The sequence below is a fragment of the Macrobrachium rosenbergii genome, chromosome 34 (assembly GCF_040412425.1).
Source record: "Macrobrachium rosenbergii isolate ZJJX-2024 chromosome 34, ASM4041242v1, whole genome shotgun sequence".
NCBI lineage: Eukaryota > Metazoa > Arthropoda > Malacostraca > Decapoda > Palaemonidae > Macrobrachium > Macrobrachium rosenbergii.
In genome coordinates, this window is record NC_089774.1 from 616915 (window position 1) to 689003 (window position 72089).

Genomic DNA, 72089 nt, shown 5'->3' on the forward strand with positions numbered 1-72089 from the left:
AAGAGAAGCAACAGATCCTGTTCGACCTTTTGGAGCTAATGCTCGAAAAAAGAGCCGTGGAGCAAGTCCTGGAGCTGGACTCCCCGGGATTCTACAACCGACTGTTCTTAGTTCCGAAACAGTCGGGAGGATGGAGACCAGTCCTAGACGTAAGCAGACTGAACCGCTTCATAGTGAAGGAAAAGTTCAAGATGGAAATGTCCCAGTCTGTTCTCGGAGCATTAAGACCAGGGATTGGATGGTCTCTCTGGACTTCAAGGACGCTTACTTTCACGTTCCCATACATCCTCAGTCAAGGAAGTACCTGAGGTTTGTACTGGGGGGACGAGTCTTTCAATTCAAAGCTCTTTGCTTCGGACTAAGCACAGCTCCCATGATCTTCACGGTTATCTTGAGAAATGTGGCGAGATGGCTTCACTTGGCGGGTATTTGCATATCGCTTTACCTGGACGATTGGCTCATCCGAGCCTCTTCTCAGTCAAAGTGTCTGGAGGACCTGAATTCGACTTTGGAATTGACGAAGTCCCTGGATCTTCTAGTGAACGAAGAAAAGTCCCATCTGATCCCGACGCAGTCCATCGTCTATCTGGGGATTCAGATGGATTCAGTGGCTTTTCGAGCTTTTCCATCCCAGGAACGTCAGCAGCATTGCTTAGAAAAAGTCTCGTCCTTTCTAGGGAAGGAAACATGCTCGGTGAGGGAATGGATGAGTTTGCTGGGGACCATTTCCTCGCTGGAGAAGTTTGTTTCCCTGGGAAGACTTCATCTCAGGCCGCTCCAGTTTTTCCTGGCGGAAAACTGGATGGACAAGGAGGATCTGGAGGAGACCTTGAAGATCTCTCCCATTGTCAAGAATCACCTGAGGTGGTGGCTCGACCCCTCGAGGTTGGCAGAAGGGGTTTTTCTACGCCTTCATGCCCCGACCTAGTGTTGTTTTCCAGCGCGCGTCCAGGGAGGGATGGGGAGCAACACTAGGAGGGGAAGAAGTGTCAGGCACCTGGAGAGGGGAACAGGTGTCCTGGCACATCAATCTCAAGGAATTAGGGGCGATCCTGCTGGCCCTTCAATTCTTCGAGAGCCGAGTGTCAGGCTGAGTGGTTCAAGTAAATTCCGACAACACCACAGCCCTGGCTTACCTCAAGAAACAGGGAGGAACTCGCTCCCATTCCCTGTTCACCCTGGCGAAGGAAATCCTGCTTTGGACCCATGCACGGGGGATCACGATCCTTACTAGGTTCGTTGCAGGCGTGGAGAATATCCGCGCGGACCTTCTCAGTCGGCAGCGTCAACTTCTACCGACCGAGTGGACCCTTCATGAGGAGGTGTGTCAGGAGCTGTGGAGGTTATGGGGACGTCCCTTAGTGGACCTCTTTGCGACGTCCAGAACAAAGAGGCTCCCTCTATACTGCTCTCCTGTTCTAGATCCAGGAGCAGTAGCAGTAGATGCCCTCCTCTGGGACTGGAAAGGTCTAGATCTCTACGCCTTTCCTCCCTTCAAGATTCTGGGAGAGGTAATCAGGAAGTTCTCAGCGTCGGAAGGAACGAGGATGACTTTAATAGTCCCTTTTGGCCAGCAGCGGATTGGTTCACAGAGGTCATGGCCTTCCTGGTGGACTTCCCAAGGACGCTTCCCCTGAGGGTAGATCTACTCAGGCAGCCCCATTTCGAAAGATACCACAAAAACCTCCCGCTCTGAATCTAACTGCATTCAGACTATCACGAAAGTTGGCAAGAGCGAGGGGTTTTTGAGAGCAGTGGCAAAGGCTATCGCCAGTGCCAGGAGACCCTCATCAAATGTGGTCTATCAATCTAAGTGGGCCAATTTCAGGAAATGGTGCAGGAGCAACAGGATTTCCTCGACCACGACCTCTGTGCACAAATAGCAGACTTCCTGCTTCATCTCCGAGAGAAGGAAAAGCTGGCAGTCTCAACAATTAAAGGCTATAGAAGTATGCTGTCGGCAGTCTTCAGACATAGAGGCCTAGATTTAGCCGACAACAAGGATCTTCACGATCTCTTGAGATCCTTTGAGACTGTCAAGGTTCCTCAACCCAGGACGCCTCCCTGGAACCTGGATGTAGTCCTGAAGTTTCTAATGTCAAATACTTTTGAGCCTCTGTCTTCGGCATCCCTCAAGAACGTGACAAGGAAGGCTATTTTCCTAACTGCTCTGGGGACGGCGAAGAGAGTTAGTGAAGTTCAAGCCATCAGCAAACACATTGGCTTTAGAGGGCCCAATGCCGTATGCTCCCTAAGTCCTATGTTCCTCACCAAGAATGAAAATCCTTCAAACCCTTGGCCCAAGACTTTTTGAGATCAAGGGTTTGACAGGGATTCTTGGGCAAGAGTCAGAGAGAGTCCTGTGCCCTGTCAGGGCTCTCAAATTCTACTTAGCCAGGACGAAAGAAAGTCGAGGCCCGTCGGACAATCTGTGGTGTTCGGTTAGAAGACCTGACTTATCAATGTCCAAGAATGCTCTAGCATTCTTTTTAAGAAATCACAATCCGAGAGGCTCATTCTACCTGCCAAGACAGCGACATGAGACTTCTGAAAGTCAAGGCTCATGAAGTGAGAGCCATTGCGACTTCGGTGGCTTTCCAAGAAGAACATGTCCCTTAACGATCTTCTGGGTACCACCTTCTGGCGAAGTAATTCAGTGTTAAACAGATTACTTGCGGGGATGTGAAGACGACTTTTGAAGACTGCTCTTCGCTAGGACCATACGTTTCTGCAGACACAATGTTGGGGAAGAAGGCAATACTCATCCTATCCTTTAGAGGTTAGGAAGTATTTTTAATCTTGCTTTTGTGTTTTTGGTTGTTGGGTGGCCACCGAAGGTGGACGCCCCAGTCGTTAGCCTATGTTAGGTTCAATGACTTAGATAGGCTCGGTCAGGTGGTTGGTCGTTGCTCCTTTGCCCTCTCAGTATGGTCGTATGATCTAGTCCCATTGTGGTCACGCCCCGTGGACAGATCATCTAGAACTCACCAGCTATATAGGTCAGTACTTTGCTGGAGACTCTAGTAAAGCAGAAGCAGGCTTGGGTGACAGTAACCTCGAAGTCAGCTATGCTAACAGGTAAGGAACCAAGGCGTCAGTCGCCTACATTTATTTGTTTCCTAAATCCTATTCTGTCTTTTCCCACCTCCAATGGTGGGATTCAGCTATATATATATCTGACAGGTAAGTCTCATGAACAAAATGATATTTTAATGATAAAATAAAGTTTGTTCATACTTACCTGGCAGATATATATAATCATAGTGCCCACCCACCTCCCCTCAGGAGACAGAGGCACTAGAAAATCTGAATAGAAAATGGGAATGGTTCCCGATACCCGCCTCCCAGCGGCGGGAATGGGTACTAACCACCTGGCCACACTGCGTGTGCCACGAGTTTTTGAAATTCTGTCGGATTCGGAGAATACAGCTATATATATATCTGCCAGGTAAGTATGAACAAACTTTATTTTATCATTAAAATATCATTTCATTTCCATCCACAACTTCTCTCTCGGGATAAGGTATGATAAAGAATTTGTTAAGGAAGATATAAGGCAAAATCGATGATGAAGAGAATGATACTAGCTGGCAAGGACTTTGTCTTATCCAAGGGGCGATTTGTGTTCAGTTGCTAAGCCAACGAAAATGAGAACTAGAACAGTTCAAATGACTGTCATTGGACAGATTCAGACATCCAGCAACACTAACCACGAGTACCAGAAAATATGCAAGGAATATGGCAATACACTAATGCAGGTGAATATATATATATATATATATATATATATATATATATATATATATATATATATATATATATATATATATATATATTACACAGTTTAAACTTTTAACAGGTCCGCAAATAACTGAATAGAAAGGGACAGAAAAGCTCATTCGCCTACAATGTACAGTCACCAACTTCAGTCACCTCATTCACTAATCCACCAACCTATCTTACAATAGATAAAGAACCTGTTTAGAGAAAAAGATGGAAACGAGCCTGTCACACTATAACATAATTCTTTCACATACAACAGCAAGAGACACAGGAGGGAAAGGGCACCTTAATCCTACTATTTAAAAGAAACAGGTAAGAGAAAAAGGTAGAAACAAAAATGTCACACTGTAATGTAATTCTCTCATGTACGACAGGAAGAGACACAGGAGGGGAGGAGAACCCTAATCCTACTATTTAAAAGAAACAGGTAGGTGAAAAAGATAGAAATGCACCTGTCACACTATAACATAATTCACATAGGTCACAAGAGACACAGGAGGGAAAGAGAACCTTAACCCTACCATTTATTCACTTGAACATTTAACATATTTACAGTTGAGCTAATGCTATTTTTCTTCGCTTAAGGGATTATACGTGATCCCAACACTGATGACCTTAGATTAATACAGCATTTGAGTAGCAGCACAGGACTGTCTTAATAATTATTAAGATATGGATAGCTGATCAGGGGTCGTCCTTTAAAAGAAATAGAAAATAGGTAATTCAAGGAAGGCACGCTTACCCTTCTTCGTGACCGTAAGGCCTCCTAGCGGCCCTGAAAGACTCGACAAGGCAGGGAGGCAGAGCCACTGTGGGTAGAGGTGGTGCGGCAAAAAGCAGTACAGTAGGGGGTAGAGAGGCGGTGCGGCAGAGACGCAGTATAACAGAGGGCAGGATGGCCCTCACCAACACCCACAGGAGATGTATCTCAGGAGATACCAAAGTTAACAGGAGTGACTTCTCATGGTATCGACACACAGAGCTGCCAGCAACAAGGTGCCCAATGACAGTTTTTCGTGGTATCTTCGCAAAGAGCCACCAGCAATAAGGTGCCCAATGACGCGCCTCCAAAACGTCCACCACAACACAGGCCACCACAGGAATACACTGCCACAGATGCCGTTATAGGTCAAGTTCTTTCCTTTAAAGAGCTGAGTACTGATCTCCGTGAACACAACCCACTGTCCACAAAACACCTTTGCTGGTAGAAAATTAAGACACTAAACAGCCCAATGCTCGTACATGCATAGAAAGAGACAAACTTCATGGGTGAGGTGTCAATTACAAACAAACAAACCCTTGATAGGAGTGAAAAGACCTTATTGAGCTATTTGAGGCTAAAAAGAAAAACAAATAAATGAAAACTTGGTAAGAGCTGAAGAAACACTTAGGTCAATAAGAGCCACGAACAAAAATCAATCAGCTTAATGCTACAATATATATATGTATATATTATATAAATATATATGTATATATTATACATATAATATATGTATATATATCTATAATATATATATATGTATATATATAAAGTAATTATGTATATATACATATATATATATATATATATACATATATATTTATATATAATATATATATATATATATATATATATATATATATATATATATATATATATATATATATATATATATATATATATATATATATATTACATACTATATATACATATATATATATAATATATATATATATATATGTATATATAATTACATATATATATATATATATAATATATATATATATATATATATATATATATATATATATATATATATATATATATATGTATATATAATTACATATATATATATATATATATATATATATATATATATATATATATATATATATATATATATATATATATATATATATATATATATATATATATATATATATAATATATATATATATATATATATATATATATATATATATATATATTACATACATATACATATATATATAATATATATATGTATACATATAAATATATACATGTATACACATATGTATGTATATACACACACACACACACATATATATATATATATATATATATATATATATATATATATATATATATATATCTATATATATATCTATATATATATATATATATATATATATATATATATATATATATATATATATATATATATATATATATATATATATATATATATATATAGTTTAGTGTAAGGAGTCAATCCATATTAATAATCATCAATAAGGGAAGAGAGGCGCACACAGATGTACAAGCTGTCTTTATTCCAACGTTTTGTAATTATCCATTTAATTACATCATCAGCCCCCTCGATTTGGGACTACCTTGACGTGGTGAGGGAGCTCTTGAACCCTAGGAGTCTGTTCCTGGGTTTGAGTCCAAGAGTCCCATAGACCATTATATATATATTTCTTTGAATTAATTTTTGTGGAATTTTCTGCTTTTGCTAAAATTTATTGTTCCTGATAAACAGGAAAAGATATCGTAACTGGGATTGGGTTTATATCCGAAGCTAAATAGTGGGAACTGTGGTAGGACCATCAGCTGCCCAATAACGTTCAGACCTGAGAGATATCAGGTGGAACTATTCTTTAGGGCTGGACCACGGATTCCACGGGGTTCTGGTTCTGGGAATGGGACTCTTGGCATTCTAACCGGTTTGCCCATAACACGATTAGAGTGGGGATGATAGTATTCTCATAATACCTTCGGTCCAAGCAAGCAGGTTTGACTTGCACTTGGGCCACTGTAATCATGTTGTGCCATCCCCTGTGGGGTAGGGTAGGGATGTGGACATTTGGGAGTCAGTTCTCACTTGTGCCATTGGTGGAGGAATAATCCCCATGAAAGGCTGATGATATCTTTTTAAGGTTTTCAGGTTTATTATTATTTTTTTTTACCCCTCTCAAATCTTTATGTCTAGCATTTATAAGGATTCGTGTACCCCTGGACCCTCTGATGGTGCTTTTCCGGCACAGATGACGACCTCTGCACCCACCTTGGAGATTGAAATTTCTCTAAATGTTGATGACTTCTTGAAAAATAAATTGACAAAAAGCAATCTCCTGATCCCCCTCCTGACTTCCCCTCCCCTCCCCTGGACCCTCTGGCCATGCTTCATTGATGACGACTTCAAGCAAGGACACGGACTTCTCTAAGAAATCTTCATCAAAAATTAAATCCTCAACACAGCCAGGTTGTGTGAAAAATTTGAGAATGCTCCACATCGAAGACTGACCATTCTATTGTGATTATGAAATGATCCTGACAGCTCTGAAATCATTTGGAAATGTTGTAGAAATCAGGATGAACTTTATTGATATTGATGAATGTTAATGGGAAGCGTGGATTACCTGTAGTAGCGATGATGAGGCTCTGAAGGCTAGTATTACGATAAGTGCCATACAAATAGGTCAAGCTACAGTAAGAGGAACCTTAACAGACAAGGTTCCCAAAGACATGGGCGTTTATGTGCCATCTAAATGGGCTCAGGATAAACCAGAGAGGAACCAGAATGCAGAAATAAGGACCCCTAACCTCCTATATGGGTGGTAGCTTCAGCCAAGGAGGAAAATTATAATTACTATAAATTTTGCAGATTTCTTCAGAAAAAGGTGGGAGGAATAAAGAGCAGTGGTATTTCTCGTTTTGGGAAGAACAGCATTCTTATTCATGCCAAATCCACAACCTAAGCAGATATGCTGGCCTTGTTGGACATAAAAAAATGATGAAATGATTACAAAGATCAAGCCCCACTTAAGCCTTAGTTATGGGAGAGGAGTACTATTTGATAAAGATCTTTATGACATGACAGAAGAAGAAATTCTAGAAATGAGTCCCACTTCAGTTTGGAGAGTGAAAAAGGCAACTATTGCCAACGTGATCATTTTAACCTTTGTAGACTCTGAAGTACCTTCTCATGTCATATTTGAAAGTGAAAGGGTACAAGTACGTCCTTTCCAGCAAAGACCAGTGCAGTGCTATCATTTCTTGAAGTCTGGCCACCTGACAGAAAACTGCAAAAATGCTAAAATTTGTATAAACTGCTCTGGTGTCCATCATGATGAAGAACATAATAGAAAAGCAAAATGTGTTAATTGTCAACTGGAACATAAATCCAATAACAAAAATCGTGAAGTCTACAAATATGAACTGTCTGCACTAAATAAAGCCAATGCAGAGCATATAAGTATCGGTTTTGCAAAAAGACAATTGGGTCAACAACCTAGGAGCTATGCTGAAGTTCTTAAGCCTCAACCCCTATCTACCACTAGGGGTGCAGTGGCAGCACCCTCTAATGTAGCAGGTGCATCAACCCCTGTGGTAGTGGCCCAGCCATCTGGGTCAGGTGCTCTGCCTGTTGAGGCTAAAGCACAAGCCTCCAAGGAGGATAAGATGGCACTTAACCTAACCACCCTGGAATTGTCTCAGGCAGAGTCTCTGCCTGATTTAATGGAGACTGAGGAGCAAAAGCTCCAAAAGAGGAGACGTTCCCCTCATCCTCTCCTCCAATTAAACATGCATCACTTAGTAAAAGATACAAAGTACTAAGCTCGATGAAAGAACCCCAGCCTGAATTTAAACAAATTGACAAGAAAGGGAAACAAAATGACACCAGTAAATCAACAGACAATAAACCAAACCTGTCAAGACCAGTCCTTTCCAAATCATCTCTTGATAACACTCATAAACAAAAGAGAGTAAATGAGAAGGCTCCATTCAAAGAGCCTTCCACCAAGCCCAAAAAATAGTTTTCACGTCAATACTACAATGGAACTGTAGGGGTTGTAAAGTCCCTGCACAACGTGTTCTCTGTAATGAACATCCCGTTTTCTGCGGTGCCTTCACATTCGACCTAAGGTCGGACGAACACAATATTATTATCATTACATGTATTATGAATTGTATATTTTATTGTCTGTTCAATTGACCATGCATTATGTGTATGTAACAGAGTATTTTTATGTCAAACCAGACATTGTTAATCATTATGTTTTCTGTATGTACCTGTCCTGTTTTTTGTAGAGAAATAGTTTGACCCCAGGTCACCTGTAAATCTTTGTACCCACGGTCTCTGCGTTATACGCAGATGTCCGCACGCCACTTTATAAGCGGGTCGCTTCATCAATAAACCAGCAGTACTTGTCTTCCTGCTCATTATTTCGCACCTCTCTCACAAGGTCTTAGGGCTCGAAGTGAAGAGCTGAAGGTACTGCTTCCTGACCATGGCCCAGGTATTTCCAATGAGCACCATATTCTTTGGAAACTTGAATTGCAAGTCAGTGGCCATTCCGTGGGCTTGTTCCATACGAATAGGGTTCATCTTCTGAATAATATATAATAATAATAGATATTACTCCCCACCCTTTCCTAACAATTGTTTCATGGCTATTTTCAGCGCTGAATGACCTCGTCATAGGTCCCAGCTCTTGGCCTTTGTCCTAAATTTTATATTCTAGTTCTAATTCCCACCTAAACCTTCATTTTCTTAGAATAAAATATTGTGTTTGGAATTCTAACCCAAATTTCCCCATAGGCTGCTCTTGCTGCAACCCTTTCATTCCTTTTACTGTTCCTCCGTTCATGTTCTCTTTCTTACATCTTACTTTCCTCAACCCTCTCCTAACATTTATTTCATAGTGCAACTGCGAGGTTTTCCGTCTGTTACACCTTTCAAACCTTTTTACTCTCAATCTCTGTTTCAGCCCTGAATGTCCTCATAGATCCCAGCTCTTGGCCTTTGGTCTAAATTCCACGTTCTGTTCGCTTCTTACCCCAAATTTTGAACTCAGACAATCGACTCTCTGATCCTGGACTGCTGACCGGAAAGGCAAAAGATTTCGCGAAAACCAACCTTTCCCTCGTCACTGGGCTTTGACTTGTCTTCAGCATTTATTGCTAATCCTGGACAAAACTGCTTTGGAATTCTGTTATTTGCTCTCTTTAGCTTTGGTTTATTCCTCTGGGCAATGGATGCCTTCATCTCCATCTGCTTATTCAAATGGTCATTTTTATTCTTTGTAGTCCACAAAGGAAAACAAAAAAGCCCAATTTTAGGGGAAGTTAAAAATAATTGATTTATAAATTATATATTTTAAATGATATACCATTTGAGCCTCAAATTTGAAAAGCCTGTAGGTCACAAGTATGTTATGAATTACAATACACAACAGATGTTGAATTAACAAGTGGGGAGTAAAACTTTCCCAAAGTCTTGGAGAGAATGTTTAGCTATCACCTGATGCATTTCCTCATTAAGTAAAGATGGCGTCAGGATTTTTGAGGCGTGGGATTATGTGAGGTGACACTGTATGTACGTTCACCGGAAGTGTCCAGGTTCTGGTGGGGAACGTGTGTTTGTGCGTGTCTTTTGGGCAGAGTCCCAAGGTGTGAAGGGATTAGGTTGGGAGAAAGGAATTGTTAGAAGACCAACATTGAACCTTTTGAAAAGTCTCGAAAAGTAAAAGAGACTTGTGTTGTGTGTGATACCAGAACTGATTTTGAACACTGCTGTTTTGAGGTAAGAATCATATCTATTTACCAAACTGTAGATTGTTTTCTCTATTTCTATAATATGTATTTTGTTTAAGCATTTACGATTGAATAACGTGGGAGGATTTCCCATATCTGTATTTTTTTGTGCTTTGAAAATTAAAAAAGATTTTGCTTGACTTCTTCAGATGTTTCGCTGAGTAAGATGTCGTGAATGTACTCATTGGGAATATACTAAACTTTGACCTATTTTTGGCATGTGCAAGTTACAGAATATATTTATTTTGGTCTAGAATAATTATGACCTATTTATTCTATCTGACGACCAGGGTGTTAGTCACTAATATAGGTGTGTCTAGAATCATTAATTCGATGAATTTGTATCAGAATTTCCTCAAGTTATGATTTCCATTTGTATGGGGTGTGAGTCACTCCATTTCATGACCGTAGCTCTTGCTGAAATACTTTCGTTAAATTTGCAAATAAATTCTAGTTTTGTATTTCGGTGTTTAATTCCAGTAGGCCTTTGTCTGAGGTTAGATACAGAGAGAGAGAGAGAGAGAGAGAGAGAGAGAGAGAGAGAGAGAGAGAGGAATGTGCTGACTCAATGCAGGCCATCGCTACCAGGGAATCTTAGTGATGTCAGATAATATGATGCTGTTCTTAAAACAGATGCCGTAAGAGATTATGACCCTAATTGACCTTGTGTAGGGTCATAACAGTGTGGTTGGCAGCAGTGTTAGACATGAATAGATGGTCAGGTAGGTAAATAGATAGGGTATAGGTTACGCTTCCGAAGAGACATATGTTTTTAATAGGGGTATTGGCATCTCAGAATAGGGATTTTGATGGTTCAGCAATTCGGCTGAGGAAGCTGTTTTGAAACGCACTCGAGTCAGTCTCTCTTGAGCGCGAGTGTCTGTGTGTGTGTTTAATGATGCATCATGGGGAGCAAGGTTTTAGTGTGTTTATAGGTATTTCTGGACTTTAGTACATATCAGGGAATGTTTGGGTATGTATAGTGTGTATGCAGTGTATTTAATTGTGGTATCTTGACACGGAAACGCGCAAGTGTTCCTTTTTTCCTCTTTCTCTCTCTTTCTTTGGTGAGAGGATTCTCACACCATCAAGCAAAGGCATACATAAGTGCTATTTTTTTCATTGCTAATTTTAGTGCCAGATTGGATTGCTGTTGGATTGCACTGCAACTAATATTTGGGCAGTGGCTGTAGTGACATCGTCCCCTGAGTGACGTGTCAGCCATGTCATTAGTTTGGGCAGAGTTTCTTGCCCTCTTCACCATCCTCTTTTTTATATAGCAATCGGCATTTCTCATCGACGTTTAGGGTTTAATAAAGGGATTGTTTAATTATTGTATTATCTCTGGGGACTTTGATGACTGGGTAACAATTTATTTGACAGTTGTTGAGTTACTGTGAGTAAACATTCCTTGCGCAAGGGTGTATACATTTCTTAGATTTAAAATTCTTTTTTTATACATACATACATACGTGTTTTATTTTGGGCACATGCATGCGTGTATGCAAAGGGAGAGGCTGTTGCTGTAAGCTTACTCGGCAGTCTTTGCTTTGATGATGGGAAAGGCGAACGCGTCTCCGAAGTTTTGCGCACAGCTTTTCTTTTTTTTTGGTGCTTCAGCAGATCATGGATGTGTTGGGTGAGATAAGGGGGAAATATTGCACGAAGGGGAGGGGATCGAATTCTTTTTATCTCTCTCTCTCTCTCTAGTCCGTCTGCTCGAGTCCTGTTTTCTTTACGTATGTGAGGGTCGATTCCCTTTCTCTTTACTTGAGGGGGGAGGGGACTGAGTGTTTATTTTTTTTGTTTGCCTTGAAGACACAAAATTCATCTTGACCTACTTTGCGGTCAGCCGTGCACACTGTGGCTTGCCTGTTTTTTTTTCACCATGGGATTTTGGATTTAATTGTGGGTTTAATTAATTTTGGAATTAATTGTGGGGATGATTATTGCTTTCTTTTGATTTTTGGGGATTAATTGTTAGAGTAAAGGGAATTAACATTCTGGGTTACTTACTGTGTGGGAATTCTTTCAGGGAAAATTATTTGTTTCTTGTGTTTTTCTGCCAGGGGTGTCCTTTCGCAGGACTTGGGAAATTTTACATTTGTGATCAGCCAAGAATAAGTTAACGGATTTGATTACGAAGAGGAAAGCTGCGAAAATGGTGAGAGGAAATAGTGATCAGAGATTCCTTAGGTCAGCATATGGTTGTGTAGGGCACGGAGATTCAGTTCGCGGTTTGAAGGGTTTTGTTGAAGTTCAGAATATCCTAAGGTTGATGGTTGGGTTGAGCTCTCAGGCTCCATGGGTTCGTTGTTTTAATTGTAATATGCAGGGACACATTAGGAGATTTTGCCGTGTTAAATATTGTGGCGGCTGTAGGAGTTATGGTCATCCTTGGCAGTCTTGTCTGTCTCTGAGACAGTATAATGGTAGGCCTGCTTTTCAGAATTTTGGTAGCTCAGGTAAGAAAGTTCCTCAAGCGGATTTTTTGAGGGGATCTTGTGATCGGCGAGCATTGTCTAAATACTGATCAGTTGCAAAGGAAAACTGGATGGGTGTTTTTTGTGATATAGGACTTCTGGGGGAACCCTCAGAGGCGAAGCCAGTGGTAAAAGGGTCTGTGCATGGGATAAGTATACCAAAATATACTATCTGCCTCTTCAAAAGATTACACTTAGCTAACTTTACCTTCAAACCCGCTAAACTAAGCCTCCTAAAAACCTCCCTAAGAACCTCCAAACGTTCCTCTACCGAATCCATGGCAACTAGTATGTCATCCATGCACAGGAAGACATTTCCCCCTAACAAGCCATGCCAAACTGTATTCATTAGCCTAGTAAACGTCATAGGACTACCTGATAAACCAAAAGGCATCCGCGTGAACGTGGATGACATCTTGATTATCTGTAAATTTTGAGAAAGGGAAGACCTACACAAGTTCCTAGAAAACATAAATAGACTAAATGAACACATCAAGTTCACAATAGAAGAAGAGAAGGAGGGAGAAGTTCCTTTCTTGGATGTCCTGGTAAAGAGGGAAGGGGAAAATTTAAAATTTAAGGTATACAGGAAGAAGACACACAGACCAATTCATACATACATATGTTCTTCAGTCATATAGAAAAGAAATAAAAATGGGAGTAATGACTGGGTTGGCCATTAGGGCTTATAGGATTTGCAGTCCCGAATTCTTAGATGAAGAGCTGGAATACCTGAGGGAAAGTTTTAGGAGATTAGGATACCCTAACCATTGGTGGGAGCAGCCTCACCTCAAGGCAAGCAAAAACTATTTTTGGGAGAAGGAAAGGATAGAAAAGGAACATTTGGTAGGGAAGAAAGTAATTACAGTCCCTGACAACAACTCTATTACACCCATCAACAGGAAGCTAGACAATTTCACATTGATAGGCAGCTACAAAAATACCATTAGGAATAAAATAGTTAGAAACAAAAGTCGGTGGAGTTGGGGAGAGATAAAGGAGGGTATATATGGCAGCATGTCTAGGCTGTGAAGATGGGTCCTATGGCAAAACTGTCAAATCCAGTAAAGAGCAAAGCAAACAACACATGCAGAACATAAGGCATTATAATCAGACGTCGACAGTTGCCAAACATTGTTGGGAATATACCCATAAAATAGACTGGGAAAACATGAGTTTTCTGTACAGGAAAACCAACAAAATGGCCAGACTGGTTGTAGAGAACACTTCATAACATGTGCTAACAACACCACAGAGGGAACACTGGAAACGGCTTTAAAGACAGCATATCAAGAAAAACTGTACACTCCACAGTAGCAAGGAAACAAAAAAATGCAAGAGAACGCATAGGACATGAACACCTGGATGAAGATGCGGGCAGAGAAAGACCAAGGTCACGAGGCGGGGGCGTCACACAGGAGGAGGAAGGCAATTATAGGATTAAGTACCCAGCACACAGATATAAATACAGCTGGACTGTGCATCTGGTCATTGTATGGATGCATGATAATCAGGACTGTTTGTCCTGGAAAATGTGTAGCTTTTTCTGAATAAATATCTACACTAAATACCATCCAGTTTGAATGAGGTCCTGTTAGTAATATATATATATATATATATATATATATATATATATGAATATAAGAAGGCCCATAAAACACTATTCAAACGTTGAAACATATATTTCGGGCACTTGCTTCTGTGCCCCTGTTCACTGGTAGAATATGGACAGATGAAATTTTTACAAGGGTACATATACAAAACATAAAGGTGTGGCGTTAAGTCTCCGATGGTATGAAGTGACCGTTTCCTAAGAAGGAGGAGAATGACCAATTCCTAGTGGTTTTGGCCTCATTAGCTCCCGTTTGGCGACGGATCTGGAGGTCGCCTTTCTTGGGCCATCTTCTTCAGTAGCGGTCTTAGGATTAGAGCGTCGATGTCGTCCGATTTCCAATGTCCTCCTGACAGGTTCATATTGTTGGTTTGATTGATGATAGCAGATTCCAGCATCTTTCCTTTGTACGGACAGCTACTTTTGAAAACCAACTCTGCCCCACTCCAGTTTATGACATGTCCTGTATTTCTGATATGTAGGAAAATCCCCGAACTCTCTGAAGCGTAACGTACTGATCTTTTGTGCTCTGTTATTCTTTGGAGTGATCTACCTGTCTCCCTACGTAAATGTCCTTACAATTGCTACACGGTATCTTGTAAACTCCGGCTTCTTCCCCTTTGTTATTTAAGTATACGTTAATGAGCGAACTCCCGATGGATTTGGGATAATGGAAAATTAAGGGATTGTCAGACCTGAGTTGTTCGGTGACTTTTGGATGTTTTTGTCGTACGGAAGCTTTATTTTGTTGTTGAAATCTATTTGTCTGTTGTGAGTGGGACCTCTATAGTATATTTTATTCGCTTTGTTAATAGCCCTCTCGATAATGTGTGGTGGATAGAGCAGTTGCGTTAGGTGTTGGCGGATCGTGTTGAATTCTTTATCTAGGTACTCATTTGAACATATCCTAAGTCCTCTGAGAATAAGTTGCACCCTACCATGATTTTTACGGAGACGTCGTGGTAGCTTAAGAAATGAATGTAGGAAACAGCGAAGGTGGGTTTTTTATATACTGTAAATGCATATCTGTTCTGTTTTCTTATGATCAGTACATCTAGGAACGGCAGTTTTCCGTCCTTTTCCCATTCCGTTTTAAATTTTATGGTCGGCACTAGCGAATTTAGCCTATTGAAAAATTCATTAAAGTCCCCCCAGCTATTGTCCCAGAAAGTAAAGATATCATCTACGTATCTAAGCCAGATCATATTACGGGGTTTGATAGAAGACAAAAGTTCTGTTTTGAAATATTCCATGTACAAGTTTGCTAGAAGGGGTGATAGGGGACTTCCCATGCTACAGTCAAATTTTTGTTTGTAAAAATTACCATTGAAAGAAAACACGTTGTTAGTTTTAAAGTTTTATCTATGCCAAGAGGAAAATGGTCTTCATATGGTTGTAACTTCCTCTCTAAGAAAGACAACACGTCGGCAATCGGGACTGTAGTAAATAATGACTCGACGTCTAGGCTGAGCAATTTGATGTTGTTTGAGGGATGTTTAAACTATTAAATTTTTGTATAAAATCCTCTGCATGTTTGACGTGGGCGGATGAGAAGGTTCCTAGAAAGGGTGATAACAGGTCTGTGAGCCATTTTGATAATTTGTACATGAAAGAGCCCCCTGCTAGATATTATGGGGCGTAAAGGAATCCCATCTTTATGTGTTTTTCAGGAGGCCAGTTTATATATATATATATATATATATATATATATATATATATATATATATATATATATATATATATATATATATATATATATATATATATATATATATATAAGTGAATGTTTGTATATTTGTTTGGCTTCAGTAGAAATCCAAACCCCTTGACAGACCCAGACAAAATTTTGCACACGGCCTCTATGTCACCCCAGAAAGGTTTTTTTTAACTCAAAATCAAACCCTCACCCCGTGACAGAAATTCAAACACGGACAAAGCAAATGAAATTTCTGTTTATAAGTCACCTCTTCCTTCAGTTTTCTGGGATTATTCTCATTTTTCACCTGACACTTCACCTTTTCTTCTGGTGCTGCCAGAAGTATGACTATCCTACAACAATAAATCCCCTATAACATAAATTTTTATCAGAATTTACGTGAATTTTATCATAATTTATGATAATAATTAATATAATTGTAATTTTTAATCAGAATTTACGTTAACTGTGATCATAATTTAGGATAATTAACATAATTGTTTATTACTGCGCTAAAATCTACGTTGAAAACCTAAATCAATAATTTCTTTCCATAGTAAGTGAAGCCAAGTCCACGCATGTGTTGTAGTGGCTCAATGCAACAATTCCAGCCAGCAGAAACCAACTCTCTCTCTCTCTCTCTCTCTCTCTCTCTCTCTCTCTCTCTCTCTCTCTCTCTCTCTCTCTCTCTCTCTCTCTTAAGGCATCACTCAAACACTTTGGAGCGAAATCTATCTCTATCTATGAGGTTTATTACTAAATTACTTGGAAGAACAACAATTTATGATGCAACTTTTGTTGCATATAGTATAGAAGTTGAGATGATATAGCATTACACCTCAGATGATACCATTACTCAAATACCTACTTCTTTGCATGAGCAAGACTTTCAAGTTTGTAGGAAATCTTCATGTTGCAGAACAAGTCTTGAAAGTTCCCAATAGCTTGTCAGACCAGCTACAAGCAAAGGAATTTTTGCTATCTGAAGCTTGCTCTCTCATACAGTCAACTATTAAAGAACAAGGCTAAGATTTTTTCTGCTGCATATGAGATTGATACAAACTTGAAAGACTCCAGTCAAGTAGGCAGGCCCAAGAGGATCCAAAAGATCTCGTCCAAGTTAAAATACTTTTTAACTGATTCAACTGTAGGAATGAGTGAGGACAATACAAGTCTTGCTCCTGAGGTATTATTCAAAAGAATGTATTTTGACATATTAGGTAGATTTCTCTCTGAGATGGATAATAGATTCACTCATAATACGCCACTGATAGCAACGATGAATGCACTTGATTGCAATTCTAACGACTTTTTAAATGATAAGAAACTGTCTACCATAGTAGAGTTTTATAAGGATATACACATAGATGAAATCCTTCTAAATGCCCAAATTTCTGTAGCAAAGAGTCACTTTCTAACTAAGAATGAAAAGCCTAAGAATTTGTTTGAATTGTGTGATGAACTTAAACCATTAGAATGTGCCTACTCAGAAATTCTTTAAATTGTTAACATTCTTGTCACCCTTCCAGTAACTACTGCCAACAATGAACGACTGTTATCAGTGCTTAGTTTAGTTAAAACGTATACACGAACTACCATGAAAAATGAGTGCTTGAATGACTTGCTTCTCATGGCATCAGAAAAGGAGCTTGTTAAAAAACTTAACTATGACATACTGGTTAATAATTTTTCAAAATTAAGATCAAGGCGGTATCCACTAATGCAGTAGATAATATCTGAAATGCATGATGCATATTTTTATTTTAAAATTTCCTAAGCGAAACCTTGTTAAAATTATGCACCATTTTATCTCTACACATTTTCCCCAAGCTTAAGATCTTCCTGTTCACATCAACTTTTCTCGTTTTCCTGAATGACGCTTGTGTAGTAGGTAGTGTGCTATATATAATGTAACGTTAAATTGCAGATGTGGCGGAATTCAAAACACAAAAACAACACACAACACAGATACATAGAACATATAACCACACACAACACTCACCCTGATCCTTGGTTGCTGGGAGATGGATTAAGGTGTCCACGGTCGCCAACACAGCACACAAAACCACACAAACACAACTGAAAACACTCTCAACCAACAAACGAGCAAAAGAAAGAGACACATGCACCATCAATGTCGGTAACTGGTATCCAAAACTCAGACGAACTGACCGTCCACTTTCAAGGTTGAACCTCAACTCAAGACTCCCCAAAACCGAAATCTCTCCTTCACATTTTCACAGACAGACAGCGCCGTAAACAAACTCCAACTAATGACCCTTATCCCTCTTCCAACAACCGAAACACTCACTAACGACAATTACACTCTCTCTCTCTCTCTCTCTCTCTCTCTCTCTCTCTCTCTCTCTCTCTCTCTCTCTCTCTCTCTCACAGAACGTTGGGAAATGCTAAGTAAAATTCATTCATCCTCTATACAGATACTCTAGGACCAATACTGTGGTTTATAGCTTGATTTGTTTAGAAATTTCCACTATCTTTTCACCTTCATCTATTATCTCAAAATTTGATGTAGGTACAGAATTTTTTAGGGATAAAAATTCTTGAAATTTCCTTAAGTGGCTTCAAATTGCTCCTATTTTGTTGATATTTCTAAACATTTTCTTGAGGGTCTTTCAGCGGCCCCCAGACCCCAGCTGGTTAGGCTCGGAATCCATCACCCTCCTTTCAGGAGGAGGCTGCCTCAAATAAACCTTTGCCCCAAGGAAAAATGAAATGACGCCCCTGGAGCAAGTGCCCATAAAAGGAATATAGAAAGAAAAATAACTTAATTTTACATATGCGACATCCGGCAAATTTTTCGTCATGCGAAAAGTGATAATCACAAGTCATTTTCCCACCCGTTCATACATGTGGTCAAAGACGTTGTATGGTATAATAAATAAATAAACACATTTCTGTTTTGTGTAGTGTTAAAATGGTCCTACACGCGATCCTACATTATTTATTAAATGATCACCAACATCGTGTAGGAAGAACAACACATTGTTGGCTGTGCTGGAGTAATAGAAATATCACCTGGGACACTCAGTGGTTGATGGCTGGAATTAATTATCGTATGTATTGGCAAAACACTTTGCTGCTTATGAAAGATAAGTTTCTTTTCGTGTTGCTGGGTACTGATTACCTGGAAGATAATGACTGAAAATTCTAGACTAAAACTTTACAGGAATGTAGATCATTACATTTGGAAATCTTTTCCGAAAGGCACTTGGAAGGTAAGTGGATTAGAATTGCAAATGGGTATTAAATTAAGAAATGGAAACCACTTCATTTTGAGAAGCTCAAGGTGCTCACAGCTTACACAACATGTCAATTCGTACCTTTTGCTGATGTAATCATACTCAGTAAGGAATAGTATTCCCATCATTTAGGAAAGTAAAATTATTGTTTATGGTTATATATTAGAATGATATATATTAATTTCTTTTATCAACGCGTATTTATTCAAAACAATAAACACAACATTCCTCCAAGATGGGAAAGATTTGTTTGATTCATGATTATGTTATTGTACGAATTGACCAAGTTTATGGATGTCACACGTGTAACTTTATGCACAATTCTACGTTAAGGAATTTGATGTCATTGTAAAGATAGTGAATTGTAATTTATTATGTAATGTTAAAAAGTCCCTAAAACCAATATAAAAAATATGTATTACGAGTTGAAGCTGGCTGTATAGGAAAGTGTTATGCCATTTTTTTTTCTTAATATGATGAGGGGTGGAAGGCTAACTCTTGCAACAGTTCATTTAGTAGTAGGAAGGAAGTAAAAAGGCGTAACCGAATATAGACTAAACATTTTTTATTAAAAAGAGACGTCTATTCTCATACAATAATAATGAATGAGTTTAAATTAGAACCAGGGGTTGGTTCAGTTTTTCATGAATTGGATAGTGAAGTTTACTTTCATTGTAGTAACACATAACATAAAAAGACATCGTTGGCTTAGCCCTATAACAAATTGTCTGTATCACAAAGAAATATTGTTAATTTGTTTTAGATTTTTATTGTATGATTTGGACTTATAATGGGCTACAAATAGCACTGAAGGGTCTAGTAGTGAAATGAATAAGCCCGTACATAATTTATTCATATTCTGATCAGAGCATCTGAGATGCTTCCCAGATGAAATACAGTGGCAAACCATCACGAAATTGATGCTAACCTGTCAGTTGGTAGGAAGATATTTGGGTAATACCAACAGTTCATCTGTTCCAGTGAGTGGACTGTCTCCGCCCACAAACTGTTGTCTACACATAAGTTTTAATGGCAGTTTTGATGAACTTACAGAAGAAATGAGAGGTAATCTTGATCGTGAATACACAGACTTGGGTTGTTGAATTTCTATATCGGTGAATGGGTGTGTTGGGAGAGGGTGAGAAAGAGAGTGAGAAGAGAAGAAGAGAGAGAAGAGGGGGTGTTAAGGAGGAGAAAGCAGGAGAGAGAGATAGTTTATCAAATGTCATTCAGAGTTTTTTTGGGCAGCGCCGGGCTGGTCAGCTAGTGTGTGTGTGTGTATATATATATATATATATATATATATATATATATATATATATATATATATATATATATATATATATATATTTTGTTCTCACAGAGAAATGAATCACATAATATCCCATAATTATGATCCTAATAGTAGCCATGATGACATCATATTAAGAAGAAGAAGAAGTATTAGAAGTATACCTTATGCAAATGGTCACAGGGTACACGAGAGAGAGAGAGAGAGAGAGAGAGAGAGAGAGAGAGAGAGAGAGAGAGAGAGAGAAGGAAATTCCTTTGAAGAGGAGTCCTATGGAAGGAAAAGCCGTGAAGGGGCTTCTAGCTCACTCCAGGACCTAACAGGAACGGTGGACACTAAACTCCCATCAGTTTATTTTAGAAGGAAGCAGCCCTCCAGAGTGTGCCTACTGTGACGAGACACTAACAGTGGAGCACATTCTGGTGGTCTGCCCCAGATATTTTAATTAAAGAGAAAGATATTTTCAGGGTAAATCCCTGTCTGATATTTTGGGAGATGAAGCACATATTTCTGCTATCATCTCCTTTTAAAAATGTGTTAAAATTTTTAACGATATTTAATTTATTTCTTAATATATTTATTACATCACGTAGAATTTTAATGACATTAAATTTTTTATTATGTATATATCACATCATTCATTAAACTTCATACCCTTATTTATCGGTCACATCACTTCATATTATTTATTAATCATTTCCTTCATGAATTCATAACTTTAACATAATTTATTTTCTCTTCATTACGGCGCTGAATGGCCTTCTTGGCCCCAGTGCCTGGCCTTTTGCCCTAAATATCATACACCCATTCATCCCCGAGAATGCTTTAATTGTATTTTGCAGTAAAGTTACTCAAATTAATATTAAAATAATAAGTATAAATTATATTTGTTACATTTTTATTAGTTTAACACGTTAAAAACGTAATTTTAACACATAATTACCTAAAATGAGAGACATAGGTCACCCCAATAATGCCTTATTGATTTTATTTATCAGTAAAATAACTCTTTAATTAAAATAATTTAATTAATTTATTAAATTTATTACATATATATTACTGTAACATGTTAAAATACGTTATTTTTAACCCATAAATAAGTAAAATAAGTTATTTTATTTGCGATACACCTTTACTGTTACTTAGCGTATTAGGTACGGTAGGAGATAACTAAGTCGCCAAAAATGCTTCATAAATTACATTTATAAGAAATATAATTCAATTTTATATTCAATTAATATAATCTGATTATATTTATTCCATTTTTATGAATTTAAAATGTTAAAAAAATCACTTATTGATCCAAAAATGACTCAAATAAACGACCTAATCATCTTGGGTGGAAAGTGACCTGTCATGACATGTAAACAAATAGTTGTGTCGTTTAATTGCTGCTCAGAGAACCAGTCGCAGAAATCAATCAATTTCGACCGGAAATATTGACTGAATGATCGAATTGAAGATCACCCGAGGTAAATCAATGATCGAGGTTAGTTTCGTGAGTTAAAATTGGGTTAAATTTTAACTTTTAAGTTAAATATGGTTGAATTAAGTTTGGGATTTTCAGTCTCAAGGTGCCGATCCTAAGGTTACAATTGCCAATGTTAATTAGGGTGAGCGTTATTTAAGCCGTTAATTCCGTTGTTTTGGTTGTTTTCGTGACTGATGTAATGCAGAAGATTGAATCAATGATTGAAGTCAATTTCGTGAGTTAAGAATTAGGATAGATTTGGGTTTCTGAGTTAAATTGGTTAAATTAGGTCAAATTAGGCTATGTCATTTATCTTCGTTCTCTTTAGGCCTTATTTAATTGATATAAGGGTAATTCTTTTCTGAGCCGTAGTTCGGTGGTGAGCTAGATTATTGCAATCGACGTTTTCCTATGTTATTTTACATGCTTTATAAGAATTTAAAGTCATATTTTGTCAGCCAGCCTGTAACTAAACTGTACTGACGGGGTAGATCTAAGCCGGCATTCTGCCCCACCCCCCCTCCATAGCTAATAAGGAAAAATTGTAACCGGTAAACACCCCTAAAAATACCAACCTAACGTAACCTAGGGGTGTTTACTGGTTACAATTTTGCCATACTAGCTATGGAGCGGGGTGGGGGGCCTCGCTGCGGAATGCAAGCTTAGACCTGCCTCGTTGTGGAGTCTTCAAAGGTCAATGACAGCTTAGTTACAGCCGGCCGACAAAACATTACTTAAATTCTTGTAAAGCAAGTAAAATAACATAGGAAAATGTCAATTGCCATAGTCTAGCTCACCGCCAAACTACGGCTTAGAATTACCGGTAATTCTAAGCCGGCTGTCCGCGGTGAGCTAGACTGTGGCAATTGGCGTTTTTCTATGTTATTTTACTTCCTTTACAGGAATTTAAAGTCATATTTTGTCGGCCGGCTGTAACTAAGCTGTCATTGACCTTTGAAGACTAGACGACTTGTATTACCTAACGTGGGGTAGGTCTGGCCGGCATTCATGCGGCAAGCCCCCACCTCCATAGCTAATACGGCAAAATTGTAACCAGTAAACCCCCCTAAAAATACCAACCTAACGTACCCTAGAGGTGTTTACTGGTTACAATTTTGCCGTATTAGTTATGGAGGGGAGGTGGGGGGGCTTGTCGCGGAATGCTGGCTTAGACCTACCCCGCGTTAGGTACTTAAGTCGTGTAGTCTTCAAAGGTCAATTATGGTATATTTACAGCCGGCCGACAAAATATGACTTTAGATTCTTGTAAAGGAAGTAAAATAACATAGAAAAACGCCAATTGCCACAGTCTAGCTCACCGCGGACAGCCGGCTTAGAATTACCGAATTACTGATTTAAGCTATTATTTAAGTCGTATTTCGGCTTTTAAATGGCTTCCTGACTGCAGAATTTGCTTTGGGATTGGTTATTTCCACGATGGAAAGCCTAACCATCCTGTGTTAGGTAGAGTCAGTCATCCTCAAGGTATTTCTACAGGATTGCTCTGCATGTGGTATTACCTTGAAATTGATTTTCCTACACTTTTAGTGTTGCTATTAACTTTGTAACTCTACCCATCAATTATGGGGACCCTTTGGGAACTCAGGGTTTTGTGTGGGGAACACTCTGGGATAAAGACCAGACACATTTTTGTCATGAAAGGGTTTTGCGTTTATGCAAGTCGTTAGGGAGCCATATGTTCAAGAAGGAATTGGATAAGGAAAGGTAGGAATAAGAAGGGGTTTAGTGGAATTCCTCAGGAAAGTAAGTAAGACTGACAGCCCATTCAAAAAATAGAATAATGGGACATGGGAGTGTAAGGGGTGAGAGGGAAATAGGATGGGGGAGGAACTAGGAATAAAGGGTAATGTACTGACAATAAAAAAAAAAACACCACTTCCTTCATCAATACTAAAAGTATTGGAAAAATCAATTTACAAGGTAGCCTAACCTTTAGTTCGAAGTTATTCTACATTTACAAAACTTATTTCACATGCAATAAACCATACAGTTTATACAATAACAGTGAAACATACACAGACTTACCTTGACTATCTGGAGGGTATAAGTCAGAGGCTGCCTTTAAGAAAGAGTGAAACCAAATAATGTGTTCTTTGAAATATATTTTGAAGTGAGTCTGCGCCACTACCACAATAAGGGCAAAAGCACTGTTTTCTTAACAGGTCGTGATTTTGATACAATTTAATTAATACGCTGTAATTACCAAAATAATAATAATTGAATTCACAATAATTTACAAAATTCTCACAAGTAACGGGCAAACTATCATGAGTTATAGGATTAGTGGAGCATGATTTAGAAGGAAACAGACCAGCCATTGAACTGCTATGAAAGACTGAGTAAATTAGAGATATGGAAACCCAGGCCGATGTGGGTGACAAGGCTTTTGATTGGTCAAGAGCAGTTGGAGGAAATGACGTTGCTGAAACTAGGTGGCAAAGAAAAATCTAGAAAAATGTAAATAGGAAATTATCAGGGAAGTGTTAGAAACATACCACCATATAATTGGTAGAAGTGAGGTTAGTCTTGAAAAAACAGAAATATATGAAAAAACGCACAGTATTATAGCAATGAGTTACAAATAAGATGTAATATGAAATTTTTTAACATTAAGCTATAAATCGAAGTATAGTAACCTAAACTTTCCTAACCTGTTATATGATGATATACTAACCTAACCTACCCTAACCTAACATAACCTAACAGGCCGTGTTACTTAGCCGAGAGGCTCCAAAATCCCCCCATTAAGGAAAACTTGTTATAATGGATAGTGTACTAACCTAACCAAGTAGGCCATGTTACTTAGCCCCGCACACACCACCCCCGTGAAGGAAACCTATTATAAAAGGAACTGAATGAAATACTATCTGTAATGGAAATGAAGAAGAAAGACAGGTCATCAGGAAATACAGATGACAATAAGGTAAAAACAGAACAAGTTTTGTAAAGGTATAACATGAAATATAATATAAGGGTAAATGTCATCAATTGGGAATAAGATATTAATGTACATAAGAAGGAACTACTATTATGATTGATGAAAATGGAATAAATAATTGCAGAATAAAGAGATGGACGGAAACACTGGTAACAGAAAGAGACAACATGTAAACATCATGTATGAATCCCCCACTCCTTCAACCTACCATGACTGAGAAAAAATCTTGATCCCTCCTTATCCCCACTTTTCCTCAAACTTCCTCTTGACTTTAGATGCATTATTAAGAGTTCTTTCTTCAATTTGAAGTACATATTGTAACATATATATGGTAAATGTCATCAGTTGGAAACAAAATAATGTACATAAGCACCTATTATGATTGACAAAAGATTGCATAAAAAAAGACAGTTATAAATACTTGATTGCAGAAAAAACAGTTATAAACACTGGAAATAGAAAGGTAAAAAATATAAACATGGTGTATGTATCCCCCCTAGTTCCTCAAACGTCCGTCAGTGTGAGAGAGATCTCGATCCCCCCATATCCCCACTTTTTCTGAAACTCCATTTGGCCTTCTCAAGAGGGTTTTCCTCAATTTCAAGTTCATATTGTATATGACTGTGCCCCTCCCTCTCCCCCCTTTTTCCTCAGTTAGACGATCCTCTTTTTACCAAAAGCTCCCCTATAACACTGCATGCATGAGAGCATTTGAAATGGCCACCATACAATAACATATCATCGCTCTCCCCTGTGGTCTACCCCACCCAGAACCCCTCTTTCTCTAGGGGTCCCTTACCTTGTTGGATGATGACACTGCGCATCCTCATCCCCCTCTCGCCACCCAGAATTTTGCTTTCCCTATGGGTACCCTACCTTGTTGGATGAAGTTCTGAGGTTAATTAACAGTCGACCGGCAAAAAAAATGGTAAATTGTTAATAAGTAACCAAAATACTATAGGAAAAGTCAATTTCCAGGGTAATACCCGATGCAGAGCAACCCCATAGTTCTACCCTCCCTTGCATTACAGTTTATTAAACTGGTTATTTTTAATGTAATAGATTTAATTGTGACCAGTTTTCTTCTCAGTTTCTTCGTTTAGGCAATTTTGAACCTTCTCAGGCCTGTTAGACTAGGTTAGGCTCAAAGGGATAGGGGTAGGCTATGCCCTGTAAATATTGGCTGTAATAATGGCACTTGTTAACAGTTGGTTTTGTTGTAATATCTGGTTGTGATTTTGTGAGTTTAGGATTCCTCCTGGGAAATCCTCAGTATTAGAAATTGCACAGCTATAGCAGGCTAGTAATGTAACATTTTTGACACGGTTTGGCAGATTAGTAAAAATCATGTGAAAAACTATCATAATAATTGCATTTTGCATGTGGAAAATACATAACAGCCTACTTTATAAGGTAAAAATATTACAGTACTTTGTAGTAGCCTTGGCCAGAGTTGTATGACTAGCACAACTTGTCAAAACAAAGTGTCATGATGCCAGTGTAGCTTAGGGCACTTGTAATATGACAGACATTATAACAAATGTAATTACAGTAATTTGTAAAACAATATTGGGTTTCTATATAAACTTGGTTTCAGAGCAGAATGAAATGTAGGATGGCTGCCAAAAAAGGGTGACAAAAGTAACAAGTAAAAAATGTGTCGAACAGTCGAGTTTTCTATACAGCCGCTACAACTTATAATCAAGGCCACTGAAAATAGATCTATCTTTCAGTGGCCTCGGTATATGCTGTATGAGCCACGGCCCATGAAACTTTAACCACTGCCCGGTGGTAGCCTATCCTATATTGTTGCCAGAAGCATGATTATGGCTAACTTTAATATTAAATAAAATAAAATAAACACTAATGAGGCTAGAGGGCTGCAATTTGATATGTTTGATGATTGGAGGGTGGATGACCAACATACCAATTTGCAGCCCTCGAGCCTCAGTGGTTTTTAAGATCTTAGGGCGGACAGAAAAAGTGTGGATAGAGTAAAGTGCGAACAGACAAAGCTAGGCACAATGGTTTTATTTTACAGAAAACTAAAAGTGAAGGATACTTGAGGAAGAACTTCCCCATACATTTCATTTGATAATAATTTGGGGCATTACTGGTATAGAAAAACATTTTTCTCAGTTTAACAGACACACTTATGTTTATTTACTTATGGAAGAGAGTAATGGTTTGATAATTTAATTTCTCCAAAGGCATGAACTATTGAAAAGCCAAACACTGTTGACATTTCGTAAAAAAAATTTAAGGAGGTTATATTGATAGACAGATGCATTAATATGAAATGCTGCAGGGTTTCGAATGGTGTCCGTATTACCTCGATGTCAGTGGTAGTTGGAAACTTATATATATTTTAGATTAGATTATTGCTAGCATGACCATGCAGAAACTAAACTTGCCAGATTAAAAATCAAGAATTACTCCAAGGGTTGATGAAATGCTAAATAAATTAACTAAGTAATTGCATCACTGCTTGACATCAGATTGGTTAAAAATTATGAAGGACCAGTATATGGTAATAATAATTTGTTCCTATGGGAATCCAAGCCATCGCCTTTAATGTTGGAGTAATCTTTAGTGCTAGTTGGAATTGGCTGTTGAAATTTTGCAACAATGTACAGTATAGTTAACTGGTGGCCTAGGGCCCCTCACTCACCTACCATCTCTTGTAGAGGGGTGGTGCCATCCGTGTACCTCTCATAGTGCAATATAGGTACAGTAAACCCCCTGTATTCGCGGGGGATGCGTACCGCACCCCCCCCCTGCGAATAGCTAAAATCCGTGTATACTGAAAGCCCCTGTAAAAACACTTAGAACTGTCTATTTTGGTAGTTTACACACAAAATAACTGTCCAAGAATGCTTATACATGAGTATTTTAATAGTTTTATCACAAAAAGTGCATTTAGTCATGAAAATTATATGAAAATACAGTAATTAGTGAATATTTCTCAGTGAAAAATACCGCGAATGGGCGAATTTTCTGCGAATAATGGGTAGATACATTCCACAGAGAAATCCGTAAATACGTGAGTTCATGAATACTGAGACCGCGAATATGGGTGGTTTACTCTATTACTTCAGGTTCTTTGCAATATCCCTTTGGTCCCTAGCTGCTATAACCCCTTCCATTTCTTTTACTGCTTAGTACCTCCATTCATATTCTCTTTCTTCCATCTAACTTTCCTCAACCCTCTCCTGACAATTGCTTCATAGTGCTTGAACTGCAAAAGGTTTTCCTCCTGCTACATTGTTCAGACCACTTTATTCCTCTTGGTTTCCATTTCAGCACTAAGTGACTTTATCAGAGGTCTGAGAGCATGCTTGTCCTTCGGCCTGAATTCTTTACTCCATTCCTTTCCTTTCATTCCTCTGACGATGCTAAGCACTTTTTCTTCAGCCATCATTGAGAGGTGATGTCTTGCTGTGTTCCTACTAACTGCTAAATTGGAACTTATGGTTATTTTCCCTGTTAGTTCCTACACAAATACAAACCTTCGCTCTTTACATGGGATTTTGCTTGCGATGTGAGCTGAAACGGCCGTTAACTTTCAAACAAGGTCATTAGCTACAGATGGTAGGGGGCGGGGAGCCCTTCCCACTCATTGGTGTGCACTACACTTTGCTTTTGGCTGCTGTCGTGTGAAGACATCTCTGCGCTTCTGTTTGCTTTCCTTTTTCTTGTTTTTGTGTATTGTATATGAGTTTGTTTCTTTATTTGCTTTATATCTACAGAGTAATGCAAACCTCTAACTTGCAACAGTTTGGGGAGAGGAAGCCACTTATTATAAGGCATTGCCCAGTTAAAAACGAACGTAATCAGTTCCTCTCCTTGTTAGAGATAGACCCTCATGTATTGTGTATGTCATGCAGGAAGCATGCTTGTACTGTAATCAAAATAGTCTGTGTAGTGAGTGTCAAGTCTGGCCTTCTGAACAGCGGGTAGAGTTTGCTCAGATAAAGAAGAGAGAGAAGAAAGTCTCTGGTGTCATCAGAGTGCAATACTCCACTGGTGATACTGAAGATTCCCTCTGATTCCTCCTGCCCCAGACAAGCTTCCACCTGCTGTTGCTACTCCTAAGGGAACAGTTTCTCCTTCGCCATCTCCTATTGCATTATCAGTTGAGAGCCAGCGTAGGGGAATGGTTGACTGGTTTGACTACTCTCTGGTGGTCTCATTTCACTCGGAGGGGGAATTGTCCTCGGGAGGACAAGATAATCCTTCTTGAGGCAAAAGGAGATAGCTTCACCTAACCCAACTTGTCTTAAAGGTGTTGTGCAGCCCGAGGGGCTTAGGGAGTTATGGCCATCCCTAGGCCTCCAGGGAGCCAAGTGTTGAGGGTTTGATCTCCCACTTGAAGGCCTCCAAAGGCCTTCCAGTAACTGCTTCCACCATAACTGTCACTACTTCTACAGTTTACAGTTTCTGCCAGCTTGAGGGTCACCACTACGTCAGTGATGCCTTCAAACATGCCTCCGATAGTGTGCCCATAAGTGTTACCCTCTACATCGTCTTCCCTTGGTGACACCCTTCTCCACACCCTGCTGTCCTAGGCCTGCCGCGATTGGAAGAAGAGGAATCGGAAGTCATCATTGTCATCGTCATGTGCAGTCACGTCCTCCCCTTCTCCCAAAGCTAGTAAGCGTGGGAAGAAGAAGGCTGCCTCCCCCAGTTGTAAGAAGTCTTGTATGGCTTTTGATGGCCAACCCTCTGGTTCATCTGTGTCCGGGTCTGTTGTGGACTGACTCTGTACAGATGGAGTTTCCCTTTTGCAGCAGAAAGCAGCGGCAATAGAATCGACTTCCATGGCAGCATTCCAGACAGTTTCCTGGATAGATCTTTGGTCCCTTTCAGTGGCAAAGATTGCTTATTCCTCTTCTGGGTTCTCATAATTCCAAGGAAGAAGCCACATTCAGGAGGCTTATGTTGTCAGGAGGTAGAGCCATCTCCCGCCTAGCCCACCAGACAGCTAATTTGTGAGTGAACCTGGTGCTCTAGAGGAGAGACACTGTCTTGACTCAGGTCACCAGGTTTGTTGGTTCTGAGTCGGCAGTGGCACTCAGGAGCAGATGGGTACTGGGTTCCACTTCCCTCTTCCCTAAAGTAGAAATGGATGTCACGGTGGACAGGCTGAGGATCGAAAATAACAACCTGCTTATTCACCAGGCAGTGGCCAAGACCTCCGGGTCTTCATGTGACACTCAGCCCGCCTTTCTGGTCAGGATGGCTCTTCCTCTTTGGGTCCTAGTAAGTCCCAGACTTCCAAGGGTCCACGCAAGAACACCTGGTCTTCTTTGCCCCTGCTAGGAAGGGTGCGCAGCAGTGCTCCATTCAGCTCCCTGCCCAGCCTGGGAAAGGGGCCAAGGGTAAGAAGGGGAAGGTAACTGGTACAGCATTCGTTCCCCACCTGCTGCCATTGATGAGGGATGTACCTACCAAGCCATTAGGCAACATGGCAGTGATACGGAGCAGAAACCTTCAAGTCCCCTCCGCCCCTCACCAACGTTCCAGTCTCCTTCCTGGCATACGTTCCCGGCTGACTGACGAACCTCGCCATGTGGGAAGAGGTGAAGGTGATGCTGAAGAAGGTGCTGTAGAAGCTGGGACAGATCGGTCTCCGGGGGGTTTTACAGCCGTCTTTTTCTCATAGAAGACGACAGGTGTGGAGACCAGTGATAGACCTTCCTCCCCTGAACTGATTCGTTCACCAGACCAATTTAAGATGGAAACGTTATGGTCTGTACTCGATGCCATCACGGAGTTTGACTTCAAGCTTTCGGTGGACTTTAGGATGCATATTTTAGAAAACCTATCCTCCAGTTGTGACCTGACTCTCCTCTTTGATTTTGAGATATGCGATCTCACACCCAAGCAGAGCGTAAGTATCTGGGCGTGCTGAAACTAGAGTCTACCCCTCAGACTCGAGCATCAGCAAGTTCAGAGAGGCAGTGCAGTTATTCTTGTCCCGACAGGAACAGCCAGCTCAGCAGTGACAACGGACCCTTCCACATCTATATTCTGAAGCTCGTGACATTTTAGCCCAAAGAGTTTCAGGATCGAGTGATGGGACACTCCGTGGTGTTGATGAATGACAGTACTGTACCCTCATCACTACAGTAGTAGCATATGTCAGTAAGAAGGGGGGAAAACTGGTTTCCCCTCTGCTCCACATGTTGGTGGTGCAGGTGGACGAGTGGCAGTAGTACACTCGATAGAGCTGTCAGCCAGGTACATTCCTGGGAACCAGAATGTAGTGGTAGACAAGCTTAGTCGCTGGGGTCAGGTGATAGGGATATGGCTCCTACACCCAGACATTGCAGAAGATTTTCAGTCTTTAGGACCTCCTAATGATAGATCTCTTTGCAACCAGACACAACAGAAGCTGCTGGGTTGTATTCTATCATTCCTGAACCATGAGCAGTTATAGAAGACACCTTCCAACACCCATGGGACAATCTTTAGGTCTACGCCTTTCCTCAGTTTTGTCTGATTCATCAGGTGATCAACAGGGTCATGATTACCCCAGAATCACAGGATGACCCTGGTGGCTCCCAAGTAGCCACATGCCGAGTGATATCCAGACCTGCTAGCTCTACTGTCCAGTAGGAGCTATTCTGCAGCAGGTAGCAGACTTCCTTGTTCCTCCTCACTGAGATAGGCTTCTCTCTATCTCAACTTGTCAAGATATAGAAGACAGTTTAACATCTCACATGTTCAACTGCCCTCGCCAAGTCTTTCTCTTTAAGGGCATTGATCTCCTCTCCTCATGAGAGATCTACATGCTAAGAAGAAGCTTCAAGGAGTGTGGACAGGGATCTAACCCTCAAGACTATGTACCTGCTTGTCTTCCTTCCTTTGGTCTACACGACCAGGAAGAGAGGGCATCGACGAGAGTTAGCAAGCCACATGGCCTTCTATGCTAGCACTCAAGGAGTAGGGATCTGTCATGCTTGTATTTGACCTGGAATTTTAGCAAAGACTCAGCATCCTTCAGTCCCTGATACCAGATTCGAGCCCCTTTCAGTCCCCTCCCTAAAGGAACTGGTTGATAGTGATCAGGATGAGATACTACTGTGTCCAGTTAGAGTGCTGCAGAACTATCTTAAGAGGACTCAGCATCTTGAATCTGAGTGTCAACGGCTCTTTGTTAGTACTGGCCTGACCAAGAAAGAAGTGTTCAAGAACATGATTTCTTTCTGGCTTTGTGAGACAATCAAGTGAACGTACTCTACGTCTGATGAAGTAGGCAGGAGAGTACGTTCTGAGCAGACCTCACGAGGTTAGGGACATTGGTCTGTCCCTTGCATTCAGGAAGAACCTGTCAGTTCCACAGGTACTAAGGGCGGGAGTGTGGTCATGAAAATCCACATTCATGTCCTTCTACCTTCAGGATGTTGCCCATGGTTCCATGGACACTTTTTCTTTGGGTCCTGTGGTGGCTGCTAAACAAGTTGTGTAGCTCACCCAGCTCCCCTAGATGGACAGGTAGCATCTCACCTAAGGTGTTCTGTTGCAAAGAGTGAGTGTGAGCGAGTGACTGGCCTCCTCCCTCCCTCTTTTTATACCCTTCCTCACCCATAGTTCAGAGGGATGGTTGGCAAACTGTCACATGCTGGAAGGGCATGTGATGCAGGTGAGCTATGTAACTGAATACTGTACCCTGTCTATAATCTGTAAGCCTGTAGATTAATAGATGCAAGTCCTTCCCCTCTTTAGCAAGGGGAGAGAGGGACTGACAATAAAACAAAACCCATTGGTTTTATTAGCCTTTTATTGTCTCTGAAGCTAAGGGTTCATCCAAGCTCTTGTCGAATCAGTGATGCTATACATACCCATTAATTCGAAAGGCCCACAAGTCTGGTAGTTGAACATCACATATGCTCAACAGGTCAGAGCCACGGTCCTTCCTCTGCTCTGCATGACCAGGAAGTAGGCCCAGGTGAGTCAAATTACCAGTCAGTTCAGAAATTTACTCAGAATCCTCCCACCAAGAAGTAAGTCTCCATATGTAAAGACCAAAGGTTTGTATACAAGTAGGAACAAACAATACAAATTTTTTTAGTAATTTGTATTTTTCCTAACATACAAGCCTAAAGGTCTTTAAATAAATGGCCCACTTCATGCCACCCCTCATTTTACTACCTAGGATGAAAGGTAAAGTGAATGTGTTAAGATGAGTTTGGAAAAATATAAATTGCTTTAAAAATGTGTAGATTTTCCACCCATGCAGCATTAAAAAACCAAAAGGATTTTTACTGTGTTCATTTTTATTTATGTATGTATACAGTCATATATACATGTGGGCTGGAGTTAAATATAGATACTGCCAAGTTGCAAACAGTGCATATGCAGATGCAGTAATTGAGGAAATTCTGTAATATGAAATTTTCATAGCTATACAAACCAAAACCTTATGTCATACTCCATCGCAATCACCCCTCTTTGTTCATCAGGCCAAAAGAAGTGCTTGGTGATGGCATGTGAGTGAAGGGAATTCCCTTACTTACTCTTCTGAACCACCAGTTAACCTATATCCAACTTGTACTGAAAGATACTCCTTCATAAAAACTCTGTTTCTGAAAGATACTCCTTCATTAAAAGCTGTGTTTCGTATAGCTCTGAAAAAATTTGCCATATTTGAGGAAATGTATCAGCACATACCTTCCAAGACTGTCATCAGTGTTGTTGGTCTTAATAGCTACTCGTGTATTGTATCTACAGTAAAAATCATTGAAACTAATTTGAAAACTTTTATCTCTTGAAATTACTACTCAATTTACCCTTACTATTTTTGCTTCTTATTGTCGACTGCGTCTGTGGATAATATAACTGGATCACATATAATTAAGCATTTACTGTATACCCTTCCTATTGTTACCGGCACCACAAAATTCTTATGCTGTTCTCTTGCATTTTCTATTTTTGGCCTTTGATTTTGTTAATTAGGATATGTTCATAAGTAATACTGTGATGTTAAGCTAAGAAGGTTTACAGATCTGAGAGGGTGAGAGTCATATTAACTGTTAGTCTGTTGTTGCATTGTTGCCTCAGGAATGTTTTGATGCTGTTTCTGGACAACATTTCATTAGATTGTATTAATATTTGAATACTGTCAAATGCACTCCTTGTTAATTGGCCTGAGACCTTTATAGGAACCTGAATTAAATTTGATTTATTATTTTACTTCAGTTCTGGCATTATGTTTATTAACTCAGTGTTGCATACCTTGATTTCAGATTCTCCCTCAGAAGAACCTTCCTTCCTTCGTCAGTTGTGAGCATCAAGATTTTGGGAATGCATGAGTGCTTAATGGTATTACTTGTAACATTACCAATAGCTCTCAAAGCAAAAGAGACAACAGTGAGTTATTGTAGTACTCCTGCATTAAAAATGACAACAACAAATAAAATCTGTTCTGAATATTAGAGTCATACATCAACAATGAAACCTAGTTGTAGTCCTTCAAGATATTGTACTTAATTTATAAATTTATAACAGATTTATTGGATAATCATTTGTAAACAATTTTGTGTTAAGAGTTGTCAGTTCAACACACTGTCATTACAGAACAGTGTTATGTATTATACTTCCATGTCATTATGTATTTACTGAAAATATAAAGAGGTTGCTGTATTTTAAAGTGGTTCTGTTTGAATGAAGAAGTGTTTAAAGCAGTAATACTCTACACTTGGTATTTACAACCTCTATGAAACTCAAAAGCAGAATTTTTATTAATGTGCTCAGAAAGAAATGACAAAAACCTAATTCTGGATAGTGTGGCAGTGTTACACCTGAGCTGAAAGTGGATGGTGGTGCTTTGTAAAGCAAGTATCATGCACAAGGGCCAAGGATATTAAATGCAGAACTTGGATTTCAGCCTGTAGCATATTGGGGAAAAGCTGTTGTAATCATTGAAGGACAAAAGGCTAAAATGAATCCAGAACATTCTTTAGAATTACCTTTGAAAAGTGAAACTGAAGGTGCATTATCACTACCTTCCATAAATCAAGAAAACAGCAACATGGCTGCCTTTAGTGAAACCAGTGATGGTAACTTTTTGTCCATGGATCCACTGATGGATATCAAGGCAGAGCCAGAAGTATTCTTTCAGTCTAATGAAGGTGATGAATATTCATATGAAAGGAATTCAGCACTGATTGAAAAAGGTCCAGCAACTGCAGCATATTGGAAGAAAAATGTTTTGAATGTTGAAGAACAATTGCCAAGAATGAACCCAGAACATTCTTTAGAATTTCCTTTGAAAAGTGAAACTGAAGATGCACTAGCACACCCTCCCATAAATCAAGAAAACAGCAACATGGCTGCTCATAGTGAAACCAGTAATGGTGACTTTTTGTCTCTGGATCCATTGATGGACATCAAAATAGAGCCAGAGGTATTTTGTGAGTCTAATGAAGATGGTGATTATTCAGTAGTGAATGAAAAAGATCCACTAACTTGCAAAAAGGAAGAGAAACAAGAAAGAAGGAATAGTCACAATGGAGAGAAGCCTTTCAGATCCACTGACTGTGAGAAAGAATTTTACAAGAAAATTAATCTTAAAAGTGATATCACAAATCCTACCAGAGAGAAACCATTCATGTGCAAGGAATGTGGGAAAGCATTTTCCAGGAAACATCATCTTGCAGTTCACATGAGAATTCATACTGGAGAAAAGCCATTCATATGCAGTGAATGTGGGAAAGCATTTTCCTGTAAAATTACCATTATAAAACATATGAAAATTCATACTGGAGAGAAGCCATTCATGTGCAAGGAATGTAGGAAAGCATTTTCACAGAAAGCACATCTTGCAGTTCATATGAGAATTCATACTGGAGAGAAGCCATTCTTGTGTGAGGAATGTGGGAAAGCATTTTCCATGAAACAAACTCTTACAAATCATATGAGAATGCATACTGGAGAGAAGCCATTCATGTGTAAGGAATGTGGGAAAGCATTTTCCAGGAAACCAGATCTTACAGTTCATATGAGAATTCATGCTGGAGAGAAACCATTCATGTGTAAGGAATGTGGGAAAGCATTTTCCAGGAAACCAGATCTTACAGATCATATGAGAATTCATACTGGAGAGAAGCCATTGATGTGCAAGGAATGTGGAAAAACATTATCCACAAAATCAAATCTTACAGTTCATATGAAAATTCATGCTGGAGAGAAGCCATTCATGTGCAAGGAATGTGGCAAAGCATTTTCCAGGAAGCGTGCCCTTACAGATCATATGAGAATTCATACTGGAGAGAAGCCATTCATGTGCAATGAATGTGGGAAAGCATTTTCCACAAAACAAGATCTTACACATCATATGAGAATTCATACTGGAGAGAAGCCGTTCATGTGCAAGGAATGTGGGAAAGCATTTTCCAGGAAACCAGATCTTACAATTCATATGAGAACTCATACTGGAGAGAAGCCGTTCATGTGCAATGAATGTGGGAAAGCATTTACCAGGAAACATCATGTTACATATCATATGAGAATTCATATGTGAAAGAAGCCCTTCATGTGAAAGGAATGCTGGGAAACATTTTTTGGTTAAATTACCCTTACAAACCATATGAGAATTCATACTGGAAACATCATTGTACAAGACATAGATAAACCATATTGGAGAAAAGTCTTTTATGTGCAAGGAAAATGGCAAGGTTTTTTCCACTAAAATTTCTCTTACAAGACATGAGCGTTCATACTTGAAAAAAGCCATTCATGTGCAAAAAATGTGGGAAAGCATTTTCCCAGAAACAGCATCTGACAGATCATGTGAGAATGCGTACTGGAGAGAAGCCATTCACGTGCAAGGAATACTAGGAAGAATTTTATGGTTAAATTACCCTCACAAGCCACATGAGAATTCATACTTGAGAGCATTTTCGAGGAAACATCTTATTAGACAGATAAGTCATATTAAGAAAAGCCTTTTGGGTGCAGGAAAATATGGGAGGTTTTTCCCCACTAAAATCGCTCTTACAAGACATGAGAATTCATACTTGAAAGAAGCCATTCATGTGCAAGAACGTTGGAAAGCATATCCCAGGAAACATCTTATAATTCATATGAGAATTCATACTGGAAAGTAGCCATTTACAGTAAAGCCTCAATTATCTGATGTAATATATCCAAGGCTCTGTGGAGATTGGAAATTTGTGGATATGGTAAAAAAAAAAAAAAAATCCCATGGATGTAAAATATCAGTTATATGGGATGAATCTTACCTATTGTTAAAGTTAGTTTATATCTTTGCGTTATTAGGTGCGATCAGCATATAAAATTAAAAAAAATAACACTTGCCTAACCCACTAGGACTGTCTCTGCAATCACCTGTTTCCCACCAGGTGACATAGGAATGTTTGCGTTCTTGTCAGAATTCTTCATGCCGTGTCCTTATGTAGATGGTGTGAGTCAGTTTTAGTAATAATTTTGATGATTTCTGGTTTATTTTCTCCTACACGGTATTGTGCTTGTTTTCTGTTCATCAATATGTCATCTGCAACAAGCAGAGTTGAAAGTATTAGGCTGTATAGGAAAGAGTTTGTGGAAACCAAATGTTTCGGTTGTGCATGACCATGTAGCCTATATGTTAGCCCAGCTGTTGAGGCATGAGTGGTTTTCTTGATATGAAGATAATGAGTGATCTGATGAGAGGATGAAAATTTTGTGAAGTATTGGAAGATGCCAGAGGTTGATAGTTTACATAGACAATTCGTTAAGGCACACCATAATCCTACTCAGTCTTTTCCTTTTGTCTTCCAGTGTGGCTTCTTCTTCTCCTCCATTAGCCTACCTGGTAGCCTAGGTTAATTCCTCTCGTACTCCTTCTTCTCTGCCTTCTTTTGCTCCCTATATGGTTCGGGAGAAAAATTAATAGGCAACTGAGATATATTCTTCATTATGGTTAGAAATGTGACCATATATATTATGGCAAAGATGGCCCCCCCCACATAGTGATCGACCTTTTTCGCTTTCTCCCATGGGAGAGGTGTTGGAACTTTAGTGTCTGTCTGTAGCCCGCCTTCTGGACTGCCCTGGGTCTGTTGATGACAGGGAACCATGGCGTGTCTCAGGACCAAGGTCTCTGCCCTTCACCACCTCTCTCAGCCGTCTCTCCGGTTTGGGCTCGGCACGTTCTCCGGATGAATTGTTTGCGAGTTTGGCGCTCGCATTCGCCAGCTCACTCATAGTCCATTTTGGGGCGAGAGATAGTGATGTGTGTGTGAAGTGGTAAGAGTTACTTAGGGATACAGCCATGATTTGGTTGATTCTCCTTTAGTATTTAGGCAGTGTTTAGCTTGGGTTGTTCGTTTCACTTCCTTTTGATGAAGATGAATCCGTTGACCATCGCTCTTCAGTTTACTCCTACCTCGGCCCCTGTTTAACGAGTAAGAAGTTAACTGATTATGGTAAGGTGCATTATCATGAAAGTAGAGCCTGTGAGAAGTGGGTGAACCGTCGAAAGAGAAAGCTAGGAAACTTTTTAGTGTTAAGTAGCTCTGCTCCTAAGTAGTGTACTTGCAACTGTGTTTGTAGAGTTAGCTTTCAGCAACCAGCCAAACTAGGCGATGTGCTGGCATGTTGCTGGTTTAATCTAAACAGCAGAGGCAATCTCGGAATTGTATCCTTTAATGCTGGTTCTCAGGTGCTACTGCATCTATTTCCAGCTTTTGAAGCTGCTTAGAGCCGGGTTATCACTTACATACGATATAATTTTTTTCACCTTCCTCTGTTCAACTTGCAAGTTTCAAGGTTCTGGACCAGGGAAGTGAAGATTCCTCTAATAGGTAAGGTAATTTGGCCTAATTGTGAGGCAGAAGTACTTTTGAATATATATATATATATATATATATATATATATATATATATATATATATATATATATATATATATATATATATATATATATATATATATATATATATATATATATTACAGTGTATATGCATATATATTTGTGCAGTAATGTTTATGCATGCATATGTAGATATGTATGTATCTGTATGTACATATGTAGATACATTTAAGAGATGATGATGATGGTAATAGTTATAAATATTAGGCCTGAAGAGGCAATTTCATGATGACTCATCAGAGTTTGTAACCTCTCCTTGATAGACCTACTTCTGAGGCTAACGGGAGGAATGTCTGACTCCTTTTACAACTCAGTTAAGTAACAGAAACAGTTGTGTACATATCATAAAAAGTAGCCCTGATCAACCATTAGTGGCTGTTTTTGACAGTTTCCCATCATTGTCTCCTTAACCTCTGAGTGTTTAAGGCCATCACCTAAGAGGTTTCAAATCGGGAGATTAGAAAATTCTTAGCACTACCTTTGAAGTCTCCCCTGCAGTGTCTTGCCCCTACAGCCATTTTTGCATGTAAGTTCCATATAGAATTTCTCAAACCACTCTCGAGTGCTGCTTCAGTAGCGATCTGGCTCACATTGTAAGTGGAAAATTACGCGTGTAACCATAACTGATGTTTTTATTTAATTAACTACCAAGTAATTACATAGCTATAGTTTCTAACTAGTTCGGCAGCTAAAATTTGAAAATTCACAGTAGCAATTCTTTTGTTTTGGTGTAGGTAGATAGTCCTGCCCACTTTTGGGAAAGAGAGGAACAACTCAGCAAAGCACTTTAATTTGTTTGTGCTGGCTGACAATGAGGTTGTTAGCTCCCGGCTAAATTTGGATTTCGTTACCGGTGTTGATCAAGATAATTTGGTAAAGTATATTTGCTTGGTAGCCTTTTGGCAATTATTTGTAGTTGGGGTTTTTTCTTAAGACCTTAGTTCTTTCAAGATTTGACAATTTTTTCTTTACTTTAACTTTTGGTTGCTGACGCAAGTATGTCTTCCACTCATTATTGCAACAAAGGCTGCAATACAAGGTTAACTTCAGTGAAATATGACTCATACCATTTGTGCTGATTGTAGAGGTCAAATTGGTTCTTTGACTTTAATGTGTGAGGAATGCAGCGATTGGAACCCTAAACAGTGGAAAACTTTAAGTTCTCATCTATCTAAGTTATAGAGGGCTAGGAAGAGAAAGACATCTCTTAGGAATGACAATAAGACCACAGTTAGCCAGGAATCTGATAAGTCTTTTGTTAATGTACCTGTTATTTCTGCTTCTGTATTACTCCCGAATCCCAGTTCTCCTGTTGTACCACACGATCCTTTACCCAGCTCCCACACTTCCGACCTCAATGCCATTGCCAATCTACAGTCAAGAGTTGACTGTAAGTTTGAGTTACTTGTGAATTCTATGGCCCAATTGGGGTCTTTGGTCCTTGCCCTAATGGATCAAGTTAATAAAGGTAGTGTTATCAGTGCAAGTGATGTGTTTCTGGAGGAGCTGGCTGCCCATCCCGCCGACTCTCCTAGACAGGGGTTCCTGGCACACTCCCCTGAACCTGGGAGAAGCCATACTGGAGGCCCAAGGGAGGTTGGTGGGGTCTGCTCACGGTAGTTGGCCCCTCAGTTGTTCATGTTGCAAAGTCCCAGGGCACAACAGACGGACATTGGAAAGGCGTCTTTTCAGGAGGTGCATCATCTTTCTTCGAGTTCGGAGACATCTATCCCTGATGTCAGGCGCCAGTGGTGTGAAAGTGATAAATGTAGGCCATTGAAAAGGCCAGCAATGGATGTATCCTGCACCCCTCAGGTGCCCAGCAAGAAGTCTTGCGCTGTGGTGCTCGAGGATCCTTCATGCAGCTTTTGGGACAGTCCCAAACATTTTTCTCCAGTTTGCTCAGATTCGAAATGACAAGTTTTGGTGCCTAAGCACTTGTTTTCAGCCCATAGACGCAACCGTTCAGTATCACCTGTGGTCTGAGCGCCCAACGTGTGGGTATCTTCGGAGCACCCAGTGACTACCCAGTGCCAGGTAGCTTCTGAGTGCCCATTGCGCCTATTCATTCAGAGATTTCTGAGCACCCGTTAGCACCCGAGAGTGCAGTTTTCTCCTCTAAGGGCTTGGCGCCAGCCCGTCTTGTCGGCGCCAAACCCTGGACTTCAGACTTTTTCTTGAGTTATGGACCCAGCTTTGGCTCCCATCAAGCAGAGATTAGATGATATTTTAGGTTTTTTGAAAAAGCCTCCTTCTGAGCCAAGCCAACTGTAGACGTATCTCTCTCTCCCGTGTTGTGTGACGAAGAGGAGTCAGATAAGGGTGTGGAAGAGGATTTGACTCCTTCTGCTTGTGCGGCGCTCCTTCGTTTTTTACCATGAAGTTTCCCTGCCTTTTTCTCACCAGCGGCCCATCTTCTCCGGCGTCCACCTTCTTGATGAGTAATCAACTTATTGAACACTCCAGGTTGCCCTAGATGGTGCTCTCTACTTCCGCTAGGAAAGCGCTCAGCAAAGTAGATGCTTGGCTCTTGGTCAAGAGAGAGCAAGGGAAGGCTTTTTTTTAGCTTTCCTCCTGCCCATCTTTTGCATAGAAGGTATTCTTATGCCACTGGAGAGGCTCCTTCCCTGGGAGCTGCTGCCTCCTCCCAGGGGGACTTCTCTGGCTTGATTGATTCTTCTAGGAGATCGGCTTTTTCATCAGCTAAAGTGATGTTTTCTTCAAGGTGCCCAAAGTAATTAGTTTCTTGGATTAGTCGATGAGCCCCTTGGCACGGAAAGTACAGGACTGTTCTTCTCTTCCTGAGGACTTCGTCTCGGACGCTCTGGGTGTTCTCTCTTGCACCGATAAAGGAGTTAGAGATACCTCTAGGGAACTGGCCTCTCTTTTTACATTGGGTGTTGTAGAAAAGAGAGATATGGTGTTCATATACCACTAAAGGAGTGACTACAGCACAGAAGTCTGCTCTCCTTTTTTCTCCCTTGGTGAAGGATTTTCTGTTCCCACAGTCAATGGTTAATGACATTGTGTCTCATATACTGTACACAAAAAATCAACCCAGGACCTTCTGTCTCAGTCAGCGAGATGTCCAAAGGACCTTCCTTCGTTTAGTGGGAAGTCGGCCTCTCCTCTACAGTCTCATCACTTTCGTGGCAGGAGAACAAGATCTTCCAGACCATGTTCCAATGCTTGCTTTTTGTTGTGAACAGTCAAGAAATCCGCATGGAGATCCTCATCAAGAAAATAAAGACCTAGTCCGCTGTGCTCCAGTGGGTGCCAAGCTCCAACTATTCTGGGAAAAATGGAGCGGAATGGGAGAGCTACACTATCCCGTTCAGGGAAAACCTCCTTTAGTCAAGAAGCCTATTGTCTTGACTGCCTACTTCTTAGGCTCAGAGTGGTTCCTCAGATGCATTTTCCAGGACCGAGTCTCCCAGTTTTGAGCCCTGTGTTTTGGGTTATCGACGGCCCCTCAGGTTTTTACTCTTGTTCTTGCTCCCCTGGAAGGATGGCTCCATCTCGGGCATCAACGTCGCTCTCTACCTAGACAATTGGCTCCTTCGCTCCCCAACGAAGGATCAATGCACGGAGGACCTTTGCAAGACTGCCTAGTCAACAATCTAGGTTTGCTTATCAACCATCAGAAATCCCAACTGGCTCCTTCTCAGGAGATAGTTAATTTGGGGATGATGCTGAACTCTAGCTTTTCTGGCTTTTCCATCCCCCAAGAGCAATTTGTATCCCTGGGAAGGCTGCACACGAGAGATTTTCAGTTTTTTCTTCGAGCCAGCTATGATAGGAAACGCCACCCAGACTCGTTCATGTTCCCTGTAACTCCCGAAATAAAGAAGCACCTGCTATGGTGGAAGTCAGAAGACAGATTTCTGGAAGGGAAGTCCCTTCTCATATAGAACCCAGACCTAAGCTTTTATGCAGACGCATCAGACTTGGGCTGCAGAGCTCTCCTAGGAGACAAGGAGGTCTCCGGGAGGTGGTCACCAGTTCAACAGAGGTTTCACATAAATGTGAAAGAGTTAAAGGGAATTCATCTGGGATTGCAAGCCTTTGCCTTGGAAGTTTCCAGGAAGACCGTAGCAGTCCATTCGGACAATACCACAGCGCTGTCTTACATAAGCAAGCAAGGGGAAATGCATTCCTTCTCCCATTGCGAGGCAGCAAGGGATCTTCTACTTTGGGCAAACCAGAATCGGACGAAATTAGTAACGAGATTCGCCCAGGGCAGACTGAATGTCCTGGCAGACCAGCAAAGCAGGCACAATCAAGGAATTCCCACGGAGTGGACTTTAGATCCACAGGTTTGCCTGGATCTTTGGAGACTGTGGGAAACTCAAAATAGATCCACAGGTTTGCCTGGATCTTTGGAGACTGTGGGGAACTCAAACTTTGGATCTCTTCACAACCTCCAAAATTCGTTGTCTACCTCTTTTTTTTTTTTTTTGCCAGTTCCAGACCCCTTGGCATGGGCGACAGATGCCATGTTACAGGACTGGTCAAACAAACATCTGTACTGTACTCCTTCCCACCGTCTGAGATGATACTAGAAGTCTGAACAAGTTCTGGTCACATCAAAATTATGTCGATGACATTAATAGCCCTATTCTGGCCTCTAAGGGAATGGTTTCCAGACCTTCTGGAAATGTTGGTAGACTTTCCAAGGCTTCTACCACAAAAACGCAATCTGCTCAGACAACCCCACTTCAGACGGTTCCATTTAGGATTGTCAAATCTAGCACTGACAGGTTACAGACTGTCAAGATATTACTCGGAGCTAAGGATTTTCAAAGGCAGTTGCTGACTCTATTGCGAGATGCAGACGCCAGTCATCTGCCAGCCTGTATCAGCATAAGTGGTCCATATTCCGCACTTGGTGCAGAACCAATGGCATCTCATCTACTAAGACGTCTTTAACGGTAATTGCTGATTTCCTGTTGTATCTGAGGACCTCCAGAGGTTTGTTTGTCTACAATTAAAGGTTACAGGTCCATGCTTAGCTCGGTGTTCCGGCATAGGACCTGGACCTTTCTGCCAACCAGGATGTTTCCAATCTTATTAGATAATTCGATACATGTGAGACAAGGGATTCTTAACCAGTATATTGGAACCTAGATGTAGTTCTAAACTGGTGCTCTAGCCATGCCTTTGAACCTCTTAATTCCACATCCCATAGGAATCTTATGAAGAAGACCCTCTTCCTGGTAGCTGTAGCCACTGCTAAGAGAGTGAGATACAGGCGATTGACAAAAGAGTCGAATTTGCTCAAGGAGGTGTGGTTTGCTGCTATATGCTGGGGTTTCTTGCAAAGAACTAGACTCCTTCTAAAACTTGGCCTTGCTCTTTTTGTATAAAGAGTTTAGTGGAAGTGCTTGGTTTGGAGGATGAAGAGAGAGTGCTTTGTCCAGTAAGGGCTTTGAAGTTTTACCTGCACAGGACTGAGAAAATAAGGGGGGTCCTGCCAGTGACCTATGGTGTTCGGTCGAAGACCCTTCATGGCCCCTTACGAAGAATGCCCTTTCTTTCTTTCTGAGGGACCTCACTCGTGAAGCACATTCACAGATTAAAGAATTTCTTCCTATTCTTAAAGTTGGAGCTCGTGATACTAGAGCCGTAGCTACGTTGTTAGCCTTTAAGCACAATCTCTCCCTCTTTTCCATTCTCCAAATGACTTATTGGAAATGCAAGTCAGTGTTTGCTTCCCATTGCTTAAAAGAATTGGAAACCATTTTTAATAATTGCAGAACCCTAGGTCCGTTATCGGTGGCTGGCATGGTATTGAGGGAGGAAGGTTAGGAAGTGTCCCTTCCAGCCTAATTCTCTTAGTTTTGACGTAGGTCGTTGAGTTTTTTTGGGGAGTCTGGGGGTACTGTGTGCTTGGATACCCACCAGTGTTATGTTTTTTAACGGAGGGGTGATGGTGTTTTAATCTTTGGTGTAGGTAATAAGTTTGCTTAATCTGGTTGTCTTTTTGATGGTACTGCTAGGGCAGGGGCAAATTTTGTATGCTTTACTAGCGATCGGAATGATCCTTCGCTTAAAGCTCCCATTTATGTAGCAGGCGACTATTGGCTTTACTGCTGCGCTGCTGTGGTTAAGATGAGCACCAACCACAGGCAATACCTTCTTGCAGTAGCTCCCTTTACAGGTAAGGATACAACAAGTATTGTCTCAATACTAGCAAATTTTTCTGTTCTCAGATTCATTACATTTACTAATATTTTGGGGTAGAAGATGTCCCTGCATCCCACCTCCTGTCAATGTGGGAATCAGCTATGTAATTACTTGGTAAGTTACTTATACAAAAATGATTTTTTATAATAAAATGAAGTTTTATATATACTTAACAAGTAATTACAAAATGGGAGCCCACCCTCCTCCCCTTGCATGGTCATTTAGGTACAAACAAATTGAAGTGCTTTGCTGAGTTTTTCCTCTCTTTCCCAAAAGTGGGCGGGACTATCTACCTACACCAAAACAAAAGAATCACTACTGCGAATTTTGAAATTTTAGCTGCCGAACTAGTTAGAAACTATTGCTATGTAATTACTTGGTAAGTATATAGAAAACTATTTTATTATAAAAATGTCACCTTGAACTCCAAGTTCAAGTAGGCTGTGTGGTTCCTCAGAAGGCTGTGTACAGAGTTTCAGAAGTGTCTGGCAAAGCGTCAGGAAGAACCTTTGGTAGTGATGGTTCTCAGGAAAGGATACTTTTTACCTTTTTACTTCTACCAACTTCTGATATCCTTCTCCCCACACTCTTTAACACAGGGAAGTTCAGAGTTGGGAGGGGTAAGTTGGACAGTTGTTATGCAGCGAGGCCATGGAGCTATGGCCATTTCCAACCTCAACCAGATTGCTTGGCTGAACAGTGTTTCTCTGGCCACACTAACCCACCTTCCTCATTGAGCGTGGTAGTCAGCTAACTTTAACAGTAGGCAAGATTCATTTTGAATAATAATTTTCATGATAAAATTGATTATTTGGATACTTACTTACTTACTGTCAAAGTGGAAACTCACCCGGCCTCCCCACATCATGAAGAATTCTGACAAGAATGTAGGCTGTAAACATTCCAATGCCACCTGGTGGGAAACAGGTGTTTGCAGAGACAGTCCTAGCAGGCTAGTCAAGCGTTATTTGTTTATTTTGTATGCTGATTGCACCTAATGATGCAAAGATATGAGCTAACTTTAAGAGTAGGTAAGTATCCAAATAATTGATTATATCACAAAAATTATCACTGTGTACCCTGTTTTTTTTTTTACTTCTGTTTTGTGACTACGTTACTGTATAGTATATACTTATAAACAATACAGGATACACTACAATACTGTACACATAATGAAAACCAAACTACAATACTGTTTACTGAATAAATGTATAAGAAAATTAACATTGAAATTCTCTCTCTCTCCTACCTGTTTGCATTGCTGGAACTGTTTCCATGGACCAAACTTGAAAAATTTCTTTTTTATTAAGAATAACTCTGGGGGGGAAAAAGAGAAATGTGCATACATGTACTGTATATATATGCACATGTATACACATACATGTATATATATATGCACATGTATAAACATACATGTATGTCAACACATGCTTATTTGATATTGAAAGTAGCTACTATTTTGTACTACATTTTGTGGCCTCCACATTAAAAATCTAATAAACATTTCATTCAAATCTTATTAAAGATGTATTACAGCATTACTGTTATTTATTTGGTTTGGCATAAAAAATTTACTCCCAAAACTATCTTAAGCTACTAGAGCTTAGGCTGTCATATATTATTGGTTGAAATGACTTATTTTAAATATGTATTGCACCATATTTACTGAAAGTACTGATTGATGCAATTATATTACATTCCATTAAAGGTTATTGACTTTATCACATGGTGTATATTGAGTTCTTGCTCTGAATGTGAGCAATTTATAGAAACAAGGTGACACATGCTGAGTTCTCTAAGGTATGGAAATCAATCCTTGAGTGCTGGCAAAAGTGAGAGAGAGATTTAAAACTGCAGTTGGCATCACCTTTGAAGGCTAAAAAAAGGATTACACTTCACATTTGCCTAAATTGATAACAAGAGCTTTTAAACCTGCAACGTGAAGAGAGAGAGACTTACAGATATCATGCGCAGTAGTTTTTATACAGCTACAACTGAATGAGCAGCAGACAAGGTCTAAATGCAGTACCTAATTTTGTTGTCTGTTGGACTTATATGGGTATGAAATAACTGTTGCCCCCAACGCATTCTAATTTACTTCCATTCTGCAGTTGACCTACTGGAAGTGTAAAATGATCTTTGTGTCTCACTAATTAAAAAAAATAAATGTAATTGCAATACTTGGCACGGTGTTGGGGTGAGGAAGCATAGGAATTTCTCCTACTTCTGTTCGCCTTGAAGTGAGGTGTTGAGATTTGGGGAGCCTGGGGGTAGCTTGTATCTGGAGTACCCACCATTCTTAATGGATTGGTAGTGGTTTTTTATCAGTGTAGGTGACAGCATTGTCTGGTTATTTCTTATGTTGGTACTGCGCCCAGGGCAAGGGCACTTATGTATTTCTTGTGAACTATCAGGCCTGTCCTCCACTGCAAGACTCCCATTTATGTACAGGCGACCCACGGCTCAACTGCCACGCCACTACAGGTTAAGATGAGCACCAACCAGAAGCAGTTTTCTCCTGCAGTAGTTCCCTTACCACGTAAGGAAACAACAAGCATTGTTTCAGTGCTAGCCATCCTTTCTATTTCAGTCATTGTCACACCTTAATGTTTTGGAGTAGAATATGCCCATTCATCCCACTCCCCATCAATGTGGGAATCACCTATGTAATTACCTGATAAGTTACATATAAGAAAATTATATTTTTATGATGGAATTAAGTTTCATATACTGTATGCTTACCAGGTAATTACAGAATCAGAGCTTTTGCTCCTCCCCTCTAATGGACATAAGGGCACAAACAGAATGACGCTACCGGCTAAGTCATTCCCAGTATACTCCTGTAGTGGGCGGGGCTTATCACCGATGCTAATCTGTCGAAGTGCCAGAGCGATTTTTAAATTAAAGGCTGCCGCGCGAGTTAGAAATTAGAGTTGTCATATATGAAACTTAATTTTATTATAAAATGTCATTTTAACATTAAACATATTGCATTAAATGTTTACCTAAGGTTTCAACTGATGACATATGATTGCCTAAGTGGAAGGTGATTATAAGGGGTTTTGATCAGGGAAGGATTCCTAAAGTTTTCTATGCCATACCATATAAAAAACAATAAAGAATAACCCAGAGAGAGAAAGAGAAAGACAGGCAAACACAACAAGTGTGTATTGTAGTTGACTTCAAACACACACACATGGTATACCTGTATATATGCACATGCAAAGTCAGACACAGATAAGTAAGAAAAGTTTTGATGCAACATGACAGGGCAGTTTATACTGATATGTTATTTTGTAATGTGTTCAAGTTTTTCAGTTCACTGGTATTGGAACTTCAGAAAGCCCTTACTTAATATAAAATAATTTTATTCATAAATTTAACAGTCGTAAATTCATAGTAACTTTTGGAGTTATCCATCGGGGGGGGGAAATGGAAACACAAGCAGCCAACAAGAGATCGAAACTTCTGTGACATAGTCATGACACTCAGCCACTCAAAAGTAATAACAGAAATGACGTGTAATGACATTTTTGCTTTTTAGCCAATAACAGTTGTGAAAGCTCCCATGCAGATGAAGGTCCTCCCCACTAAGCAACCCACCCCCAGTGCTTACCCCCCCTACCACCCTTACAATACCCTTCCTCAATGTGCTATATGGCTGTTAACAGCATTAATGTTGCATTTTTCTGCCCACGCAGTATTGTCAACTATACAGGCGGCCTTCTGTTCATGTTTATTTATTGTAGATATATTTTATATATATATTTGGGTGCTCCAGTCCTTGCAAATGTGGATTAATGTGAGAAAGCATTTACTGTACCTATGAAAATAATCTGGGGGCACATCCACCCTAAACTTATCTAATACATATCAAAAACTGGCTGAAAACAAGTTAACAACACTAAGTAAAGAATGAATCTCTGGTAAATGCCAAACAATACACTATACAGAAATTAAAAATCTATATGATTTCTAGTAGCTATGAGTCTTGCAGGAGAGTTCATCATAGGAAGTCTCTCTTAACAAAAAAAAAGAAAAAGGATTAAAATCCAGCCCTCACAAAATACAGGTAAAGTGTAAACTGCCATAAAAATGACCATACACCATTACAACAACATGAGGTCCTTTCTTGGACATTCATTTCATAAGTCCTCACTTAGTCCATTAACTAAAGAAACCAGTGACTGTTATGCATGTCTTGTATGTAACCCCCTAGTGATGGTGTATATCTTATGTACAGTACCTGATTAGTGCAGAAAGTAAGGATGTGTGTCTGGTATGTAAGCACTAGAGACCTTATTTAACTCCTCAGCCAGGGAAGTCTTGTCCTGTATTGTCAACTTGATCAGTTTTCAGTGTTACCATGTACAGTACAGTACAGGGAGTCCTCGGGTTACGATGGTCTCAACATAAGCTGACCTGATCTTACAACACTAAGAACTCTTCACTTTTTTCGTTTGATAATTTTTTAAATGTTAAGTACTGTATTTATTGCCAGTTATCATTTTTATCATTTTATCTTGTAACTCTAGATTGTATGTATTTCATTTTTATAATTTCATCTCATGTATCTAGATTGTGTGAGTTGAAATAAAGAATACAGTATTATTATTACTATTATTATTTTTAAGATCTGACTTAAGTCGGATTCAACTCAGGAATGGATCTCCACCATAACTCAGGGACTGCTTGTATTGTTTGTTTCTCACGTGTAGTATCAAATACTATTTGAATTACCTCGTAGCATGTGATAAGCTAACATGCTCCTATGTTTTGTATCAAACCAGCTGTATTTTCGTACACTCACTACAGTGTTGTCCTATCAATAAACCCTACCCTTGACATTTTTGCAACTATTTTTTACCATTTCAAGTAAATATTGAAGTAGTAGTATCAGTATATGGTGTACTGCTATTTACTTATAACTACCATTAAAGTGACCTTGCACTGAATAAAAACAAGCAGATTTTCCCATAACCTGAGAAATAATCGTCTTCGTCAAGAGTTTTTGCAGAAAAGAATAAAACTACATTTTTAAAAACACAGGAATACTATTGTCATCTAAAGAATGGACTCAAAATAGCAAATTGTTCCTACTCGAATACAAACCCACTGGCCTTTCAATCCTTAACAAGGTTGTTAGGCAGTAAAGTATTGGCAATAGGGTGGGTAGTCCCACCACTCTGCCCGGCAACTCATCACTTACCTTCTGGCCATCGGTCAAGATGCACGCATCTTGCTCGCCTCTGCCCAACAAACAGGTTTTCCTCAATATGCCTCACTGATCCTGGTTTTTTCTGTGTGATGGTTTTGTGATATTTTCTTTGACATATTGTGTGATTTGTGATTGCAGTTATGCAAACCCATGACTCACAGCCTAAGGAGGGGAAGTCTAATGCCATGCGGCATTGCCCTGGCACAGGGAATGTTCCTTGCCATCGCTTTCTCTCCTCTTATGAAGTTGATCCTCACACCTTATGCACTCATTGCTTCCAGCATGAGTGCAGCCAGGCTACCCCTTGTCCTGAGTGTCGTGATTGGGCTTCAGAGCAATGGGTGAAGTTTGCACGGAAAAGGGAATACAAGAGGAAGGCTTCCCACACATTGTTGGAGGGTTGCAAATCCTTCTATTTCCTTCCTTCCCCCCTGTGAAACTGCCTGTTGTTGCTACTTTTTAGGGAGAAGTCACTCCTTCGTGATCTCCTATTGCTCCATGAATGGAGAGTCTGGGGCGGGTGACAATGGACCATGATGACACCTCGCAGGTGGTCTCCGTTTGTGTGGGGGGAAGGAATCCCCCCCCCCAGAACGAAGGGAGAGAGCCTCATCTAACCCAACTTTTTCAGGTTTATGGGAGATACAACTTTCGTTCAGGGAAACTTAGGGAGCTCTGGCCCTCCCTAGGGATCTCTGGGGAGCCTTCACTATGGGGGTTGATCTCTCACCTTAGTGCCTCCGTGATTGCTCCTACGACTGCTGCCTCTGTAACCATGACCACAATCATGGCAGTGGCCTCCATGGTCATGCATTCAGACTTGATCCCATTGACCTCTTGCTCCCTCCAACATCCTCCTCTGCTGGGCATGTCTTCATCCAAGCCTTGGTGAAGTTCCAGTGAGACACTAAGAGGTTGAGGAAGAGACATCGCCATTCGCTGTCATCGTCGTCATCTTCGTCATGTTCTAGCGCCTCCTCCCCTTCTTCCAAAGGTCCCGTTACACTGACAGACCAGAGGAAGAAGGTCGCATCTCCCTACCGTAAGAAGGCCCATGGGCCTTCGTATGTGCAGCATTCTTCCACGAAAGAGGCACAGAGATCTCTCGCCTACTTGCCTATGTCAATGGACACATAAACCATGCCACGGGGTTCTCTGGAGCCCCATGATGCAAGAGCAACAGGTGCACGGTCCTCCACCGATACCCCTGTCACCAAGACTGGTCCCCAGAAGTCACCTTCTAGGGTTGGTAAAGAACCTTCCTCCTCTGCAACTGTTGCACGGGACTCCATGGACCCCAGTGCCATGGACACTGTGAGTATGCTGGTCTCCATGGATACCTGTGTCACCAAAGGTATATGGGTTTCTACGAAACCCCGTGTCACCAATACCAGTTCGGGAACATCCTCTTTATGGACTGGTAAAGGTCCTACCGTTGCACAGGGTCTCATGAACTCTTGTGACATCGGTAAATGATCACAGTGGCACATTCCAGCGAGAGAGAGCCAGCCAACTGCGTGCATGCACTGCCTTACCCCGTGCACACTCCTACAAGGAGACAGTGCCAAGGTCCTGAAAAGGTGAAGCCGGTCCACAGGTAAGCTCACCTGGGAAAGTGATGAGGAGGTCCCCTGTCTAGTCTTCTTTGCTTGTAGAGGCCATGGCCTTGAAGAACACTGTATCATGTCTTTGGGATAGCCCACGTTCATACCCATGTGTGCACGATTGCTCTTCCCAAGACAACCCTTGCGCACGTTCGCGTGAACGGGTCCGCTCTCCCAGACCTGTGCAGACGTTGTCACCGCAGGTTGACAACCGCTCATGGCCTTCCTTTCCTTTGAGGGCTTTGGCCTGTGGCAGGTCTGGGAAGAGTGTTAGACCCCTCTCACCTGTCCCCTCAACCTCCTGGGGTTATACCAGGAGGCGTGAGTCGGACAGGCCTAGGGCTCGAGATTGGGATTGTTCGCCCTCCCATCTCAGCCTGCCCACAAGAGCTTACGTCCCCGGTTCGGTCCTAGGATCGGTCATATGCTCGAGTGGTGGAGAGGGGATCGGGTTTCTGATGAGGGTCTCTCTCCTGCTGAGAAAGTAGTCCAGTAGGATTGTGACCTGGAAGGGCTTGAGGGGTCCTTTTCCACAGGACATGGACACCCAAGAACTAAAGAGGACCTCTGTTGGGATAGTGAAACTGATTCGTCAGTATAACAGTCTTGGGGAAGAGACCATGGCCACTCCTGTGGATCATCCTTCTGCCCTTGAAGCTTTCTGGGACTGCACCAGGAACCCAAAGCTTCATCGGGCCTGCACTGGTCTGGTCTTGCCGAAGGGGTTCTAAACCAAGTAAGTTTTCTGGTATATGGGCAGGAGAACCTTACTTTATTCTAGCCGCTCACACAAGATACTTCCCCCTCCTCTCCCTCATCAGAAGCATCTCTACTTGCCCTCAGAGAGGTCACTGCTAACCAAACAGGTTAACCTGGACCTGGTTCATCTAGGCCCGGGTCTGTTGCTGAACCAGCTCCGTGCGAGGGAGTCCCCCTCTTGTAGCAGGAGTCAGCAGCTCTGGAATTGACCGCTTTATTAAATTAATTTTGTATTTTTCTTAACATACAAACCTGAAGTTCTGTACTTTGGGATCTAGCCTGCAGACGCAAGCTGGAACAGCTCATAAACTTTCAGACAGTCATTAACTTCCGATGATAGGGGGGAAGCCCTGCCCACTCATCGGTCTGTACTCCACTTTGCCTTTTGGCCTAGGTACCAGAATGAGGGATGGCTGAGGTAGGCCATAAATGTAAAGACCTTCAGGTTTGTATGTGCGGAAAAATACAGATTTCTTAAAAATTTGCTTTTTGTTCCTACATGAATACAAACCTTCATTCTTTACTTAGGAGACTTACCTATTGGTGAGGGGAGTCTGGGGAATTCTCTGAACCAACTGGTTGGTTCTACCCACCTGGGAATGCCTTCCTGCTCTGGAAGAGCTGAGGAAGGAATCCCACACCTTTAGCTTGTTGGACATGTGGGATGTTGCAGCTGCTAGACCTCTGGGCTTAATGTAATGAGTTTACTTGATTACCGTGAAGAAGGCTTGGATGAAACCAATAGTGTGGGAGACAATAAAACTTGCTAGTAAAAATTGACGGGTTGTTGTCACTGTCAATCCCTCTCGCCTTGTCAAGAGAGAGAGAGAGTGGGGCCGCCATGCATCTGATCATTCTACTAAAAGATGAAAGATAGGGTGCCCCTGTTGTGCACTCACCTGCATAACTCATCTGTCCAGCAAGGGACGACTCACCACCTGCCTCTCTGCCCTACAAGAGAGAAAGGTAAGAGAGAAAAGGGAGGAAACCAGTCACTCGCCCATATTCCCTCTCGCTTTTAGTGCAGGCTCTGTCTCTGTTTCTGCCGCAGAGCTCCATCAAGACCAACAGCTCCAATAACAAGAGGAAGAGGCACCTCTGGTTGGTGGTTGCCAGGGAGCCAGATCAGTAGCGATGAGACTGAGAGGCCGGAGAAGTGTTTGCATGTGGAACTGAGCAACAGCGAGAGTGAGTTGGAGAATGGGACTTCTCCTTGTCCCACGAGGATGCCAGGAGGAGGAACAGCCACGTCGTGATCACGTCCAAGATAGTGGACTCCAATGCCAGAGTCGGAAGTGGAGTTATTGAGGTGGAATGGGGCCACTCAACTGAGGTTATCGAACTGGTCTAGGGAGGGAAGTAACGGGACTGTAGATCAGTCTAGTGTTATTCCAGATGTACCTAGTGTTGATGGGGTTGTTTCAGACTTGAACTTGGGGTTAGTTCGAATGAGGAGAGGATCATTCAGAATGGGGGTGAATCAGGAGAATGGAGAGAAGAGGAAGTTAAGTGCCAAAGTGGAAACTATTGGTGTGGAGACGTTAAATGCCAGTACTGTAGTGTTCACCGGATGGACAGTTCTAACAATGCCAATTCTAGTAAGAAAGTTCCTTTTGCATCCAAGAAACGAGAACAGTATCTTAATGTTAGGAGTTATATGAACCACAAGGGGGACCTTTGAAAAAGCAGTTACAAAGTACATTAAAATTGTTTCTGTGTATTTTGTCTTTAGTTAATCTCTTTGCATGAAAGATAAGTGGTGTTGAGTGGAAAATCCTTCTCTAAAAGGAAGGTCCTTCTCTAAAAGGAAGGTCCTTTTCTAAAAGGAAGGACCTTTTCTAAAAGGGAGGCCCTTTTTAAAAGGAAGGCCATTCTCTAAAAGGAAGGCCCTTTTCTAAAAGAAAGGCCAATCTCTAAAAGGAAGGCCCTTTTCTAAAAGGAAGGTAATTCTCTAAAAGGAAGGTCCTTTTCTAAAAGGAAAGCCCTTTTCTAAAAGGAAGGCTGTTTTCTAAAAGGAAGGTCCTTTTCTAAAAGGAAGGCCATTTTCTAAAAGGAAGGCCATTCTCTAAAAGGAAGATCCTTTTCTAAAAGGAAGGCCATTCTCTAAAAGGAAGATCCTTTTCTAAAAGGAAGACCCTTTTCTAAAAGGAAGACCATTCTCTAAAAGGAAGGGCATTCTCTAAAAGGAAGGCCATTCTCTAAAAGGAAGGCCCTTTTCTAAAAGAAAGGCCAATCTTTAAAAGGAAGGCCCTTTTCTAAAAGGAAGGCCATCCTCTAAAAGAAAGGCCAACCTCCAAAAGGAAGGCCATTCTCTAAAAGGAAGGCCCTTCTCTAAAAGGAATGCTGTTCTCTTAGTAGGTAAAAAACGAAGTTTCGGTTTAATGTTTGCAGATGAAATGGAGGTCCTATTTATTATTTTATTGGTTTTATTTAGTAATTTATTGGTGTATGAGAGAGCTACAGTATTTTTTCTGCCTCCTTAGAGAGAGACAGTTTATGGCACTGCCTTCTTCCTTGTACTAATCATCACTTCCTTTCAGTCTCTTCCTCATTAGCTGCCTACAACTTTACCCTCTCCAGTTTTCACTTCATTTAAGAACCTAAATCTTTCACCAAAGTTCTTGGAGAATCTGGAAATGTCTGATAAATTAGATGCATGGGTTGGCCATTTTTAAGTAACAGAAATTTTTTTTTAACAAATAACAGCAACATTTTTCTGTTGCTCACAGCAAATTTATTAATATAGATTGATGATGATTGTGTTTTGTTTTGAAGCTGAATACTTTTAAATTTTTGTTATATTTAAAATTGATAAAGATTAAAAACAACAGTCAAATTGATGAATTGAATTTTGTCTTATGTTTTTTTACAGTTGACGTCATTTGCCATCAATCGACCCTCAAATGGTTGAGGTACTTTTATGGTCATTGTTTTTTGTATGTCACTTTTAGGTAAGTAGATAGAAGACTTTAGTCTGTTGCTTCCAAGTAAAAGAAAAAGCATCTTTGGACATATGTTTGTGTGTAAAAGAAGACGCCCTGCTTTTGATTTTTCGATGAAAGGAGTTATGTATGATGTATGCAGAAAGTGCTTTTATTTATTGTCTTGGAATAAAAGCATTTGTGTTTTATAGGCAAAAGAATTTCCTCTTTTGTCGTTTGTCTGGGTAAAAGAAGACACCCTTGCATTGTTTGTAGTGGAAAGAAGGCAATTGTTTACTTATTATAGGTCAAAAGAGACACCATTCTTCATTGTTTGTAGGAAAATGAAGGCAAAATTGTTTACTTTTTGTAGGTGAATCCAAAAAATTGTGTACTTTTGTAGGTTAATGCAAGAAATTGTTTATTTCATGTTGGTAAAAGATACCAATTATTTACTTTCTGTAGGTGAAGGAACAAAGTAAAATCAGATTATTGTTTCTATATTAAAAGGTGCTTTGTGTAACAAAGAACAAAAAGCATGTCCAAAAACTGTTTCCCCCTTGTATGAACAATGTAGCTTATCCTGGGGTTAGGTTTACCCTCTGTAATAAAAACCTCAAAACCGCAGATAGCTGGAAGAAAGACGAGTATAGATACACGTATCATTTCGTTTTTCCAGAGAAGTTGGTGATTATGAATTTTTAGCTGGTTTCAGTACTTGTATACATAGAACATTTTGTTTTTAAGTCATCATATGTAAATATTTTGCTTTTTTAAGTCATAAGTACAATATTTTATTTTTAAGTAATTATGAGTACAATATTTTGTTTTTTAAGTCATTATAAATACAGTATTTTGTTTATTTTTAAGTCATCATAAGTACTTGCGAACCTTTTCAAGAATACATAAGTGCCCACTTATCTGCAAGATGTACTTTCTTACAGGTGTGATTTGAATACACATTGTAACTGTCATACCCTTAATTAACATATCATTATCATCATCACCTCTAATGCTGTATGACACAAAGAGCCTCTGTGAAATTCCTTCATCTTTCCCAAAATCCATTCATCTCCAGCCTCCTCCCATATCTCCCATATCTGCGGTACACTTGAGGCATTACTTAAGGGTTCTTTGCAGCATCCCTTCCATGGCTCCTAGCTGCCGTGACCCCTTCGTTCCTTTTACGGTGCCACCGTTCATATTCCCTTAATTCAATCTTGCTTTCCTCAACCCTCTCCTGACAGTGTTTTACAGTGCAACTGCAAAGTGGTTTTTTCCTTCTGTTGTGCCTTTCAAACTTTTTTATTCCTCTCAGTTTCCCTTTCAGCACTGAATGACCTCATCATAGGCCCCAGCACTTCGCCTTTGGCCTAAATTTTATTTGTTCTGACACAATATACAAACCCTCGGTCCTTTACATTAGGGATTACTTTCAGGCGTAGGCTGGAAACGGCCGTTAAACTCTTGAGCAAGGTGGTTAGGCAGTAACTACCTCCAGGTAGGCGGGGATACCCGCCTGCCCGGATGTAAACATTCCAGTTTGCTTTTGGCCGTCATGCGTTGCTGACGTGTTTTCGTTCTCTCTGCCTGACTGTTGTTAAGCTCTTATTATCCCGGTGGGATCTTTCTGTATTTTTGTTTATATATACGTGTGTTTGATATTTGTTAATACAAACCCACGATTTGTGATAACCTTGCGTAAGCCGTCGTTCCCCTGCCTGTGTCTTGGGTTTGACGGCCAAGGGCATAACTGGAGTAGCGTAACCAAGCGGTAATGCTTCTCTCAGCAGCCCTTTACGTAAATACTGAAGGCGCCCTGTACTTTCGGAGATATAGTTTGGGACGCAATATCTTCACTCCCCTACATCCATCGGGAGGTAAGAGTTAGTTCCCTTCTTGGGCTTCCACCCCCCGTGTATAAGGGGCATCACTAATTTCTTCCTACTTATGCTGAGTGTTACTCACCGCCTGCGCTTAGAGATTTGCGGGCCGAGTGGGAGGTTACGGGCGTCGTCGATAAGTTCCGCTTCCACGGCGCCCTTGGTGGCCCCCCCTCCGTCCTTTTTTCTTTTCCCGTAGGTTCTTCCTTCTCCCCTTAGTAGATCTCTCTCCTTCGCCCTCTTCGCTCGCTCGTTGGGCGAAGACGGGGGAGGGTGGGCGGCAGTGATCGAGCGACCTCGTCTAGAGTACCTCCTAACGCTGCGTAGGGCTGTTCCCCTTGTAGCGGGAGGAGCCTCCCTCTACTAATTATCTTTGTTTTTCTTTCAGGTTGACAGTGAGCATCGCAGACACAGCAGTAGTTGGCTGGATACATCAAGAATATCTTGCATGAAGCAGTCCCGGCATTCATTCAGTGTTGCTTCGGGATCGACCACAATACCTGATTAGATGACATATTTCCACGTCGGGATCGCTCTGACTCTGTTCCCGCCGATGTAGATCGATCGCTGTCATTGCTGGTTTTCATGTATGCTGTTGCAATGCTTCCTGCGTATCTGTGGTCCATCTGCTCCTGCTGTTCCCTGTGTTATGCTCTTGTCAACTCGACGACAGTCTCTGGGCTGCTCTCCTGGTCTCCTGCTGCAGCCACCCTGATCGCTCCTGTCGCTGCTGGTGACTTTCAAATGACATTCTGTCCATTGCAGTAGCTCCTGCCTTCCGAACCGCTAACGTAGCTCCTGCCTTCCGAACCGCTAACGTAGCTCCTGCCTTTCGAACCACTAACGTAGCTCCTGCCTTCCGAACCGCTAACGTAGCTCCTGCCTTCCGAACCGCTAACGTAGCTCCTGCCTTCCGAACCGCTAACGTAGCTCCTGCATCGGATGTCCTGATCGTGCCCGCTTCTTCTCCTAGTGATCATGCCCGGGGCCACTTCCGTTGTGTTCCTGCCAGCTGCCCTGGAGGTTACGATGTCTGCCATCCTGTAGAAGATGTTGGCGTGAAAGGGAAGGAAGTCGCCTTGTGGAAGTGACGTTCCTGGCCGTTGCATAGCTCCTGCTCTCCGAACCTTTGCCGTAGCTCCTGCATCGGCTGTCCTGATCATTCCTGCCGCTTCTGGCGGTCGTGCCCGGGGCCGCTTCCGTGCGTTCCTGCCAGCTGCCCCAGAGGTTACGATGTCCGCCATCCTGTAGAAGATGTCGGCGTGAAGATGTAGGAAGTGGTCCTGTTGAGGTGATGTTCCTGGCCGTTGCAGTAGCTCCTGCCTTCCGAACCGCTGCCGTAGCTCCTGCATGGGCTGTCCTGATCATGCTTCTCTCTGGTGGTGGTGTCCTGGCTGCGTCCGTTGTGTTCCTGCCGGACTACCCTGGAGGTTACGATGTTTTGTGTCCACCATCCTGTAGAAGATGTCGGAGTGGAGGTGAAGGAAGCCGTCCTGTGGAAGTAGCCGTCTTCTTCATCTTATCTTCGATTTCGTCTTCTGCTGCGTCTTCCTTCCTCTCCCAAGGTCCAAGGGGGTCCCGAGAATCGGACAGACCTCCATCAGCCGAAGGAAAGGAATGCTGCTTCTTCCCCTTGATGCCGTTGGACGTCTAGGGACTGCCTCCTTCCAAGGAGGCAGTGGGTCTCTCGTTGGCTCTTCCCGACCTTCGGGTTAGGAAACCGATTGGCATAGCCGTGGGTTTTGTTTCAGAAGCCGCGGGCTCGCAGACCTCAGTTTGCAATTCCATTCCCAAGTCTTAGAGGTTCCGCCTCTAAGATGGGGGCTGCTTCGGGCGCTCGTTCGCGAGCTGCTTCGAGTGCTCGAGATTCTATGGAATATCGAGTATCCCGATCTGGTCTGGAGAGATTTTCCTTCGACCAGTTCGGGAGCAGTGCAAGAGAAAGGGCCAAGGCACCCAGGTGTCTTGGCTCTCTCTTCCTGCCAGCACCGCAAGCGCTCCCCGAGTGTTTGCCAGTGCTCGGTCGGGTTCCCAGCCTGGTGTCTCGATCCTCTCCAGTTCGAACACCAGAAGAAGCAGGAAAGAGGTTCACTTTGGGAGTCTTGCGGGACTTCTAAGGGACTGACTCTCTTCCGGGAGACAAGTTTCTCTCGTTGACCGATTAGGGTCGCATTCTCCTGTGGGATCTTGTGTTTCGGGGCCACGAGAGCGCGCCTCGAGGCCACGCCCTCGTTGCTAGTCTTGGAAGTCTCGTCTAAGACTGGTTCTGTGCTTGGCTCTTTCAATCTATTAGGAAACAAAGCAGCCGCTCCCGATTTTGGAAGTCTCATGGGTAGCTCAAGTCTATGAATCACGAGCGCTCTCCTTCACGAGAGGCACAGGACGAGAAAGTGGTGTCTGGTTGACACACCAGGTGTCTGGTTGCCGGGACACCCAGGTGTCGGGGTGCCGCGACGCCAGGTGTCTCGATACTGCCCGCCAGCTGCTTCGGTTGCTCGGCTGGGCTTCGTTCTTGTGTCTCGAACTTTAGGGTTCGAGCATGCAAGATAGCAGACACAGAATTCCCCTTTGAACCTTCTTCTCGAGGGGCCTCGGCCTCGAAGGAGTTTAGAGTTCGGGAAACTAGCAATTGTTCACAGCAGACGAGTCCGGCCAGCCCAGTTATGATTGTGTTCGTGCAATTGGCTCGGCTCAGCCCCCTTTCGCACTTACGAGACTGGCTCGGCTCGACTCGGCTTGCCAGACTGGCTTGGCTCGGCTCTGCTCGCCCTGCCTGCCTCCCAGTCTGCTGCATACCGACCAGCTGGAATGCGTTCGCGTGATCGGCTCAGCTCGGCTCGGCTCGGTCCTACTCGGTTTTTTCCGATTCGGGTTCTCGGCTATGTTCGAGTGAACTTTTTTTGCTCTTCCCAGGAAAACGCTTTGCCACGGCACAAGTGCTCTTCTTTCCCCGTGGCAGCAATCTCCTTCGGTTGATTATCGCTCACGGTCCGCCTCTCCTGCTTATCATACTGGCAGGACAGGTAGGGATACTCTTTTCTTTCGGAGTTTCTCCTCTCGGTTGTTCTGGCTGCCTGGCGTGCTTTGGGTTCGGCTCGGCTTTGGGTGTCCCCCCAATTCTCTCGTATTATAACCAGGTAGCCGAGGAGGGTTTCATGGGATCTGTCAAGGTCTCCTCCAAGGGAGAGGTACAGGAGTTTCATGCATTGGAAACAGCAAGGGTCTTCCTCTTCAAGTTACGATCACCCCCGTGTTCTCGGGAACTTCGCCGATTGTTGGCACAGGATCCCGGGACAGGACCGCTCCCAATGAATAACCTTCATCACTCGCAACCCTTGCAGTTTCCAAGGGGCCGAGTGTCAGGTCCTGGCTTCCGAGAGCGTTTTCGACCTGATGAATTCTTTTTGGGCAATTCTGGTGCTAAGAAGAAGGACTTTTGTCCCACCGGATCTCTGGTGTCATAAGTCCCGAGATTGGCCCCCACCGACTTTGGGAACGAACCTTTACTTGGTTCTGCTTTCTTTTTCAGAGATTTGCCAGATACCCCGGTAATCAAAGTTTCCACCAGGGCACTGACTTGTCCTTTAGACAATGGCCAAGAACTTTGGGTCTTAGTCATCTCAACTCGACCTTGAGTTCAAGCCAGCCCCCCTCAACTCCTTAGCTAAGAAGTCCTAGGCTTCAGAAGAAGATTGCAACTGCTGATGCCTGGACGAAATGATACTTATCGAGTCTCTGGAACTGGCAGCGACATTGCCGAGACCTGGGAATGGATTCCTTCAGGAGAAATATCTATTTCCCTTAGGTCTCAGCAATTCTTTCCATCGAACTTTCATCCCACCACCTCTCCCGTGCTCCCGATTCGGGAAATGCCAACCGGCTAGAGCTAATTGCCTCGGTACCCTGTCATCTTGCAGAAGCTTACCCATGGGGGAAAATGGAAGTCTGCTTCCTTTTCCCTGTTCTTTCCTCTTCGATGTATGAGGAAAGAGTTAGGCTAATGCTTGATTGAAGGAACCTTCGAATATGCTTGCATATTCCCCTCACATCTTGTGTCTACTTACGGATTCACAGATTGAGGAATAGGCGCTGGTAAGACCTTGTCTTGAAGCACTCACTGGTTTCGTTGAACAACAAACCACAGTAGTGGCATTTGTTGACAAACAGGAGGCAATCATTTTTTCCCCCTGTTTCACCTCAACATTTGAAGGTACTCGAGTGTTGTTCTAGTGCACACTCGACAGCTCAATTAACCAGATGCATTCCTGGTGGGGATGTATTGGTAGGCAAGCCTGGCCTCGGGTTTGAGTGATCGGGACGGAAAATGCTGCTCACTCCTTCTTCACGAAGATTCATGCAGAGACTGCTGGGCTGAGAAATCCCTACCGTCCTTCTGTTGCCTCCCTGCACACAAGTCGGTAGTGTTTTCTCGCTCCTTCATACCAGACCAGGGGCCGCTCTGTTGAGGCATGCTGTCTTTTGGTGAAAACTCGATATCGACGTTTTTTCCCTCCGTATTTGTCCGTTTCGCTAGGGGTTCACAAACATTGCTCACCCCGAGTTACAGACAAATACTTGGAGACTTCGCCTTCATCCGACCTGATTGCCGAGGCATCGAGAAGAATTCCGCTTGACCCATCCTCCTGTGCAGCTACACAAGAATCGGTTCTTGAGGCAGTACATCCCTGTGTGTTCAGGACTGGGAGACTTTCCAGCTTTCCTTGCAAGCACAGGCTTTCTCGCCGAGCGGCAACGGATATAGCTGGATATCCCTTGAAGTCCTCTGCAACACTGTCTGAGGGACTGGATCCGTCTTCGCTGGTGGTGTCGTTGTCGGAACTTCTTGGGTCAGAGTCGCTCGTCAAGTCTGGACTTCCTCGTCTTCTCCGCCGAGGGCTGCTTCTCTCCCTTTCATTTGTGAAGAACGTAGGCCCTTGCGACCTAGTCTTCTATCTGAAGTAGCCTTTGTCTCCTCAGTCGAGAGTTAGCTACGGACGAGAAGCTTCTTCAGTCATGCTCTCCCAGGAACTGTTTCCTGGGTGGCATGCGACTCGTTTAGGGTTCCTGTCCGTGCTCTGCACTCGCCTTACGAGTCGTCGGATAGAGATATGCCCTGTTAGGTCCATCTCTCATCTTACCCTGGCCTTGGCGTAGAAGATGGAAGAACAGGGATGGGGATCATACCTCGACTCCTTCTCGGATGTCGTAGGTGGACTCCGAATCCATTGGCATCGACTGTTGGGTTCGAGTCCTTCTTGTTCCCCTCCTCCTTGGACTTTGTATCGATGATCCAGATCATTCGTTACTTTGTCCTATTGGGAGCTGTGGTACTTTCCGAAAGGTTTGACATTCCTAACCTGGATGTCGTCAACTTTTTCGCTAGTACTGCTTCTCCCAAGGAAGAAGTGTCTAAGGACACATGTTCCTCCTGACTTTGTCTTCTTCCAGCCGTGAAGCGATCAAGGAGGTACTTGGCAGCTGACGACGACGCGATACTGGTACCTTTCACCCGAGAGCTCACAAAGTCGATGGCTTGGTCCATCCTGGCATTCGGAAGAATATGTCGGTACCTCAGGTGCTGAAGGCGGGTGTGCGGTCCCAACAGACTACCTTCACCTCCTTCTACCTCTGGGATGTTGCACACAAGTCCTTGAACACTTTTTCCTTTTTTGGTATTGGATCTTGGTCACAATTTTGAAAGTGATTGTGGTGGCCGCTCAACAAGTTGTGTAGCTTATCCAGCTCCCCTAACGGGACAGGTTGCATCTCGCCTATGTTGAACGGTTGTGATTGGGAGAATGAATGTTGAGTGAGTGGCCTCTCTTCTTCTCCCCATCCTGGCTCTCTTCCCACGGGCAGGGAGCGGACATGCCGTTACAAGCTGGACCAGGCGATCGAGGCAGATAAGCACATAACGGGAGCTCCTGTTCCATTTCTGTTCAGGTTAATAGAAGCAACCCCACTCCTTCCTCTTGCAAGGGAGGAAGGAGACCATGACTATGAGACAAACCCAATGCTTGTATTTGCCTTATTGTCATCCGACGTCAAATTCTTCCTAGCCTACTTTGCATGAACTGACGTTTCCTCTTTCATGCAAAGGGACCCAGAAGTCTGACAACTGATCCTGAACTGTTTCCTCCTAGGCGTCCTCCCCTGGATGGAACTCGCAGGACTCTCGTTTCTGGAGAGGGAGGCTTCAACCTTCCGGACTCGCCACTGGTAACTAACACAACCCCCCTTTGAACCCTCCCAAGAGGCGGCATGAGCCCCAAACCACGCCCCTGGGCGGAGCTATCGGAGACGAGCGGGTTGACTCTTCGGCAATAGTAGTCACATTTCTGAAGTTGACTTCGGCAGAGAAGGTTCTCCTCTTATCCCTCCCCCCCGAACTGCTTACAACTTTGGTTTGCGGTTTGCTCCCAGCACCTAGTGTAATATCTCATTCCACTCCCAAATTATGGAGAGGCAAACTCTTACTTCCGTGGAGGTTCATCGGCTTAGCGAAGATTCCGAGGAGGAGGATGTAGGCAACAACAAAAAAATGTCCACTATCGACTGCAGGAAGTGATATACCTTCAAATTCTGACATTGTTAATATGTTACTCCAACAGAATCAAACTCTCATTTAAATTATTCAGAAAGGTTTTTAAATTTTGTTTACAACGAAAACGTCATATGGAAAGCAGCGGAATGGGACTCGTGACGTCATCAATGCAAATGGCGGCCCACATACGTAAGTTGTTATTTTGAAAGGTTCGAGCAGCCATTTCCGAACATAGCGTAAGTAGCTTAAGCAATGCATGATTACAGCTTTAAATTATAGGAGGAAACCAATTAAATGCTCTAGGGATAAAGAAACTTATTACTAGGTATACAAAACTAAGGGCTTGCCTGACACTCAAAAACCCGCAGCTTAATAGTAACTAGTAGTAGGCTAGACCACAGGTAAGTTAGGCCGTTTGGGTTCACAATTCCCACTTTCAACCTATCGACATTAGCCTAGGCACTGGGGGGCGATCTGCAAAGGACAACATATGAGGCAGGTCTAGATTATGTCAATAATAACAGAACTAAACCTAACATATTCACTTAAATAAGGTCCTGAATTAACCTAAGAGGGCTATTTGAGTCGTGAACCCCATTGCTTGACTTCAGCCTTCTAGGTCCGCTGCTGTCCATATTCATTAGACCTGTTGAACAAAAAAATTGAAATTAAATTATGGAAAATAAATCACTGATACAATAACACATTCATCTCGGCAGAAGTGGTTCACCTGCTAAGAAGAATGAGGGCCCCCCACCTACTAAGCGCTCAAGACGATCACCTGAGTTACCTGAAAGTGCAAATTTAAACCTCTTTTCCTTTTATAATAACGAAGATGAAAATGATTACGAGGATTTCAACCTTCTTACCTTCCATAAACCCATTCCTTCATATATTTCCACCAATTTCAAAGCTGAACCATCTTTTCACAGAGAAGGGAAAATTCTTTTGAACAACTCATTATTAGCTTTAACTTTCAGTGAAGGCCATAGTGATAATCTGGATAAATTCTTTGTTAGTAGTCAAAATAAGGAGTTCTCAGACTTTTTTAAATTGATCAATACTCCAAAGTTGAATTTCTGGCCTGAAGGTAAGATATTTGATGATAGCCACAAGAGGAAATTTTTCTATGACAGAAAATATTAAGATGAGTATTTCCGCCTTTCAAGGGCATGCAGCACTGGCACACATAGTATATCCCTCTAAAGTAAATGACATTGAGTTCCTGTCCAAGATTATTATTGGTCCTCTGAGAAGGAACATAGACTTAGTAAAAAATTTGATAAGGAATTTTAGAAGTAGAGCACTTCCTAGATACCTCAAGGAAGAGATGAGAGATCTCATAATCAAAGCAGACATTAGAGAAATTTGGAATATAACTGAAGACCAAAAAACTGCCATTGCTGCCTGCTTTCGTAAGGGTCCCCTCCTCAGAGGAGGGGCAGCAAACTTCAGGGGTAGGAGATTCAACTTTGGTGGCAGATTTCAGGGAAGAAGGTACAATTTCCCCAAAGGAGGGAGGTCCCAAAATAACTTTAGCTTTGGATTCAAGTCTCGGCCACTTAGAAGAGGTAATAGGCGAGGTGAGTTCAGGGGAGATTCCAAAATGGACAAGCGAATAATTCAGGAGCCAAAGAAAAGAAAGACAAATAAATTTTTCTCCATCCAAGAAATTGAGCCATGCTCAGCACCAGTTTTTAATGCACCAGTGCACAATAAGCTTAACTCGGCACCAGACCAAGATGTTTACTCAGCTCCAGACCATGAGTTTTACTCAGCACCAGACCATGAGTTTTACTCCGCACCAGTTGATAACGAGTTTCACTCCGCACCAGTTGTTAATGAGCTTTGCTCAGCACCAGATAATAACGAGCTTTGCTCAGCACCAGACCACCATGACATTGGGCCAAATGCTTTAAAAAAGGATGGAAGACAAGAGACCTTGCCGCCTGGGCCCTCAAACTCAATGTATAACTCCTCCCAGACCCCCCCAGAAAACAGGATAGGTAAGTCACTACAAATGAATATTAATAGTTGGAGAAAGCTTCCTAATGCCACTTTTGCTTGTAAAATTATCAGTGAAGGGGTGAGAATTCCATTTAATAATAAACTAAAAGCCCAGAGATCATTAAAAGGGTAGGTAAAAATAGATTTTATTCAGCTAACAAGCAGCAAATTTTGGAAACAGAATGTGATAGACTGTTAAAACTAGGAGTCATAGAGCAGATCCCCAGAACTTCCTTTTACTACTCCAATCACATATTCTATAAATTAAAACCAGACGGAACAGTACGACTAATCTTTGACATGAAGGTGCTTAACACCATGATAAGAAAACCTTCCTTTACCATGCTCAACGCTAATACAATATTTCCCTATCTACATCTAAACTCTTAGCCCTGTTGGCTTGGTTGAAGACACCAGTTCGATAAGAAGAACCATTCCTTTGTGGTTCGGACCATGCTGTAGGTCCCGTTGCTAAGTAACCAATTGGTTCTAGCCACGTAAAATAAGTCTAATCCTTCAGGCCAGCCCTAGGAGAGCTGTTAATCCTCAGTGGTCTGGTAAAACTAAGCTACACATCTAAACTCTTGGGCCTGCAAACTAGACCTAAAAGATGCTTATTGGCACATTCCATTACATGCAAGTAGCCAGAAATTTCTAACCTTTAAACTAGGTAAAAGGAAGTTCAAATGGACTGTGGTACCCTTCGGACTAAAGACAGCACCTTATATTTTTTCAAAGATAATGTACACGGTGATCAAGTACATTAGAACTACACATAACATCCTAATATTCAACTATCTTGATGACATTCTTATATTAGCAAAAGATTATCTCACATGTAAAAATCACATTCAGCTAGTCATTAGGATCTTATCAGACTTAGGATGGAATATCTCTTTTAGGAAATCCACAATTGAACCAACTCAAAGAATTGAATTTTTAGGGGTGCATTACAATCTGGTTAAGAAAACCATGAAACCCATTCAGAAAAACATAGAGAAGTGTATCAAATTGGCCAAAGCTTTCTCCAACTCTGTTAAATCTGACCTTCATTCATATCAGATGTTAATTGGAGCATTAAATTTCAGTGCTTCCTATACAAGCTGGGGAAGGTTCCATCTTAAATATCTCCACAGATACCACAGTTATTTTAATTCAGGATACAAAATCATTCCACACTCCTTCAAAAAATACCTAAAGCCCTGGGAACAGAGACAACTGTACAGAGAGATTAATTAACATTCCAAAAACAGAAATAGATGCAGAACTTTTCACAGATGCTTCCAACCAGGGTTGGGGAGGAGCATTAGTAATAGCAGGTAAAATATACTCAATAAATGGAACTTGGACACATGAAGAATCCTCCCTTCATATTAATGTAAAAGAGTTATTAGCTTGCTTTTATTCTATGGAACACTTCAGTACAAGGTTATACAATAAAGTAGTTTTAATACATGTTGATTCAAAGGTTACTAATAGTTGGCTAAGGAAGCAGGGTAGTATCAGAAACAAGTTAGCTCATGAACTCTTAAGGAAAATACTAGGCATTATAAAGGTTTACAACATACAGATAAATTCCATATGGATCAGGGGAGTAAGTAACACCATTGCAGACTCACTTTCCAGAGACCTGGGATCCATTCACACAGAAACTTGCCTCAGTGACAGTTTATTCACCTTAATATGTTCAGACTTCAATTTCACCCCGGAAATAGATCTATTTTCAAATGGCTTCAACACAAAGTGCAAAAAGTTTTGTTCATCTCTTCCCAATCAAGAAGCCATCAGCAATAATGCACTTGCGATTAGCTGGAAGGGATCAACACCTCTCTACGCCTTTCCACCAGGATTCTTACTACACAAAGTAGCCTTTAAAATCTATAAGGAATGCAATAATAACATGCTTTTATGTACCATATCGCAGGGGACAGAACCATGGATCCCATTAGTGAGGTCAGTCTCGAAGCAGCACAAACGATATACTGTGAAGATCGAAGACTACCAGATAGTTCTCAGGGATTGTATCTCACCCTCAGCAAAGCTCCAATCAACTTTGATCGCCTTCAAAATTTAAAGGACCAGCTCCCAAATGTCTTTCCTCCTGAGGTTTGCTCCAAAATTACTATCAGCTTGAGGGACAGCTCCATGCACAAGTATGAAAACCTATATAATATTTTTAAAAGCTTCATTCACAAAAAGTATGGAAGGGACAACAAATTTCCCCTGTTAGCAATTATTTTATTTTTCAATCACCTTATAGACAAGGGACTGTCTTACAACACCCTGAAGAGCTACAGAGCAGCTTTAGGTCCTATCTTGTCAGGATATTTCCCAGGTTACTGTCTTGCAGAAGACAAATATGTCAAAGCAATGATATCGGGGTTAATAGAAGGAAGCCTAGCAACACTCACCAGTTCCTGGCTGGGACCTAGACAAAGTAATCTCCTTCCTCAACACTACAAGAGATGACTCTATCCTACTACTGACACAGAAAACCTTATTTTTAGTAGCCTTAGCTTGCCCTCTAAGAGCAAATCAATTTAACAATCTCTGCATTTCCAGGAGCACCTTCACCCCAGAACACATTGTCTTACGGAACCACCCTTCCTTCATGGCCAAAAACCAAAAGAACAACTATATGCCAATAGAGATCAGCTTTAGGAAGCTTCCTAACAGACCAAAAATATGTCCAGTCAGACAATTGAACTTTTATCTGGTATACACAAACAAAGTCTGTATGGAAAGAAACATAGACAGAAAAGACCACATATGGCTAGATGAACACTTCAAGATTATGACTTTACAAAAGATGAGACAACTTTTTAGGGAGTGCATTTTCAGAGCCGACCCAAATGCAACGAAACAGTCTACTAATTTCCACTCAATAAGGGGTCAAGCTTCATCAAGACTGCTATATCAGGGTATATCTATGCAAGAAATTATGTCCAGAATGAATTGGAGAAGCGACTCAGTCTTCAGCTCGTACTATGCTCTCCTCGGCTTGCAGGGGGCTTTTGATGCAGTAGTCGCTGGACTTCATCTTCAAGCCCCCTGAAGCATCTGTCTAGCTACCAGTGGCGAGTCCGGAAGGTTGAAGCCTCCCTCTCCAGAACGGTAAGTTTACTTGTGAACGGAGGTTCTGGAGTGGGAGGCGAGACCTTCCGGACTCAAAGTCTGGGTCACCCTCCAACCCTACCCCCGTGAGCCGAGGAGACCATGTACCAGGAGGTTATATATACAAGAATATATACATACAATCACTACTTTTCCACAGAAAACAAACTAACTGCAGAATTTTCAATGTATATATCAACCGAAACAGCACAAGAAGATTGACCTTACTAGTAAAAAGACCTTTTTGATCAACAAATTTGCACCTTCACAGTAATTCCTTCATATCTTGAACAGCCTAAGGTAAGCTCAACCACTTCTGCGTTATTTTTGTTCTATTACAACTTCAAAAATGTGACTACTATTGCCGAGTCAACCCGCTCGTCTCCGATAGCTCCGCCCAGGGGGCGTGGTTTGGGGCTCATGCCGCCTCTTGGGGGGGTTTCGGGGGGGTTGTGTTATTTACCAGTGGCGAGTCCGGAAGGTCTCGCCTCCCACTCCAGAACCTCCGTTCACAAGTAAACTTTCCTTTCTTACAACCCGATCTTTTGTCAGAGTCAGTTTTTTCCCTTCCTCTCCCAATCAGTGAGTCTCTAATGAAAAGGACCTCCCTCCAATCAGTTTGTATATTGTTTGAAACAAATAACAATTTTTAAAAGTAAATTGTATTTTTCCTAACTATACAAACCCGAGGTCCTTTACACTTTATGCCCACCTCATGCCACCCCTCAATCTGTACCTGGGCCGAAAGGCAAACTGGAATGTTTACATCTGGGCAGGCGGGTATCCCCGCCTACCTGGAGGTAGTTACTGCCTAACCACCTTGCTCAAGAGTTTAACGGCCGTTTCCAGCCTACGCCTGAAAGTACAGGCAGTCCCCGGTTTACGACGGTTCCGGCTTACGACGTTCCGAGGTTACGACGCTTTTCAAATATATTCATCAGAAATTATTTCCGCTTACGACGCATGTTCCGGATTACGACGCGTCGTCACGCCGATCCGACGGAAGAAATTTGGCCCCAAAACGGCAGAATAATCATAATTTGAAGGTTTTTTTATGTAAAACTCAATAATAATGCAGTTTACGTCGTTTTCAATGCACCCAGAGCATTAAAAGTAAGGTTTTCTTATGACTTTTGACGATTTTCGACGATTTTCCGGTTTACGACGATTTTTGGGTTACGACGCGGCGCAAGAACGGAACCCCCGTCGTAAACCAGGGACCGCCTGTAATCCCTAATGTAAAGGACCTCGGGTTTGTATAGTTAGGAAAAATACAATTTACTTTTAAAAATTGTTATATTATGCTTGTTTTCTGTTCATGAATTATGTCATCTGCAACCAGCAGAGATGAAATTATTAGGCTGTATAGGAAAGAGTTTGTGGTAACGGAATATTTTGGATGTGCATGACCACGTAGCCTTTATGTTAGCCTAGCTGTTGGGGCACGAGTGTGGTTTTGTGATGTGGAGATAATGAGTGAGCTGGTGGGAGGATGAAAATTTTGTGAAGTATCGGAAGATGCTAGAGGCCGATAGTTTACGTAGACAATTCTTTAGGGCACACCGTAAGCCTACTCAATCTTTTCCTTTTATCTTGCAGTGTTGCTTCTCCTTCTCCTCCTCCTCCTCCTCCATTAACCTCCCTGGTAGCATAGGGTAATTCCTCTCTCACTCCTTCTGCTCTGCCTTCTTTTGTTCCCTATGTGGCTGAGGAAAAAAAAAGATGATAGGTAATTGAGATATATTCTTTTATTATGGTTAGAAATTTGACCGTATATATTAGAGCAAGATCACCCCCCCTCTAGTGATCAACCTTTTTCGTTTCCACCTGCAAGAGAGTTGTTGGAGCCCTAGCATCTGCCTGTAGCCACCCCTTTGGACTTCCTTGCTCCATTGGTCTTTTCCATGGACAGGGAACCATGGCGTGTGTCAGGACCAAAGTCTGTGCTCTTCACCACCTCTCTGAAGCATCTCTCCGGTTCGTGTTCGGTGTATTCTCCAGATGAGTTGTTTGCAAGTTTGGCGCTCGCATTCGCAGGCTCACTTGAAGTCCGTTTTAGGGAAATCAGATAGTGATGTGTGTGAACTGGTAGAGTTACTTAGGGATATAGACATATTACGTTTGCCTCAGTAGTTCTGAGCTGCATGTCAATTCTCCTGTTATTGCTCAGCCGGTATCATCCTCCGAGCAGACGATAACCCTCCTCCGTTCTACTCGGTTTTCCCCTCTATCGCCTTATATTCATCATCTTGTGACAATTGCAGTATTCCTTTTCATAATAGCAGCTCTTCCTCTTTTGTTGCTTACTTATCTAGAGTGAGTTTGCCTGGTGATAGAACAGCTCTCGCTTATCGGCAACATCCTCTTAAATGTTGTGCAGACAGATCCGGCAGTCATCACGTTTACATGGTTATGTCACGCAAGAACCCTCTACCTTCCCTACCCAGCCATCCGGTACTTACTACCGGCTTTTCATGACATCTTTGCTAATGTTCCATGGTATGACACCTTCTCTGGCATTTTTTCACCTCACCATCATTATCCATAGATTGCTGTTTTCTTCCATCTCAGTTCCTCCATTTAGACTTTAGGGGTTCCATCCGTGATTTGGTTGATTCTCCTTTGGTATTTAAGCGGTGCTTAGCTGGCATTCTTCTGTTTCATTTCCTTTTGCCAAAGATGAATCAGTTGACCATCGCTCTTTAGTTTGCTTTTGCCTTGGTTCCTGTTAAACAAGTAATAAATTAACACTGACTATTGTAAGGTGCATTATCATGGAAGTAAAGCCTGTGGGAAATGGATGAATAGTATAAAGAGAAAGCTAGGAAACTGTTTAGTCTTGAATATTTCTGCACCT

The 72089-nt window shown here is 41.6% G+C and overlaps 1 protein-coding gene and 1 long non-coding RNA gene across 2 annotated transcripts in view; both read left to right on the forward strand.

The window, feature by feature from the left end:
• Positions 1-22045: 22045 nt before the first annotated feature.
• On the forward strand, positions 22046-38950 carry LOC136856040 (gastrula zinc finger protein XlCGF57.1-like). The gene is made up of 2 exons (XM_067133597.1): positions 22046-22176; positions 34369-38950. Exon 2 carries the CDS (start codon positions 35064-35066, stop codon positions 36642-36644), a length of 1581 nt encoding a protein of 526 aa, XP_066989698.1. The 5' UTR covers positions 22046-22176; positions 34369-35063; the 3' UTR covers positions 36645-38950.
• A 16683-nt stretch (positions 38951-55633) lies between these two features.
• Positions 55634-72089, forward strand: part of LOC136856042 (uncharacterized) — a 72981-nt gene continuing 56525 nt past the window's right edge. Inside the window, exon 1 of the long non-coding RNA XR_010858201.1 lies at positions 55634-55675. This is a non-coding gene — a long non-coding RNA (uncharacterized lncRNA). The remainder of the gene's footprint in view (positions 55676-72089) is intronic.

Excerpts from the sequence above, each read along its gene's own strand:
- LOC136856040 (XM_067133597.1), top strand. The coding sequence starts at position 35,064 with ATGAATCCAGAACATTCTTTAGAATTACCTTTGAAAAGTGAAACTGAA.